General features: G+C 40.1%; 1 protein-coding gene across 1 annotated transcript; it reads left to right on the top strand.

Annotated features, from left to right (window-relative positions):
* Window positions 1-23,992: 23,992 nt before the first annotated feature.
* On the top strand, window positions 23,993-39,188 carry cxcl12b (chemokine (C-X-C motif) ligand 12b (stromal cell-derived factor 1)). Its single transcript, XM_054779036.1, has 4 exons — window positions 23,993-24,138; window positions 26,003-26,120; window positions 34,648-34,731; window positions 36,912-39,188. The coding sequence occupies exons 1-4, from the start codon at window positions 24,072-24,074 to the stop codon at window positions 36,952-36,954; spliced, it is 312 nt and encodes a 103-aa protein (XP_054635011.1). The 5' UTR covers window positions 23,993-24,071; the 3' UTR covers window positions 36,955-39,188.
* The last annotated feature ends 18,938 nt before the right edge of the window (window positions 39,189-58,126 follow it).

Genomic DNA, 58,126 nt, shown 5'->3' on the forward strand with positions numbered 1-58,126 from the left:
ACGGGAATTGCAACTACCCTTTTAAAAACGTTCCCTTTGAGATCTACTTTCAATAATTTTCCATCTCAAAAGTGCAGTTGCTGGTTAAACGAGAGGACAAAACGACACACTTTCCACGAGTTTTTAGGCCACATCCACGAGAACACAAACATTTTTAAAATGCATATTTTTCTGAATGTTTTTGGTTTTTGTACTTAAAATCTGAACTTTTGGACAACTCTGGCTAGAGTGAAGATTTTCAAAAGCGCAAAAGCTTTTTGGTTTGTGTCATAAGAGCTGTTTAATATTGTTAGTAAGTAAGTATGTTATTTAACATACTTATTTTTTTAAACCCCGGAGCTTTTTCCGTGGCTGAAGTTTTTTACCGAGATGCTCTTTGCCATCATTGTTGAGCAGCTTTGAAGCAATGAGCAATGAGGATGTAGCTCATTTCCTTCGCAACCTGCACTCTATTGATTTTTATGGCAACGCAAAGCTTGTTGCAATTTTTCATGCATAGTTTCTGGGTGTGCTGATGAGCTACTTTGATTCAAATTGCCATTTTGGAGGATTGAGACAGAAAGAGGTTAGTGATCTAGAATGAAGGGGGAGCAGCTGTGAAGCTTCATCATTACAAATGAATGCATGTGTCTTTGGCTGCCCTTTGGACTTTTCTGCAACTCAAGACGTCCTTAATGATGTTCATCTGAAGCCTGAACGTCTCCAAAGCTCATTCACACCTCGATGCTCAAAGACGACCATGGACTTTCAAAGATGAAAACACTCCCTTCTTTGCAGTTTTTTGGTCTTTCAATGCGGCTTTGCAGCTTTTGTGGCTCGTCCACCGGGGCAAGGTGGGTGGCTGCCCGTTTGTGCAAAAAGAAGCCATGGAGTGAAAAGGAGGGCAAAGGAGAACTCTTGTTTGCGATTTGCTTGGAAACTTCACAAAACTAACATCCTATAGAGTACTTTATTTGGAGTCCAACATTTTTGTGGGTGGAAGTCATGGGGTTAATGCGATCCTCAAGGAACCTGGGTTCCACTTGGTTGCTCTGTGTAGTGAAGTGGTCCTTGTTGACTCTGCTTGTGGGATTGTGTGCGGGTGTGTGTCACCCTCTCCTGCTGTGCAGACATTTCAACAATCAATCAACACATCCTCATCCAAGATGAAAAAACATTATTCCAACTAATGAACAGACATTTAGAAAGTTCATAAATATCAATTATACAGCTCAACAGTGGGGCTCTTTTTGAAGTATTACCATTAAACTAAATTATCCAGTGTTAATTCACAATTACTCCTGTTATTGCATATGGTATATTGTATCGCAAGGATGTAATCTTGATTTCAGAGGTAGGGGGACACAACTGGCATGAGTATGTGACCCATGCAGAACAACGGCCAAAATCGTAACAACTGAACACAACTTCTGGCAAGCCGGTGTGCAAATCCAGGCGATCATGGTGTGACATCGCTGACGGCCAATCACACATTAGCAATAAACTGCAGAGTGAATCAATGAAAAATAAAAGGAAACATCTTTCGGCTTGAGCGGCCGTTTTCCGCCTGGTCCGATAGTGCTTGACCCATCGCCATTTAATATAGCATAACATTGTTTTTGGACAGTAAAAAATGCAGGGGACCAAAACTGCTTTTAGAAGAAGAGCATGGAATGATTACCAATAGTGGTTTTAGACAAAATAATGTACAAAAAATGTCTATATTTTTCACAATAACAAATGAAACTGAATGAGAATTGTCATTCGGCCTGAAAAGGGGCAGTGGCGTTCATGGCTCTCACACCTAGCTGTCTCGTGCACATGCAGGCCTGTAGAGTACACGCACACACACATACACAACCTCAGCGAAGCTATCAACAATTAGCAATCATGGCTGAGAACATTCTTGCTCACACTGGAATGCCCAGAAAAAACCTAAGATCATTAGCTGACAACTAATTTTACTCTCATCTGCAGTTTGCTACAGTCTAAGTGCAATCACCAATGACATCCATCTTCTTATGTCTTTCGATGTTTCTAACAACCTCATTGATTAAGATGTTGTGGAATGGCTAGCGTTGCATAGTGTAGCTAACACTGCCTAACAACAAATAGTTTCTGCCGACGTTGTACGTGTCGTATGTTTTTACTTCTGGCTGTGGCGCTGGACCATGTCACCTTGTAGGATGAACGCTAGCGGCCCGAATGCAGTACCTAACCATGACAGACAGCACTGGGAACAAACTTTTCTGTAACTTCTTTGTATTGCTTTCACTTTTAAGATTGACAAACACTGTAATAACAACCATCATGTAAAAAATGAATTACATTTCCACAGTAGTTCCACAATAGTTTCCCACATGGGTTGTGAAAACTGCGAGAAACCATGGGTTCACGGGTAAAAGTGTTTGGGGAGACTGCCAATGGGGTGAATTTCAGTTCCTGGATCCTGGGATGTAAATAATATAGGCGACTATAGAGGACTATAGGAGTACAGAGCCTGTATGCCAACAGACCCCTTAATCCTCAGACATGGAGGCATGACCAGACTCCCAACACTCTTGAGTCTAAACTCAAACAGCTTGAAACGGTGATTGAGACATATACCGTTAGATTAGGCTTTTGTTTGGGTGTGCCTTTTTCCTCCAGTCTGGCTGCCTTAAGATGTGTGGAGTGTCAGTTTTGTGTTTAAGAGTCACTCCGATGCCTGCGGGAGTTATCTTAGGCCACCCAGAGTTCATTTCCAAAACTCTGGATATTCTGTCTTTGGGGGTCTTTTTCTGAAATCTTCCTCTTTGAAATGAAATCTATTATTTGTCTTTTAGTTTTGTATCATGATATCTATGTTGTTATAATAATGCAGATTTGTCATTGTTTTCAACCTTTTTTTAAACTATGTCAACCAAGTAGGGTTCATTGTGTTTTATTGACATTATAGACAAATAATTCTCAGCAGGATGGTTCAATAATTTAATAATGTTTTGGACAAACACAGTAAATAAATAAATTAAATAATCCCAAAACAAGACCATTTCTGAGAAAAGTGTTTACTGACAACCACACGCGAGGCTGCTCGAGAACCTTTTTTACAGAAAACAAAACTACATTAGCTATTTCACCATGTTTATGAAACTACATATCCTGTTTGGCGAGCTGCCTCAAACCCTCAGTACGGTCGTAAAAAACCTGTGGTGGTAGTGATCATGGTGGATTAGGGGCCTTTAGAAAAACAGCTCCTTACAACTTGATCAGGTATGTCAGTGGGGGAAACGTGCAGGGCTTTTACTTTTATGCTCTCATGATGGTCACATGAAAGAGCGCTAAAGAGGAAGTGATGGAGAAGAGATTGGTGTTAAGTGGATTGACCCCTGCCATCATGATTAAGGCCATAAAGAGGGTTCTGGCCACAGGTTATATTAGAGGATTATTAAGGGCTGTAAAGGCATATAAAAAACAGCTCTGGAGATTAACCAACACAGACGCTGCAGTCAACACCGCTTCACATTCCACACCCTTGAATTTAGACAGCAGGAAGTGGCAGAGCCTGTTTACCATAACGTCCCGACATGCTGAAAGTGTAATGGCAATGGTTTGAAAAACGTTTTTCATCATTCTAAACTGGCATAGGAGTGTAAAAAGGACAATATCAAGTTAACTGCTGTATAAGAAAACAATAAATCGGATGGTCACATTTAACTATGATGCTGCTCGACCAAGATTGTTGAGCCATGAAAATACGCCATGTACTCATTTTGTGGATTGCCACAACATTAAATCAAACATAAATCAAAGAGCCTTCAATAAGATAAGTCATTGATAATCAATAAAATAGATGACATTATTTCTGACTAGCAGGGACTGGATAAAAACTGTCATAAACTGACCTAAATTTGGGAAACCCTGTGCGTGACAAATAAGCTGAGTCTCCTCACATAAAGACTGCCCACTTTGAGATGTACTTTCAGTTCTTCTTTTATTATTAATGCCGATTTATTGGTAATTTGGCACATATTGTACTGATCAGCCAGGGCAGAGATGTACAACTTCCCTGCATTGCAGGAAGTTCAGTAATGAAGATGCATCCACCATGACGTCGCATCCATCTTGTTTACATTTGTGTTCCACAGCAGATGAAGATGCGTTGGTTGCGACCATTTTCATCACATACACAGCAATGGGCAGCCAATTAATAGGACGTCAGGGAAAGTAAAGCCGAGTGATTTGTGAGGTCTGATTTTTTTCAAGGAGGCATTTTTGTCATGCAAATGTATTACTCTTTCAAACATATATTGTTTTGAGAAGCCATACTCTTTACTTAAGTGGCCCCGGCAACTAACCGGAACTACGTTTGTCACCACTGAAATCCGACCAGAACTGGGCTCACGGGACCAAGTGAGGGGTAAGGCAGTGTTGATGGACTACACTGCTGATGGGGATGTCATACAACTTCATGTCAAAAAATCCGAACTATCCCTTTAATGCAGGGAATATTTCATCAATGAAGCATTACTGACGCCTAGTAGGTACCAGAATACCACATATGACATCTCTGTCCATTTTTTTGGACTAACAATAGGCCATAAACAACCATGAACCAACGATCATTTATTAAATGATAATACATTATAATTATAAATAATACATTTTTGAAAAACCGAGATAGAGGGAAGGAGCGATGTTCGAACCGCAATGTAGTGAGGGACGTCTCTATTCCCTTGTGGGGCGTAGTTTTTGGTTCTATTCGGAATTACACTACTTCAAGGGCATTCAAATTCAGAGGTTGCACTGTAGAACTAATATGCTGGAGATCATTAACAGTTTTGGGAATAACGGTGTTAAAAAATAGCGGTTTTCCAGTAGTATTACTATTTCTGACATTACGTGTTATTATGCACGGATATCCATATCAATGATCTGGATGTCGCTTCAGTCACCGTTGTTCACTACTACTACACCGGGAGCTAAAGAGCTAGTTCACAAGAGTTGTAGTTGGTCACGCTAGGAAAACACTGCCCCCACAGGTTTTAGTAGAGAATTGCAAGTCACAAGCTCAGCCTGACTTCAATCTCGTGAAAAATGTCTACAAAGCTAAATCTGAATTTGCATACATATTTGAAGGGTTTCAAAAAAGTACCTTAATAATTACTTTCCCCTGTAAATAATAACTACATAGTAACTGGTTAATTTAACTAATTAGTTTGACTGATCATTAATGATATAAACCCCTTTTACGAAGTAATATAAAACACATTACAAACTCAGTCAACATGTTTTTAGCCATTATCAGCTACTACCTGACTGTGGTCCAAAACAGCAACAGATTTAGTCATTGATAAGTTTATCCAGATCTAAATCTCTGCTTTTGTGATCCTTATATGCACCAGACAGGATGTGAGGAAGTAATAAGAAGTAGAGCATCATTTCCTAATCATATGCATGCCTCAGTCGAGCAGAGTTGACTCAACATCATCAGTAGACACACACACACACACACACACACACACACACACACACACACGCACGCACTCATGTTTCAGCCATTCATTCATCATCAAGCTAATCTTAGTTTTCTGCTTTGAGGTGTTTTGGGGTCATACTGTGTTCATAATGTGAAAACCAGATCATTGTGTGTATGTGTGTGTTTCCTCCCCAGTAAGCAGAGGTCTAACTTACATAAATATTTGGTCCCCTCCAGGCAGTTAACGCTGACATATGAATCATAAAGCTTGTTAAACAGGAGAGCAAATAAACAGTAAAGCGAGTAGCGGCGCCCCACCGGGCTCGCTCTCGCGCCATAAGTCAGTCTGAGCTCCGGCCCGCGGCCAACAAACGTTCTCGCCTCTCCACCTGACTTGCGAACCTGTTCAGCTTGGCTGCACCGGATGGAAGCTTTGCCGCTTTGGCGTAAACTTGTGAAACAGCTCATTGGAGTCTAAAGCTGTGAATGTTTTTGGAAAGATCTGTTTTTTGACGCTTGCACTCTCAGAGGTGGTTTCCACTCCGGGTTTGTCTTCTGAGGAAGTTAAGAGTTTATGGTGCATCGGATGATGTGGTCGTTGTGGAAACCAAACAGATGTAACGAGTGCATTACAAAAGGGCAGTTTTTGCTGCTCATTTGCTCAGGGACAACCATAACGTTGGTTTACAGTAGATCCCCGCTATTTGCGAGGGTTATGTTCCGAGAACCCGCAAATGCAGAACCGACCCTCCAAACCTTTCTGCGAGCTTGACGTTAATGTTCTCCTCTGAGTTTGGATCAACATTTGTAATAAAAGTGACTGTTTTAAATAGTACATTCTCCCCATGCTTCTTCAACTGCCATTATGCGCCTGCGACAAAGGAAGCAAACAAGTGCATAGACGCACAATCCAGGTTTAACTCCTCAAAATGCCTCACACACTTATTAAAGGCACTTTAAATTGTATAGTAAAATGTATAGGTACTCACCACGAGTGAATGATAATGAAAGATGATGGAAATAACAGATGGAATCAGAGAAACAGTCTAGCCTTTAGCCTGGTCGCTACAACCGCGACCTATCTCGCTCTAAAGCGGCTAGCAGTAGTAGGTGGCTCTCCTGCTCTGTAGGCTGCTGCGTTGTCCGAGTAAGCTGTCAGACAAGGTGTGCTTGCCTGTTGTAATTCCAGTAACGACTTAAAATAATTTCTTAACTTGGGTTCGTCTCATTTCAGGCCGGATTTGAACAAAGTTGGCTGGAGTGCTGCTAGTGCTGCTGTAGCCACACAGGGTGCAGCCATCTTGGTTATGTCGCACATTTGAGCTGTTCTGTTTGCTGTACTACTATGCTGTCCATTTTAGGCTTTATTCAGACGTATTTATGAATTATTACCCACTTAAGGTGAATGAGACGTGTTTGCGGAGAAAAAAAATACAACTAACCAGTAACTTCGAAAAATACAGGTATATATACATTTTTCAGCAAAAATAATGAACACCTTTTTTCCCCCCAGTTGTTTTCTACCCCACTGAATACAGAATTTGAAATGTGATGCTTGTAATGATGAGTGTTTAAAATGGATTCTTGGACACATTTCCATAATCATCAATAATAATCATGTTTCATTAGCGCATGGAGAAGGAGAAGGATTATAAAGTGTATTTCTTCATTATCGTTTAAGCATAAATCAATAGATGATGTGATTTATCACAGTCAGACACGCCACAGGGAGAAACTGGTGTGGGTCCAGCTCCATATATGGAACATGATATCACCACTGAGACCAACAACGGAGCCCAGATTCCATCAACAACTCACACGGCACTAAAGCTACAAAAGCATCATGCTGGCCATTATTCATGCGCACATACACAATGTTCTAGTATTGTATTGTCGCTCCAGTAATTGTCTGATGTGTTTCCATGAAAGAAATGCTACCATAAAATAAAAGTGCAAATGAACCATGTGTCCATACAGAATATGTGATACCAACCCATAGCCTAATATGAGTGCTTTTATTTGGATTCGTTCACATTTATTTCCTTTCCTGATTGTAAAACTGTCGTCAGGTGCAGCTTTACACTTCTTCCATGGAACCCGAGCTACGGTTTTTACCTACTTGCTCTAAAACTAGAAGACGCCCACAATGCAAACACACTTCCAGCTTGACCACATAATCCGGTCAGCTATTTTCTGTTTTCCACTCAGCAAGCACGTGTGTAAGCGGTGTCGTTGGTTCTTCTGACTCCTGTGTCGACCTCAGGCATCCTTTTGTTTGCCGCTGCAAGGTTGATGAGGTGACCTTTGCCAAACCCTTGTGAGGTCATTGTCTCACGCCTCTAAGTGCCTCCTGATTGTGGACACATTTCTGTGCTGATAATGTCTTCCAGATTCTCTTCTTGTCAAACACTACCAGCAGCATGTCAGCACGCATTTCAACACAACGCACACACGGCACACGACACAACAGCAAACATTTTAGTCATTCTCCGATGGCAGGAGTCCTGGTATTGACGACAAGGGTGTGTTAAAACACAACACACTCATGCAGCAGAGATATTACCATCCAACAGCGACAATTCATCCTTCCTCCGCCTCCTCTCACCCCTGCGAACCCCCCCTCCATGATGGTTACTTGAGCTGTCAACAGATGGGTGAGCCCACACCGTTAGTGTTGATATAGTGAAATTTGGGAAAACAAACCGGGTGTTTCCTCTTCCTCTCCTTTCTGTTCCCTCCATTTTTACCATTTGATATCATAGGACATCATAGGACAATATAGAACTACAGTGGAACCTTGGTTACCGTCATTAATTTGTTCCAGAAAGTCCGACTCGACCTGAAACAATGCAAACTGAATACATTTGAGAATGTATATAGAACATCTGAGAATGTTAACACAAATCACATTCGTTTAGTTTTACATGCATAAAAGTATTCCAAAGGCATACAAATGATGAATGAAATGGATAAATGAACATTTGAAGGACACAGTGTGGCAGGGACTTCAACACCTATTAAGGTGAGAAACACTACTGAATTTAAGAAATAACTCGAAGCAAAACACAAAGGTGGTGTCAGTCTTCAGTGATGGTAAAAGTAACCTTAGATATTCATTTATCCTTTTCATTCATCATGTGCATACATTTACAATTGTTTTACGCATGTAAAACTATAAAAAAGTGTTAATATTGTCAACCGCTGAAGGCATCATAGATACGCGACGGAACTGACCTCTGGTTCCTTTTTCCTTTAGTGGCAACCTAATGGGATGCTAACAAGGTTGTTTTGTGATGAAAATACATTAAGAACACAGTTGGACTGATGCAATGTATTAATAACACAACAAGACACACGCCATATTGTACACTAACCGGAGAATGAACGCAAACCTTCGGCCTAAAGTCGGGGATGCATGCTAACTGAGGTTTCAATGTATAACTAAACCAGAAATGCAAGCTCATGTCCACAATGTGTCCCACTGGGCGTCCTTCAAGTGTTTATGATGCTAGGTGTGCTATAAAAAGAGTTCAACTTAACAAAAGGTTTGTTAAAATGTTAACTGAAAAAAATCTAAAGTAGTATTTCGAGAAGAGAAGACTACAAGATCGTTCTGCATCAGAGCATTAAATCCCTTCAATGGTCTGGTGTGGTATCATATGTTGGCTAAAGCAAAATTATACGATGACAGGAGAGAATGTATACGGCCTTTTTTATTTTATGCTGGAAGCTTTGAAAAGGCAACATTTTTGGGCCACGTCCTCAATAATCCCCTCTTCGGCCCTCACCAGTGGGGCAGAACATTGGAGCTTTTTTGTCTGAGGCTGTTGCCAACATGGAAGCAGTTTAGTCATTCCCAAAAGAGAAACTTTACGAGGGAGTAAGGTGGTCCAAATATTGGAACCATTAGCATGCAGGTGTTCCTCTGCTTTTGTTGCCTGCCAGCAGATGGAGTTTCTTACATACATATATGTATAATATATATAAATATGCAAATATTCTACTGAGACTGAACTTTGACGATGTCATCTTGGCAAAATGGGAAAAAAAAAATCAAATCTTGAAATTTAGTCAGTAATACTTCAAAGAGCAGGTGATTGTAAGACAATCTTTTTTTTTTTTTTTTGCTAAAAAAGCGCCAATGAGCATAATCCTTAAATCACCTCTTTTTGAAGCGTTTTACCATATTTTTGTTGTCTCGGTCTGGGAAGATGCATCTCCCCTGATTGCCAAAATCATAGAAACCGATACCAACAGACAGAGCCAAAGTCAGCACAGGCCACTATTTTTGGCATATTTTATCACCACAGGAAAATCTCTGCACCCAGGGGCTGATATTAAGTACTTTAAATTGGATTTGGGATTCTGCTGGGTACAAGAACAAAGAAAGGACATGGGAATCATATTTTGTCCAGTTTGACATGAACCCTCTATTGGGGATGATTCAGACAGCTTGAAAATACTTCTGCAGTTGGACTACTTTTATATTGTTGGCTAATTGGTTGTCACTTAGGAGATAAAGCTTCTACAGAATGCAGTAAGTTGCATTTACCCCATAACGGTTATCAGGACGTACATGTAAATATGACGTATACAAACCTGATGTAAAATATTTTATGAAGCAACAGCTGTAACCAATCATGATAAGTGTGTGGTCAGTGTGTTAAGTAATTGAATTAAATGAAATGTGATGAATCTGATTAGTAATGTTCACAATGGAAACAGATGACTTTCACACCATCCCTTTGTGGGACGCTGACTCACACACAGACACAACTCAGTCTCTGGGGTGTGTGTGTGTGTGTGTGTCTGGTAATTCATACATGCTGCATAAAACCTGTAGTGTTATGTGCTTGCTCCTGGCTACTGAATTTCCTGGGGAATAATAAAAGTATCCATGTTAGGCTGACCAAACATCCTGTTTTCCCAGGACATGTCTTGTTTTCATGTCCTGTCCTTGCTGTCCTGTTTTTTTGTTTTAAGTGATGAAAATGTCTTGGGTTTATCGTTTTTCATTGGGGCATTAAATTGAGTGGCATTAGGGCACTCGCCTGCATGGAGACATAATCCCAGAGAAGAGGAGGTGGGGACGATTTTCTTGAATTGGTGTTGCAAAAAAGTTACAAAAAGCAAAACATATGCACAAAATTTGTCCTCTGACGCTGAGCGAGAGGAAGTTTGGAAAAGTTGTGATTGCCGTGTAACAATGTTGTAGCCATATAGAGGAGACATAATTTAAATGTATTGAAATTATCCGGCTTCTTTGAGTAAACTTTGAGTGTCGTTTGAGTATCTTACCTATCTATCGATCTAATCTATCTAGCTTCAAACACACACACCTGTCGGAGGTTTCCCTCTTTTCAGCACTACCCACTTTTCTTTTAGTCTACTTTTCCATTAAAGCCACCTCTCCACCATCTGCTCTTCTATTCAATGAGTTCTGCGGCCTCAAGGCCTGGCAATGGAGGTCAGGGAGTGTGTGTGTGCATATGTGTGTGTGTCGGAAGATAATGTGCCGACCGGACAACTCCCTGCCTCCGTACAAACACACACACTTCAAACACAAGTCAGTGAGATCTAACACCGCGACCAGGCGGTCAGCATCTTTCAAGATGGGTGTTAGCTGTAGCCGTGTTGCAAGGACATTATCTGCGTGTGTGATTTGGAATCACTTTTCTGTATGCCTGCACACATCTATGTATTGATGCCTCCTTTTTACCCAAAATAGCATCAATCGATATAAACACTCAGTGTGAGTGAAAGTGGTCATGACTGTTCAGCTCCCAAGCGTGAGTCATGCCTTTTACTCACTTAGATTGATTTCTGAAATAATAAGAGCGCTCAGATAGCACAGACCTCTTGCAGAATTTATTCTGGATCCAAGGGAATAAAATGTAATATGATCCAAAGCAAGCACAGCAAATTAGAAACTGATTTGATGACATCTGACAGACCTATAGGAGCCTGAACATGCTAAATTGGATTTTCCATGGCAAATTTAAATGTGCTGCTTCAGATTCAGTTTCTGACCCTATACATGAACACAGCACATTTTGTCTAAATCGGGAAAGATTGATTTTTTTAATGAAATTTGACTTTGTGATTATTCTCACTTGCACATCATAAAAAATACTGCATATCAAACCCTGTAAACAGGTGTGGCATACTAACGAATAAATGGACAAACCTCCTTAGTGATTATTGGCGGAGGACAGGACCTTTTTTCCACAGTACACCGTATATCTTCTTAACTGTTTTTCATCCATCATAAGAATAAAGAAAAACAAGATGAACCTGTGTCACAACTCCAGAGACCCCTTGGAGGAGTTTGATGTGTCTCTCCTTCGTGAGTGTGAACATTTATGACGCCCCTCCATCTGGGAAGCATCTCACACAGACTCCTGTTGACTCAGTGAGGAGACATGGAGGAGGAGAGAAAGTCCTGTCATGTTTTCACAGATGGCTCATAAATCGGCACTCGTGAAAGAAAGGGGCCTATAATATCATTTGATAGGTCAGCAGTAAAAAAAAATTGACCTTTGGGATGGTGAGATCAGGTGTATCATGAAAAGGGGGTCATGGTAAGAACAAGGGTCTTCAAAAACATTAATAAAGACAAACAGCCTATTTAATCAGACTTGCGAGAGAAATGGGGTGAGTCATGCCAGTCGTAATATTCAGATATTATGTTGGCTTGACGTCAAAGCTCGCTTCTGGTCACGTTACGGCGACGGGTCGGTGACGTCATTGTTTTCATAAAGTAGCGGTTTGACTAGTCTACATGTCAACGGCAAGCCAGCATTTTCAGATTTTCCCACTCTGGAAGCCGTTTTCAAAATATACAGTTTCAGGGCACCCACTGCACCGTTTCCGTGTGGATGAAAGGCCGAAAGTTTTACCTGAAAATGTTTCAGATGGGACAATAACCTGTTAATTTCCTACTGTTTCAGTGTCTTGGGTGAGCCTATCATAGCTGACTTTGGGTACACAATGGACTGGTCACCAGTCAATCACAGGACACATAGACAAACAACCATTGACACTTACATACTTTCTTCAGGGAAGTCATACCTGTCTAAATGCAAGTCAGCATTATGTGGACCACCAGCCCGACTAAGCACACTTTGTAGAATGTAAGTTCTCAAGATGGCTTCTGAGTGTCTAGATCAGGGGCAGCCAACCCGTTAATTGCGATCGACCAGTCGATTTTTGGGAATTGCCCGGTCAATCACAGTTGTAAATTCCCTAATTATACATTTATATTTAGTGCAGGCGCTGTTCAGTGCGGACTTCATGTTTTTTATGCCAGGCACCTTGCAGGGCCGCTAAGGGTCCTTCTATGCACCAATGGCACGTTTGAGCTATCCGGACAGCTGCTGATGAAACTCACCTATACGTTTGTGTCTGTCTGTGTTGGTGATAAAAGATACCAGACAATACATCAGACGTAAAATACAGGGAAATGTCACATGCTGGGGCGCTGCAGTACTTACCATGGAGGTGCTTGTCACTGCCTCCTTCTACAGAGAGGACAAATCAGTGTCAGCTTTTTTTTTTGTAAACTTTATTGAAATACACAAACCTGGCTTTATTGGACCGTCAACTCAAGTTAGCAATAAGTCAAGGATAGAGGATGTACTTCATTTACAGATAAAATGTATGACCATAGATGTTTTTCAGTCTATCAGAAAAATGAATAAACGTTCACAATGAACAAATGTTTAACAAATGTGAATTATTCTATTCTTTTCTCGTTACATATAGATACAGTACATGATACTTATATACATGTAAGCAATGAAACCACCCTACCAAGACAGCAAATTTTAATTTTCAGTACAAAATTTGTGTGCAAATGTCACGGATTATATTGTTAATGGTAATGGTTTAATTTATTTTGAACATCTTACAATGGAATAAATCACATAGTACAATTCACATGTCCAAAAAGGAGTAGGAAGAAGTAAAGCTTATTTGATTCTAGTCAAGATTTATAATGACTGTAGTCATAATAAATACTGTATATAATAACTGATGGAAAGGTAAATAGTTGACAGAAACATAGTTGGATGATGAGTGACCACAGACAATGTACACACAAAGAAATGAAGAATTAGTAATAAGTGCGTTGAGTAAGAGCGGTTGGACATAGCATTGTACAGTATGTACACAGTGGTTCAGGACTTTTCTTCCTTGTTTTTTTATGAAAAACTATGAACATTATTAGAACGGAAGCAGTTACTGGCATTGATGTCTGATCGGTACAAGTGGTTCTGACTAGATTCTTTTAACAGTGACAACATGTCCTGAACTACACAGATGGACTAACAGCCTGCTGTTATCTGTGTAAACTCCAGTACATTCTCAAGTACATTCAACGTCATTTACATTATGAGACTGCTGATGGTCAATACAAATGTGCACAAGTGGGAAGCGCTGACCCAATGTTGGTTTGATGCACTGGAGCATATCTGATCTCTATCCAAGTTCTTCATTCACACAAAGTGCCTTACTGTCTCTTTCTATGTTTGTCTATAAATAACACAGGTGGAAACATGTGGCGCGCCATGTTTATGTCAGATGGGTCCACTTGTGCACGCATCACTCAGAACAGATGTTGATATGAAGCATGAACAAATGCTCCGGTATCTGTATTAGGATGAATTACAATCACAGCAGAACAGCAACACTAACCATATCAGAGTTTAGTGTTGTGTGGAACAAAATCAGGAACCTACAAGCAGACGTCTTCTGATTTTCTAGAGACTATATCACCTATTGTTGTTCTAGCTGAAGTACCGACAGAATCGGACCTGCAGGTGCTGGGAGCAGTGAGTACGACCTCTGAGTGTCAGGGCCATGACCTCAGCCCCTTACCAGAAGGATCTCTTTCAGAAAAAGCCAGCAATGGACGTACCATGCATGTGTCTGCTGTTAAAAGAAAAGTTATGTGTGAGTGCACCAAGGCCAACAGATTTGCTGCTGATGAGCCAGACGTCTATCCCATTAAGGCCTCAAAGCCCATAAGAAATTTACATCCCAAAGACAGTGTCCATTCTGTATACACTGGAATTCCTCCTGAGCCGAACAAACAGAGCAGAGCGAACTGCAGAAGACGTGTGAGAGCCAATTCAGCTTTAATTTGCCAGAGCTGAATAGCTCAGCAGAGGGAGATGGTCTTTAAAATGCTGCCATGTAACCTGGTGTTTTCAATTCCCTCTTCTTTTTTCTCCCTCCCAGCTCTTTCTTGGCCTCCTTCACGTTGGCTTTTGGCAGAGAAATTAAACCTGTCAATTTAAAGCGCCCCTCAATCGCGCGTCGCCGAGGGACTGTCAGTTCGGGAGGGGCAAACCGCATCTGTCCTTCTCTTGTATCTTTCCACCAAGAATCTCTGAAGCGAATTAAACTGTCAGATTCAAATGAAGACTTCTCATGCACGTTTGGACACCAACTGACATCATGCCAAAGATTTAATAGTGATTATATGTACTTTGTTTTTTTGTTTGTTTTTTTACAATCAAAAATCACGGTCATGCTTTATCAAATTTCCCGGGCTTGCTAATAGTGGTTCAGTCAGTCAGGACTCAGAACCAGATTCAAGACCCAGAGACAGCAGATGATTTACTATAGACTTCATGCTCTGTCAAAGTGCCCTTGGGCAAGACATCAAACTACTCGGCAGCAACACTATTCATGCAAATAGTAAAAAGACTCATTTAATTCCCTTCAATTAAAGGATCCTTTTCTCGATGCCACCATGAGAAGTGGTATTCAATTCAGTGGTTTTAAATTCAAATTGAATTTGGGACAATGTTCTACCACAGGGGTGTCAAACTCATTGAGGGCCACGTCGCAGTTATGGCTGCCCTCAGACGGGCACTTGTAACTGTCAATACTGTATATATGAATATAAATATGAATATAACCTCATGATATTATTACACAATTGCCCATGCATTTAATTATTAGGTTGTTACTAACAAATTGACGGATAACTTGCTTTGAAATGAGGAGTGAAGTGAGAATGTCGACGTGACAAGCAGACATTCAAGTATTTATTCTTGATAACAAAAAATGCTGAGAATATCTTGTTGCATGATCATATAATATTGTATATAATGTATAATAAGTTCAGAAGAACTGCACGTAGTACAATTTTTCTGTCAAAATGTAAGAACAAGAACCAGATTTGGCCACCAAAGACCAGGCCGGCCAGGTGCCCGCCTTTGACCACCACCCAATACGCAGAGCACCGGGCCCTTATACTTGCCCCCGCAGGTGGTGGGTCTACGTGGAGGATACGTTATTTTGCATGGTGTACTTCTTGTCGGGTGTAAAGTGCAGCTGTTTTGCTCCAGTGGCGCTTTGTGTGCAGCTGTGTTCAATTAGTTATCAGTTGGGTTCATAAGCCCATTGCCATTGTCATTGACATCATCACTCTCACTGTCACATCTACTGTATGCTGTCACTGAGATGTTCTGTCCTACCTGCTGGAAACTCCAGGTACTCACAGGTACTCACCTGTTTTAGTATTCACAGAGCCTTTTTGCACTGTCATCATTTGCTTTCTTTTTGCCTACATTACAATGACTCTGTCTCTGCATATTTTTCTTGTCTTTCCACTGCACCATCCATTCGCCTGAAATAAACAAATGATTCAACAGTGAACCAACATAAGAACCAAAATATTAGAAAATATAAAAATCAGCTATGTCCATCATCTATCTATCGTTCTACCTACTCTGCCCCTACAAATATATGAATGAATCAGAGATGTATTGTGCATCATATTGATAGGTGTTTCTAATACTTTAGATCTCTGATTTACCTTAATGAGAGGGCCAAAATATTAGAAACGTATGTCAGTATGAAGCAGTATAGTTCTACACCACAACTACTAAGTAATACGAAACATATTGTCAAATTAATAAAAGTATTACTACCTTTGTATGTGCCAACATTTTGTAGCATATCTAATTAGATTGCACAGGTGTGCTTAATGTTGTGGCCAATATCTCATACAGGCTTTTAACAAGGCACACAATCACTTGGCGTTCCCGGTGCATCTCATCCAATTAGAGAACAGGTTTTGATAGCCATCCCCTCATATGGCCTCCTGTGAGAACAGAACTGAACAGAACAGAACAGAACAGAACAGAACTGTGAGCTCCTTGCTTGAACAAACCCCAGTCTCACACTCTTGAACGTGCCACTAAAAACGCAGACCGGTGCTCCAGACAACCCTCTTTTTTCTCAGCAGTTTCTAACGTGTACAGTAAACACATGTCCTGCCCCTTCCAGGTCCCAAAACCATGGTGACAGGTTCAAATGTGAACTGTGCTCTTGACAAATATATGAAAAACGAGCTGGATTCAATGTGCTTGCCAAGCCGGGTACAAGGAGGGAAGACAAGGGGCGGCCATTTTTGCTTTTGTGAGGAAACACATCCATTGAGTTGCATTTGGTGGGATGCCAGATTCTCTCCTCCACATGCAGGCACCATCTAAACTGGATTAGCCATTGAGAGGCCTTCACTACCGTAAGTGACAAGCTAGGAAAGCCAAAAGCTTCAAACACATTCAGGATGTTTCTAACTTAATACCACATTGTTCTTCTGATGGAAATGTCTTTATCATCCACTCCGGTGGCCTTCATAGCTTTTTAGCACTATGTGATGCACAAAAGCTAAACTTCCATACCATCTGCCCCACACGGTGCCTGTATAGAAGTAGAACAAATAAATTCAATTATGGTGATTCTTAGGGCGTAGGCACACTAGGCCATTTATGGTCCCTGCTGGCCTGCACTCACACTGAGCATTCGTGCTTCAGCCCATTTGTCCCATCACTTCTATAATGCCATCTCGCTGACTTTGTGGATTCTTTCCTGCCGTATTTCGAGATGTGTCATGGGTTTTGACTTTGTGGATTGTTCTGAGTATTCCTATTAATTTGTACCGTATTATGGAATGTGTTGGTTGTCATTAAGAACTGGTGAGGAACAATCACATTACAGGCATTCTATAGGCTATGATTGTGCTATACGGGTATGCCCTGACCCACTTCTTCCAATCATGCCAGGTGAGGGGGGAGTGTTCCTAACTTAAGTGTGGATCAGCGCACTCACACTAGCCAAACATTCCAGATTTTAGGTGCGCAATTCGCTCAAACAAGGTACAATTTTTTACCACTTTTTCTGTTCGGGGTCACGGATGAGCTGGAACTGGACTGTGGCAGGAAACCGGAGCACCCAGAAGTACGGGAGGCACATAGAGATGTCCAAGTTGAGATTCGAACCCAGAACCTCCTGGCTGTGAGGCAGATGTGGTAACCCTATGTTACACCATGCTGCTAAAGAGAATGTAAATATTCTGGACAGAACATTTAACTCATAAATGGTGAATGAATCAAAGGGCTTATTCTCCACAGCAGTAAGCCCTCAACAAATTAGTCTCAACAACTCATTTGTATGTGTCTGCGTCCTCCTCCTGAGAAGCCAGCTGCTGAGGATCTTGGGGAAAAGTGCTAACTGATAACATAAACCCCCACCCAAAAACATATCACACAACCAACCCCCTTCAAACCCCCACAAACCTTATCCCTCTAAATCTATTGATCCTCTTGACAGAATCCTGTAACACACAAGGGCTATCTACACACATATTTTTATCCTGTAATGAATTTTTTTCCCCCTCATTATGGAATCGATGTATTATAACTTTTACAGCAGACAATCAGAGACTGCCCAAAGCTTTTAATCAACACTTAGTGCTTTTTATGATCAAGAAACTGATACGCACAACCCACAAGAGAATTTCTCCACATGTTGATTAATGTGTGTTTACATGGCACATTTTGTTCGCCCAATGCAGACCTGACGGTGATTGTGAACTACTGTTTATCCAAGCCCAGTGGAGGGAAAGCCTTCATGTGCCCTGCCAACATAAAATAAAACTCAGCACCACACTCAAAACACAATAAACTGTGGACCACATATATCATTACATCCAACAGGAAAGTTGGGAAGCTGCAGTTGTGAGCGAGATGATCGAAAAGATTAGTCTGTGTTTATTTTGGTTCATTTTAACATGGAAAGCTATTAATATTGTGTTTGTGTTAGTTAGCTGTAAGTGCCATTTCATACATGTTGATGAAAGACGGTCAGTGAAGTCAGCAGTATATTTCTATCTTACAATCTTTAGCTGAAAGGGCAGATTTTTTAGCAATACATATGTTATGCTAGTGGATTTGAGTTTATGCTACAAAGGTTTTAACTCCCATGATGGATGTGTTATGTAAAAATCATTCAGTCGTGGCAGGAAAACCGCACAGGCTGCCACAAAAAGGACAGATAATGGTGATAATATGAAAAACCTCAACTGTTTCTTTGTGATCACACATCACTTGCGGCTTTTTAATGCGCAAAAAGCCATATTAGAGCCAGTATAGAAAAAAAAGTAATGAAGAAAAGTCACCAAAAAAAAGATTAGTCAAAGCTTTACTTAACATTTTTTAAATGTAGGTTTAGGATGGTGTTGTAAGTGTCTCGACATGTTACGCAGAGCACCCGTCTGCTCTCCGTCATATCTGTCATCAGTGCAGCCATTGGTGCGAGCTTGTCAATCAGGACAGGTCCAGAACAAAGACCAGGCAGCCCAATGGCCTGTAACTCTACACAGGTACATGAAACAGTGAACTCTGACCCCATGTGTGATACAAGTGGCGGTGTTGTCCCAAAGGTCAGCGGGAAAGGTGCCGACATATTCCCAGAGAATATAATCGCTTCTGCTGCATGTTTGTGTGGAAGAGGCTAAAACATGTATGACAGATGCTGTAAATACAAGTCCCTAGGCTGTGATGGAATGATTGATAAGGTTGAAGATAGTTTGCGCTTCGGGCATTTATCTGATCATACCTGTTAAATATAATGGACGTCCAATCATTGGTAAGTCAGGTGCGCAGGTGAGCTAAACACTATTAAATCAGCACCCCAAACCATTAGAAAGCAACAATGTGGTATCATATTTAGTAGGAAATCTTACAAAAGAGTAATATTATTTTTGACCTTCATTTTTATTGTAACTATAAATATAATTGATTGGATTTACTGTATATAGCCCTTTTGTGACACCCAAAATTGACACCAAACCCATTATTCCAAATGTTGAAGTGAAATGACAGTTTTATAGATGAAAATGCAAACATTCGAAAACTGATTTGAATTTTGTGCCACTGCTTTCATCTAAATCAGGGGTCTCAAACACAATTTACCTGGGGGCTGCTGGAGGTAGAGTGGAGGTAGAGGTAGAGTGAGGCTGGGCCACATCAAATATTGGGAGTAGGGCTGGGAATCTCGGGGTACCTCACGATACAACACAGGATACATGGCTCACAATAACAATATATCTTGATACAGTAATAGGGTGAATCAAATACTGTACATAAATAAATAATTTCACAGTTTATATTTTGCTGCATTCTGCTGGGATAGGCTCCAGCTTACCCGTGACCCTAATGAAGACAAGCGGTATAGAATATGAGTGGAATTTTTTTACCACATTTTTTAAGTGACTCACTCACTTTTAGTTCAGCGTAGGCTTATGTGTGCATCCTACGAGTAACACCGGCTTGTCGGAGGCCGTATTACAGTAATCTCTGAAGACAAGTCGCGGGCCGCAAAATGTGACTCGGCGGGCCGCAAATGGCCCACGGGCCACGGGTTTGAGACCCCTGATCTAAATGCTGAAAACAGCAAAAAAGTGTTCATTCTGTCAATGACATACTACATGGTCACAGCATGTATCTAAAACCAGAAAATGTTGTTGGAGGTTTTTGGAGGCAATAGCGGTCTTTGTAGACGGTATGGCTATAGCCCATTACGTGCACTACTGAGCTGTCGCTTTTTTTCTGTTTTTATATCTTTAAAATGCACAGAAAAGAGAAAGACGTGTGCTCTTGTCTCACATAAGGATTGTGGATGAAAAAGCGCAGCTTTCCTTTAAGGGAGAAAAAAAATCCAAACCTACATCACTTTTTCACACAGGGCCATGCAGGTTTGGATTTTTTTTTCTCCCCTAATAATAAAAAGCTTCATTTAAAAACTGCTTTTTGTGTTCAGTTGTGTTGTCACTGACTAATACTTAAATTTGCTTCATGATCTGAAACATGTAAGTGTGACAAACATGCAAAAAAATATTAAATCAGGAAGGAAGGAAGGTGTGTGTATATATATATATATATATATATATATATATATATAGTATATAGTATATATGTATATGTAAAGAACACCATCAGTGGCTAGCATGTTATCAACAGTGGTTTAAAAAAACAGACTGTACAAAAAAGTAATATTTTCCAATTACAAATTAAACTGCACAAATACTGTCATATATTTTAGTTCAACCCAAATGAAATAACTGCGGATCATGGCTGTCACTCACCACTGTCTGGTATACACGTACATGTCTGTAGTGTGTGTACATACTGTACACAAGAGCAGTCTCAGATCAGCGACAGACAATTTGGAGTCATTGTGTGATTATGAACGGCTATACATTCACTGACAGCTAACGTCAGTAGCTAAACTTTGCCAGATAGATAGATCGGTACATAGGTAGATAGATAGATAGGTAGGTAGGTACATAGGTAGATAGATAGAGTAGTTAGATGGACGGATAGATGGCTAGATAGATACTTTATTGATCTCTAAGAGAAATTCACATTGCACAATCAAATTGCTATTATTGGCTGACAACAAACATAGCTAGTCTGTGTGTGTGTGTGTGTGTGTTACGTCGGCGTACTCAAAGCGGGAAGAGGCAGGATATACTGTAATGCTAGCAGTACGCAGTGTTGCCAACTTTGTCACTAAATCTGACTACTTTCCAAATCCTCTTGGCGACATATATTCTCAGAAGTGCCTAGCGACAAATCTAGCAACTTTTCCTGGACTTTTCTGGTATGAGAGGACTTAAAAGTGACGAGGCGCAATGCCGTCAGGGTGGATCTCACCCTGTTTTACAGAATGGGATCTAAAACATAAATGCTTCCTTATCTTCATTAAATTACTACTCATTACACTTAAGCCTCATTCGGACTCGGTCACTTACCTCGTCCACAGTGTGCCTCTGTGACTTGATCTTGCTAGCTAATGTTAGTTACTATTATAATACTAATATTATATTAGTGTTATACTAATATTGGTTATTTTATTTTGATGAGGTGATGGCCAATTTTAAATGAACAAACCAAGAATCAAGTTTATTTGTAGTTGTAAACATAATTAAGGTGTTTTAATCACTTTGTCTCTCCTACAAGGTTAAGCTTTTTTCCTCCAGCATCTGTTACAATATATGCAAGTAATATGCACATTAGCTGATGACATCCACTAGTGACTTCTAAGACTTCTAAGATGCTTTTCTTTTTGAGGAGTTGGCAACAGTGGCACTACATTTGAATGTCAGCGCCCTCTAGACAGCTGGAGGAACCCGCTACATTCAGTTCTTTTCAAGATACTGTAAATTGCTGCCAAATGCTCAATCTGGATCAGATCGGGACAGAAATTGGTTTGACGTTACAGCTTCTGATTTCACATACACGTCTTTCAACTTGGAGGTTCAGCCACGCTGACAGAAACCATTGCCTCTGGGATGGAGGTAATAAATGTCTATTGCCTTGTGATGGAGGCCTGTAGAGTTAATGACTAAATGCTGTGTTGTTTCTAGGATTATTTAGTCAGGCCCTAAAACACTAAAAACTAAAATGGTGTTTGTGTCATTAGAGGAAGTCAATTCCAGCCAGCTCATTTACAGCGTACCTCCTGGCAGCTCAGTTTGATCTCTCCACTCATACAGGACGACTCGCTGGCTCACTGTAAACACCCTCTCAGGTTTACGGCTTACAGCAGGACCTGCCACCACTCCTTCACTGCCACACAGCAGCATGGGCCTGTAAAGGGCTGGCCAGAGGGTTTGGTGTGTGTATTAACAGCCACTCTTATGCGGCTGTATGGTTTTATTGCCCGTGGTACTGGTGGGGGTGAAGGGCGGGGGTGCAAAGAGAGCTCTGACAGAGGAGGCGTCAAGTTCTGGCATGAAGACTGGTTTCAGTTTCAGCAGGGAACAGCAGGGGGTGACACAAATGCATTATAATGTGCATGATAATGGCCGCACAGTCATGTAGAGACATGCACACACACACAAGCCTGTGTCGTATTTCCAAGTGCTTTTAGTCTCTTACTTCCAGATGTAGTTTAAAGTGTTTCATGGAACATTTCAGCTTCATCTTCCCACCTGCTGGGGTATCATCTCACTTACGTTCTTACCTAATACTTTTTACATGGCATCTATCCATCTCAAAACTGTGCTTCAAATCATTCCACTCCTCGCCAGAAAGTATGATTTACCAATACAGGACCCTCTCCAAACCGATGGGATACAGGTTAGGATACAGCGTTAGGGTTAGGCGCCCCCGTGTTTTACAAAATTTGGAATTTGATCAAAAATTTTAGAAAAAAAAATCCTCTAATGACATACAAAACTTCGGAGTTTGAAACATTGTCCAGCATATCATTTACCAAAGCGTCAAAAGAATACCTCACTTGTGTTTTGCCTTTTATTTTGTTGGTGACACTTATTCCAGATGAAGGAACAGGAAGACTGTGAAAGGAAAATGATATACTGCAAACTGGAAGTTGTCGAAGTAAGGGGGCTCACATTCAGCTTCAGCATAAGCAGTTTACAGTGGTTAACGTCTTTTTAACCTTGTGTGACAATTAATGTTCGCTTTACGTCTTTGTCGTTTATGCTTCAAGTTAGTACTGAGTGTTTTAATGTCTTGGGTTGGCTTATTTTTACACTTGTGACAGTTAGGAAGTTTAAAATTTTACTAATGTTGGGCATTGTTGGTCTGTTTAGCAAATAAAAGTTTTCTTACAATTATAAAAGATCCACTGTAATGATGAATAAAAAGCCTATCATTTTATGGAATGGGCCTCAGTGGATGCATTAAAAAAAACACATTCTTTACGATTTCCATTTATTCTTCATCCAGCAAGTAAACTAGTATTTTTTTCCTTTATTATTAATTGCCTTCAGAACTTCAGATTTCACATGAATGCAAGAGAGAGGGACAATAGTCACGCTCAGCTGATATGCAGTACAACAATATTAGTTACCAGCAGGGAGGTCACCCTAACTCGTGTGTGTGACAGACGGCTTGGAAAGTGAAAGATGCTACAGAGTATTAAAGGGGGACAGTGATATCAATCAAGATAACAATAGAAAAGGCAACTATATTGAGCCAGAGAAGTTTGACGAATGGAACAAAAGAGGAAAAAAATATCCTCCAGACTTTCCCTTTTTGACTCCCCGCCAACTCTTTTACAAGCGAGGAAGTCTCTCCTGACTCGCCACAGCTCCCACCTCCTCCTCCCTGCCTTCCTCTCACCTCCTCTCCTCCCATGCTGGGACTCCCCCTCCTCTACCCTACCCCTTCTGAGAAAGTGGGACTCCCTTTTTCCCCTCAATCTCTCTCTCTCTTTCATGTGAGGATTTAACACACAATGCAGCGCTGGCGGCCTCAGTTGAGTCCTGGACTGTAGCAGAGCGAGCGGCCTGAGCGTGCACCACACCATGGATGTCAAACTGCTGCCACTGATGGTTCTGTTGGCTGTGATCACACATGGACCGGGCAGCATTGGTGAGTCCCTCTTGAATGGTTATGAATGTCATGTTTTCATCATCAGCATCATCTCAGGACGTTTTCCAAACTGCAGGTTTCATTAACAGCCTGAATGTGGTTTTTTGTTTATAATTCTAGTCCTGCCTGTCTAAAACAACATCAAACATTTAGAAAGTCTAGGATTTGTTTGTTTCTTTTCCACTTCAAAGCTCACTTTCTCCAAATCGGAAATGTTTGTTTTTATTCAAATTTGAGAACTGTAAATCAATGCATTTATTTGCTAAAAAAAGGATTATCTTAGGTGTAAATCAAGTAATAGTAAACAAGAATTTATATATATATGGCAAGTGTAATATTTATGATCAATCAAAAGTATGCATCTCCCAATTTTGCTGCAATTTTATCCAAGAATTAACAAAATGACTGTTTTGGAAGTGTGGATTTTGAGTTACAGGCTTTTCACTCATGATAGAATTTTTGCGGGGCACAAATTGTCCCCCTTATGTTCTTTACCAGGCGGCAAGCCAAGCTCGGGCCGCGTTATGCAAAGCTTGTTGTTTCTGCCCTGCCAGGACCCCCTGATTGCATATTAAAGACATGTGTGTTTTTGGCTCTTCTCTGTGCTTTCTTTTAATTAGTTTCTAATTAGGGATAAACAATGCGCTGGTGATAGCAGTGGATGCTCACTTCTGGCCCCGGCGCTGCGTGCTGCATAATGATCCCCTGGTTTGCATGAGAATGGGCCCTGAAAGGGTGCGAGTCTTCCGTCTGATATTATTTGGGTTTTAGCCATTTGTGGTGGCACATTTGGTGTTGATTCATAAACATGTGTAAATAGGAATATGTGGAACCACCAAAGAACACTTTGTTAATTGCATCGGGTACAATATGTTTATTTGTCCATTTATCTAGGAGGGAAATATTGCAGCAAATGTCTTAAAAAAGTGGTTTCGTGTATTACTTATAGTCTTACTGTTGCATTTTTCTGGAGAGAAAAATGTAACACATTGTAATTTTGCTCAAATATTTGGCATTTGATAAGCATCAACATATTTTTCGACCATCTGCAGGCTATATTTTGGAATGTGCTTATTATACTTTCATGTTTGACGTTATCAGAGTGCATCTGCAGCGGTGCAAGGGGCCTCACGAGCCTCCATGCTGGTGGCACAGGGGCGATTTGTAATCATTTTAAGAATGTACTTAGGGTGATTTCCACTGAGACCGCCGATGCTGTGTGAGCTGCAGAGGGCCCTTTTATGAAAGCGGGCAACATTAGAAATTGAATGTTGAGGACCCTTTAGTGGGAGAGTGGTCAGGCTGAATGCATTCAGAGTGAAAAGCTAAAATTCTGCAAGTGTCCGTGTGTACGTGTGAAAGAGAGAAAGTGGTCAAAAGGGGACTAATCTCTTTTTAATGAACATGTTGTCGTGAGCAATAGCAGGTAAACGCATGCGTTCCCATGCTTTGGAAAGACACGTTACAGTAGATTAAACATGCTTTTAGCAAATCCAGCGAGGGATGTGATGTGAACGATGTGATGCTTCACAGATGGAGAAAAAGAGCCAAAAATTCATTCTTCTATTTTATCTTGTGTCTCGTCAACTTGTCATTCAGCATTGAATTTCTTTGTCTCATTAAGGATGATGTACATTTATTTTTATGGAAGGACTGACACAATACATTGTTATGTATGATTGTACTAATTATAAGTATTTCAAAACAATATAGTGCCTTAAATATGATATTCTTATTCGAGAAATCCTGTTTTTTTTGTGCATCAGTCTAGAAACATTTTTCTCCAAGCTTTCTTTTTAGCTTAATGATCTCTTTTGGTGTTGTTCAATGGTAATATCTATCTATCTATGTTTTTTTTTTTTAGCAAAGCCCATCAGTCTGGTGGAGCGGTGCTGGTGTCGTTCTACTCTCAACACAGTTCCTCAGCGCTCCATCAAAGAGCTGAAGTTCCTGCACACACCCAACTGCCCCTTCCAAGTCATGTGAGTACAAGACAAGAAGATTAGGACCTTAAATAAATGAAAGCTCATTTTGTGTGATGTGAGTTTTTCAGGCAGATAGCTGACTTCCCTAGATATTGTTAATCACATTGAAATGATTTCAAGGTTGCCAGGTCAAACCTCCCGTGATCTGTGGTTTTCGGCATGCTTCCTTCCAAAGAGCAGCTAGGCAACAACAAAAACAAAACAGGTTTTACTATTTCCTTTGATTTGATTTTCATGTGTGAACATAAAATAGTTGGCTTGTCTTTTAAAACATGAAGTAAGTGTCCAGCAGCACAAGCGGAATATATAAGTTCCTATACATCGCACGCAGCGGTAAATCCCGAGGTGCCCAGCCGTGCAACATTTTTCACTATGTGAATTTAGCTCATTTGATCACAGTGTTTTATGTGGGCTTTTTATGTATGAAAATGGTTTGGACATGGTTGGTTTTTTGATGGAAGACATGAGAAATACTTAGAACAGAATTTCCATAGACGGATTTTGGTCTCTGCTGCAGAAATTCTTTTTCAAGAGCACTTATAAGCAGTTTCAATTCTGAAATGTGTTGCCGTCATAGCAATTAGATCAGACAGATGTGGGAAAAAAAATGTAATAAATACAGCAACCAGCAGAAGTGCCGTTCATTTAGGGCCCTTTTCTCCCACGTGGTGAGGGGGAAAAGGCGCACTGCAGAGCGGATTCTGGCTGCACGGGATTCTATCCCTCTTCGTAAGTCTGTCAGTGCGCATCTTCATTCAAGATATGCACTCTAAAATGTGGACGTTCCCTGTCAAATCCAGTCTTGCGCGCATTGACTTAAGTACTTTTGTATCTGCATGCTTCTAAGGCCATAAGTCCAGCGCCCCGGGAAGGTGAAATATTATATTGCACTTGAAGTTTGGGACGTACTAACCTGTATCGATTCAAACTGCCTTCCTTATTTTCTGGACAGTATTATAGATCTACAACATTTTTCTTTTCTTTCCAGTGCACCATTCATTCATCTGAAATGAATGCAAATGGCCCAATGATGATTATCAATCAGACAGTTAACTGATTGCTTCAATTGCTAGGTAAAGTGTGTGTGCATCCGCACAGCCTGCCTTCCCGATGTTCAACAAACGGTCCGAATTACGTTTGTAAAAGGGAGCAGGGAAGCTACTTAAAGCCGTTATCGTTAACGGTCGTTATCGGTCGTGAACTATGCCACTAATAGAAAATACATACTTAGCGTCTGCCAGACATTATAAAAAGGAGGAGGAGGCGGTCAACAATGAAGAAGTGCTTTATTCAACAAAACAGGTCGCTGTCGGCCACAACCACGGCACAAAGATCATCAAGAATGTAGCTAGCAAAATAAGAGAAAAATGTAGCCAACCTAACTGTCAAACTTTGAACTGCCACTCTCCCCGATGGGGCCCACACACACCAAAAGCCCCTCCTGACACGTTCACGCAACAGTTGGACAAAACACAACTCTTATCACACATAATTCAGGGTCGCTCCACTATATAACAAGTGAAACAAAGTTATTTGCACCCAGCCAGGAAGACGATGCTCTAGCGTGCATACAAACGCTCACATCACCATGGCGACGCACACGGTCAAAAGCACAAGTAAGGAGGTAATGAAGCGGACTACAATGTAGCCAAATATTCCTCTTTGTTAAATGCACATATCAACTAAACCTGTTATATCCGCCCTCATTGGATACGACCTTTTCAAATTAAAAGTGAGATTTGTCATTTTCATGGAGTTCAATGACATTCAGAAGTGTTAGGAAAACTCCACGTTCCATCATTCACTATTTATGTGCGTAGGTTTGCTTCACGCGCAGTGGGTGTGTCAGGGGTCTGGATGGGATAATACGAATAAGGGAAACATGCTTAACTCCAAACGGGGAGAAAAACACTCTTTGAATGCGCAAACAGAAGAATAGTTCCTTTAGTCTCTATTTCGGGTGTGTCCAAACTTTTTCCACTGAAAAATCAAAGGATGCGGGGACTACTTTGATATTTTTATGTATTTAATTTTGTAAAAAAGGTTAAAAAAAACTTCAGCCAAAGCTTTGTGTTAGTATTAGTTATTAGTAGCTATATTTCAGCTTTTTTACGTTACATTTTTCCTTTTTGCTCAATTTTTCCCATTTTCTTGTTTTTGTTTGTTTTATTTTATTTCTACAAAGTGTCGTAGGCCAATAAAAAAACAAGCCACGGGCTGCAAATGCCCCCAGGGCCACACTTTGGACATCTCTGCTCTAGTCTAGAGTAGCATAACATGATATCAGCTACGGGAAGTTCATCCACGCAGACCTCCACTATGGCGTCATTTCTCCTTAGATTCCACTGCATTAAAATTAGATTTAAAAAAATATTTAAAATATATTAAAAGATATAAATAGAAGAAAGTAAATATAGTCCTTCTCCAATTTGGGAGAGATACTCTTATTCAAAGAAAACAGGCTCAACACCTGAAAAGCAGAAGTTGCAAACACACTGTAGTATTATTGACATGCTGTGTACACATGCAATACTTGGTAGTCATGCTGCTGATTAGGAATATTGACTTGAGCTTGAAATTAGATGCATGATGTTAATGTTGTGCTAAAAAAAAAAGACCTGAGCTGTGCTGAAAGAGAGGAAAGAAAGTGGCGACGGCCGTAGTTCGAGGGGGCTATTTATGTTTTGCAAAGGAAACAATAATTAAGGGTCAAGGTGATTACCTTTGTGTTTCTTCTGACCCCCTGTGTCCCTTACCCACTGTTGTTTTTTTTAATTTGCCGCCTCCAACTAAGACTGAGAATAATGTCACTGGTCTGGAACACATTAACTCAAAAGCCTCATTCATTTGTTTGCTGTAGAAAATGGGGTGGCAGAAGCCTCACAGCCAAAAGGCAAAAAGGCTGCCAAATGAGGAGGGGGTGACTTGTGAGCGTTAGAAGCGTGAGTGACTAGCAAAAGGTCGCAGAGGACAAAGAGAGCTTCGGCCAGGCATTGAAAAACTGCCCGAGGAGTCAAGAAGTCATTTAGGCGAGGAGGGAAATACAGCGTGCTGCTCTGATGTCTCTATTGAGGCACATGAAAGCCTGCTGGTAACACTAGACTCTTCTACTGCACCAGCCCAGCAGTGTCCCACCAGGCACCCCTATATGACCCCACCCCCTTGCCAAGCCATCCCAGCATGATGTTGGTATTAACTTGCTGTGAAGTAATTACTACCTGCTGCTAGTGGAACTCCAGCCCTCAAATTCCAGTCAAGTCAATTTGAGGTGAAAGCTCCGAGTTGCTCAGCTGCTAAACAGGATGAAGAGGGACACATCACAAACAGGACGGAGCTCCCCAGTAGATGGACCGGCCACCCCTAAGAAAAGAAGAAGGGAGAGAAAGTAAACACAGATCCACGTACGGAGCGGCTGATATGTCGGTTTGAGGGATCGGAGGCTCATGCCATTTGCTCACGTGGGGTGAGGAACACAGAATGCACAGACGAGGGGGCGCTTTAGCGGGATGGGGGTGTTTCATTTGGGGACCAGTGTGATGGAGATATGGAAGGCGGAAAAGTTGTTAACTCTCACACACGACCTTTTGCCACTGAGGTGTGAGACCCACATGTTGACAGCCACACCGGCTGCCCCCCACTTGGATCGGTTCAAATCCTCTCCTAAATATTTGTCCCAGCTTTCCATCACTCACAAGAACACACACACACACACACACACACACACACACACACTTTGACCGCAATAATGTTAATCATACAGTGGGAATACGTTAATGCCGCAGGAGACCCTGCACAAGTTTTACGCTGCAGAAATGATCCTTTCACACCCGCTCATGCTGAGGCTTCAGAAAGTACATTCAAATCTTATTTTTACGAACCACATTCATAGAAAATAACTTTTTAAGATTTGTTTTGAAAGTGTGTATCTGTAAAATAAATGACCTATTGTAAACTATTAGTTTAATCAATTTGTTATTACAATAATAAAAAAAAAAACACGACATTGTGTTATATTATAACAGTATAATAACGCTAAGATAGCACTACCTTTGCTATTTTACCATCATTTCCTGGGAGTTAAAGGGGATAATATTGGAGCACTTTTTTTTCTTCAGAAAATGAACTAACCAAAAAAAAATTTGTTAAATTGTTCTTTAAATAGATCAATGCGATTACATTTTCAGTGTCTGACAGATAACAACAAGAAAAGCACAAATGCTAATTAAATATCATATTAATAAAATACAGATATAAAATTCATCAATTAAAAAATTACATTCATAATGATCCAGACCTTAAATTGACCTTTTTATTTTTTTTTTTTTAAATCTACTTGTGAATGTTTTTTTCCTTCTTGTTGCTGTTGCAAGACAAATCTGGCCAAATACAGGTTTCTTAGACAAAGTGGCATTCTGTTTCAAATGACTTTAATTGTGTGTCCGGTAATCATTTCGTTCAATCACAGTTAAATTGAGCCACAAGTCAGATCAAAAGGACTCACCAAATACAAAGCTCACATCAAACCTTGCGCACAGATGTAGTCGAGCCTGTGCAATATCAAACAAACATGCAGGAGATTACGGTTAAAAACATATAAAGCGACAGATCTCAGGAAGTTTTTTGTCTGCTTGCACAAATCTGAGCATTACGTGTTCAAAGCAATAAATAATCATCAGACTATTTGACTAATCATGCAGAAGTCCTTTTATGTAATGCAATCATCGTCTAGGTTTAAAATTTGGAATGTTTCAATGAGTGTCTGTCCTCTTTGTGTTTTATTATTATTTATTGAAATACAGATGGAGCTGCAAATTCTAGCGCCCCGAAGGTCGTACTATTTGGAAAATTTCCAGGAAAAAAAATGCTTCAATACGTGCACAAAAACTGTTACAATGCGATGACATCCTGCAGAGATTTATATGGAGAGAGGCTGAAGAGACGGTGAACTTGAGGTAGTGTAGGCTAGTAGTAGTGCAGGCCAGCTACTATACATGTTATCACTCGCGCTTAACTTCTTTTTACACTTCCAGTAGTTAAAAAATGAGAATTATTACACCTGTGTGCCCTCCTCATCAGTCATTAAAGTTAACATTGCATAATTAGTTATGTTTCTTCTCTAACGGTGTGTTTCATTGAATGTATCGCCTATTGTAACAACAGCACGACCGCAAATTGTTGATGGCTTCTCTGGGACTGCGTGTGTGTGTACATGTGCGTGCACCCATGCAGTGTACGTGTAGTAAAGGTGCGCCATTTTAAACATCTACTTCAATGATATCTAAAAGGTTGTTCTCAGCTATTACAAACATTTTTCCATGCATAATGTAGCTAATTTGAATGAAATTCTCACCAAAAAAAGCGCTTGTAACCCGCGGTAGACCGTGAACAGGCGTCTCTCACAGCTGTTCTCCACTGGAAACAGAAGAGTGTTAATTTCCCTCAGCTGGCTGGAGGTTGACAGCCTGTCATGCTCAGTCAGCCTCACATCTGCAGCTCAGATGTGTTGGAGGACGTGCGGAGATGTTTAGGACTTCTTAGCTCAGGTGTTTCTGGCCGCTCATTTCATGAACTGTGTCTAAATAGCAGCATAGTGAACAATTATTTGTGTTCTAAAGGTGGAATTCAGAAGGGTTCAGTTTGGACCGGCATCAAATGAAGACTCCATGTTTTAGATGTTCTCTTCAGAGAGATTTAGGTTGAAGTTCTAATCATGTGGTTTAAAATGGGATGTGTTTTAAGAAGTCTGCTCAGGTGAACTATAGCTTCCGTATACAGTATAGCAAAAGGATTTATTAGCTACGGATAAGCTAAATATGCTCAGAAACAGCACTTAATCCTTTAAATGTTTTCATAGCAGGAGGTTATCAACTTTACCTTTTATCACCTCCCAATATGATATTTACAATGCTGCAGGGAATCATGAACGTTGCTTGTGGTGCGTTCAAGTGAAAATGAGCACATCTGTGGCTTAGAATTTCCACACAGACAAACTTATTGTCCACTTTTGACATTTATGTATGTTGATCTTTGCATCACTGGATGTCAGTGATCCAATTCTTGCAGTTTATCTTGCCAAAGAAGCTTTTAAAATGTTTCTCTGTTGGTTTCAAAGCAACTTTATAGGCGGAAGATGGGCCATTGACAATGAAGCAGATTTATGTACAACAGTTAAATAGATACTGTAAACGTATGCCCAGGGAGAACTGAAAAGACATTTTGGAGAGCCATACTTACAGATTCACCGTTCCATGAGTTTAGCAGTGATAAATGACTTGTTAACAAAAGTGCCATAGTTGTGTTTGTTTGTTTCTTTATGTTAGTTAGCATGCTACTTCCTGGTTCATGGAAGGTGATGTAACACAAAAGGAACATACCATTTCAGAGTCAGTGAGGAAACAGTAGCTCTTTCTTTGGCAGGATATATAACAGTATAACAATATGAGTCCTATTCACGGCGTCGTCTTACAAATTACACTAAATTCACCACACAGCTACTTAACACTAAAAAGGTATACCTGATAAATATACAAACATGTTTTGAAGTTTTCCCATAATGCAAAGCATCTGAGCAACGCATTCATTGTGGCGCTGCAATGACATCAGCCTCCCTCTGGGCTGCGGGCTCCTCTGGCTCCCCCTGGTGGACAGAGACAGCATTGCAGTGCCATCCACAATTTTCAATGCTACTTGTCCTCCAATTAAATGCTTTGCTCAAACAAAATGCAGGATGGGAAAACTCGTATTGTTATATGTTTGTATATTTATCAGGTATGACACCGTGAGTCAGACTGAGTAATATAGTAACATATTGAGCAATGACCTCCTGCAATTTCCAATGGGTTGACAAGCTCGGCGTGAGTTTGTGCACCACAATATATGATTTTATGATGTGGACACGTGCGGTTTATACACCAGTGGGGGTTATACTGTATATGTAAAAATCTGTTTTTTCTTCTGAATTTAGTGGGTGCGGCTTATAGACCGGCATTTAAGGTAATAGAAAAAAATCAGATTGATGTTTGTTTTGTTTGTCTGCCCACTTCCACTGTCCACTTGCAGGTCACTTCCTAGTTCCTGCTAGTAATACAGTCGTCCCTCGCCACTTCGCGGTTTGAATTTTTGCGGCTTTACTCGATGTTTTTTCAAAAATATATTTGTTAACAAATCATGCCGCTTTGTGGTTGAATATTGTATATACATATAACAATATACATATTATAGCAAATTTTATGTATTTTTGCCTAAATTAAGCATTTTTAAGCATAAAAGTGGCTAAATTAACTAAAACAGAAATATAAGGCATTCAGAAGACGCATTCTAAGACACTTTGAATGATATGAAGTATTATACATGTTCGTTGAGAGACACCAAAACAACTTTTATTGCAGGTTTGAATTATCTCACAACAGGCACAGTAATCCCTACTAGCAAAAATCCCGCATAAAAACGCGGGCTACTGTTGCTGTAGTAACCCGCAGCAAGCTAAGACTCAGCTCTAACACCCGGCATCACTTCCTGTCCCCCGCCACTCGGAAGACATTTATATCATCACAAACAAGCACACGTCTTATGTCTTAAATGGCTTATTTCAGGGGTCACCAACCCGTCAATCGCGAGCTACTAGTCGATCCTTGGGACTTTGCCAGTCAATCGCGACAATATTAGAAAAAAAATGTATTATTACAACAGTACCCTCCCCTCCCAACAGGCACGCATTTTGACCACTGAGCACGCCCGTACGCCTTGCCGCTTACACTGGCACTGGCTCGCTTCGCGCTCTCAGGTTGAGGGACAAGGAGAGAGAGAGTGACAGCAATGTGCAGTAATTATTGCAAATGGGGGTAGGGGTAGATGTTGCGCAGGTTCAAGGTCAAGAGATCTTGGGCTCCAAAAGGTTGGTGACCACCGGCTTATTTACTCGTATTATGTCTACTATGTTAGGTAATATGAGTGTAAAAGTGACTATAGGGGTGTTATTTCACGTCTAGTTGGCTTTCATAATGTAAAAAATAGGTATTCTATGCTTTAACTACGAAAATATTCCATTTATAAATAAGGAATCCTACTTCACGGAAATTCACTTATCACAGTGGGGTCTGGAACTAATTAACCACGATAAACAAGGGATTACTGTACATTAAGGCGAGTCACAGACCTATTGTGGGTGGGTGGTGGACAAAAGGTCAAAAATTGCATTAAAATATTTAATCTAATTGTCTGATATTGGAAAGTCTATTTTTTATTTTAAAATACAAATATTTTGAAAATACATATTGTTCCTTGATATATACATACAGTACAGTACATATAATGTACTAGTATGTTATCGATGGTTTTTTTTTAGTTGATGTTCCTCCTCTTAATGTGGTGCTCTGAAATACATTTTGCACATGCAATTTATTGTATTTTTGTTGAAAAAGATCACAGTCATATGTTTTGAAGGCTAGTTAGCATGAAGTAGCATGCGTTTACCTCTATAAAAGTGTACCAAATGTTTTAATTCTCCTTTTATTTCCTCCCACAGTGCCAAGCTGAAGAGCAACAGGGAAGTGTGCATCAACCCTGAAACCAAGTGGCTGCAGCAGTACTTAAAGAACGCCATCAACAAGTAAGACGACTTCTCTTTTCGTTCTGCTTGAGCATCCCTGACAATTACAGGCATGAATAATTAGAATTTAGATCCTGCAGAGTACAAATAAACCGCTGTTACAAATTGCTGGCCGACTGTCTTGCTGGTAATTACTCAGTGAAAGCGTTCACTTGGTTGATGTAAGCCGCTGAGTTATCATCTGTGAAATGATTTGCATTAAGTTAAGGAAAGTGATAAATCTGCCTGTGGTGCGACTGCTTCCTCCTTTCTCATAACCTTGTGTCTGAGAATCACAGGCGTCATCTCAGTGTTTATCATCATCAGTTCACTCGCCGCACTTAAACACAGAAATATGTCAGCTGTGTTTTTTTGTTTTGTTTTTTTTTAAAGGCAAAGGCAATTATCACCACTAATTGCACATTAACAGCAGAGTTGCCAACGCCGCAGGGCAACACTTGGGGAGGAAAGTGTAAAAAGTCCAACAACAGCAGAAGCACATTCAGATTTTAACGAGTGATGTTGTTAAAATGTGCACATTCCTGGTGAGCAAAATGTGTCTGGTAGTGATTACTGCCAGGCTGCATGCCTGCTTCTTAAAACATAGTAAACACTCGACGTGCACAATGTAAAGACAAACAATAAAGTCACTCATGTGGATTTCCAGATATTGTTTACGGTGTTTGTGTAGGGCCTGACTCGACATAGTGTTTTAAAAAAACGCCGCAGGATTTAGTACAGGTGATGAACAATGTGGCACAAAATACCTGTTTTAAAGCAGTAATGGGTCGTATGTACCTTCAAATAACCCGTTATTATTATTATTATGACCTACACTGGCTTGTAATAAGATGAATTGTGTCTCCAACTTTTGATAGGCCAGCCTGGACACTTTCCCTGTTGTGTTAGCAGTAACGTCGGTGCATATTTTACTGTGTATTGCTGCACATTCAAATAATCCATTTAAAGGCATGACATACCACATTTGTTTCATTCTGATAATACACTCGGAATAATGCTATTCTGCAGTAGTAGTAGCAGTATACTGTATTAGTATTTATTTTTGGATATTTTTGTGCAGTACCATTACTGTACTGATTTATCTTCAAAGAACAATTTATGCTGCTCATTTAGGAAAGGTGTGTTGTTCTGCTTTGGCAACAGCGCACAGTTTTCCAAGATATTACAAATTCTAGTTCCTTCCTGCTGCTGCCCACTATAAATGCCTCAAAGTGGGACCCTGCATGTTTTGCATCACACACTGGGCCTGACTACCAAAAATAACATTTCACACCACCGTGTGTCAGATGAGGAGCTGCTACACTTTGAACTTTTAAGGTTAGTTGTGATTCAGCATGGGAACAGACATGAGTTTATTAGTGCACTTCACGTGTGATCGTCATGCAAGTCATGTGTAAACTATTCCTACCTCCACCTGGTAGCGTAAATGTATCGTATTACAACAGTGTTGTTTCAGCTAGGAAAGGTGGACTCAAACATGAAATGTGAAATGAAAGCCTTACAGACGCAACCTGAGCATGTGGGAAATGTTGCTCTTACAAGAATGAACGATGTAGATTCAAATCTGAGACCTTTGTTCTTGTAGGAAGTGAGCATGCCTGCTCTTTGTCACCATCACCCTTTTAAATGTGAAAATACCTCCACTGTATATTGCCTGTAAAAACAAACATCGTGCACATCATAAACATCAATCAATGCTCACTTAACGCTGAACAACTTTAAAATCAGATCTGCAAACACGTTCCAAGATTCTATGCAGTATATTGGATGTACCAGGTGGTATAGGTGGACGATGACAACAAAGCTAGCTCATCAGAGGTGCATGTTTGGCAGTACAATGCTATAACTATTCATGTAAGAACTTAAGTGATTTGGTTATTAATCAAGAAAACCATTGAAGTTGCTCGATATCAGCTCTTAAATTCAACTCTTATGAGCTGTGTTTGTTATCAACATTATGTTTGTCCAAACAAATGTGCCTTCAGTTGTACCAGGCTTTAAAATGGAGCAATAAAATGAAGAAACAAGGTTGGTCTAATCATTTTTTTCCATGACTGTATACTTTAAATTCATGGGAAAGTGGTCATCCATGTGGGGCTAATAATCATGATGGGGGTCATTTCCCGGTTAATAAAAGGTCATCATTTGACCATCGACTGTGTTTCTCAATGTGTGTGCAGGGTGAAGAAGTCCAGAAGACGTAACAACAAGAAGAAGAACTAAGTCTGGGGGATGTTCTCTATCAGGTCAAGCATCCTCAGGTCCAACCTGTGTACCTCCAACCACTGCAATGGATGTATGAAAACACGCTGTATGTACCTGTCCACTTCTCTGGACCGCTTGCACAACCAGCACTTCACCGCCAATCGCCAACCTCCGGACACCCACTGACTCGTCCCCCGCCCTCCATGGTAGCACCAAGTGCAATTAAAGCCGGGCTTGGGATAATGGACGCGTGACGATGTGTATTGTATCTTAGTGAGTGCTGGGTGAACGTGTGTGTAGCGTGTGAGTGTGTATAAAAGAGCATTTTTACATTCCTTTCCTATTTGCAAGGGTGTATGGCATCCTTTGTGGCAGGTCACACATTCCACAACGCCCTCAGTGTCTTAAATAAGCAAATATTTGCTGCTGGATCAAATTTATGTGCCACATATACTTCTGTATTTCTGGCTTACATACGTGAAAGTGGCAGAATTAAAAAAAAAAATGTTTTTAGGGGTGACAAGCATCTACGTACAAGTAAGTGACAAGCAATGATCATGTGGTGCCACATAATAACTTTAAAGGGGTCACAGGCATTTCATATTTTGTTTTAAGCAAAAATACAGCATAAGTAGCAATTTGTTCACATTCATTAACTTGCTCAGATGTGGAAAACATCATGAATGTCATCCAGTGCAGACAAAGATGGTAAAGAAATTGCCTAAGTGGGGTATCGGGGTGTATTGTTTGTGAACGCAGCTTTTACTGATTGAACATATCGCTATAGAGACCAAATATTTATTCAGTGTGTAACAAGGAACCTCAGCAATACAATTCTAATTCCAAAACTGGTTTGAGTTTTTACAGTTTTTCCACAGTAGCAGAGACTGAATTGTTGACAGGTTGAACAAGCATTATCAAAAAGGGAATGTTCATATGGCAAAAAGAAAGTATGGATGATTTTTTTTTCCTTGATACATAGAAATATATATTTTTGAGCCACTTTATTATCAGACAAGTCCTGTAAATGTTACTGTTTTATTTTTATATTGTGAATAGTTTTTTTTAAATGCAACATACTTTACAGTCACTACTAAATGAAGGTATCATAAACGTACAGCAAGCAGTATTAAGCTACTTTGCATTACCTTTTGAATAGATTTTCTAATCGTTGGTTGTAAAACAATATGCAACATAGTCACCCACTACAGAAATGACCATTTTTTGTTTCACAATGTTGTTGCTAAAACCCAAGCCAATTAAATACTGTCCTCGTATTGTTTTTGTTCTCTGTATTCATTCATTCAACAGTGCTGGTGTCTATTTAATTAGATCTTGTTTGAGGATAAAAGTCACCATCGTTGTGTAATAATCGGAAACATAATTCAGCCCAGCTACACTTGACTAGCTTTTCATACTTTTGCCCAGCATTTGTATTTAGTGTCAGTAAAGCCATTGAGCCAAAGCGGAACAAAAACTGCGGTTTTAGATCCAAGCGAACACCATGTGCTTTCAATTAGGGCACTCCCAGCACCCCGTAGACTTGCTTCTCTCCAAAACCATATTGTCCTTTTTTTTCCGTGAAATGTTATGGAAATGCAGGTTGTGGTCTTGGTTAACGTCTTTGTTTTGTTTGACAATTGGCAGCCTGTGTGCTAGCAGGTGATAATCCTATTGAGCTGCAGCCAACAGTGCAACAAGCAATATTAAGTGTTATGACGCTTACCGCCTTTCATTTGAAGCCATACTAATTCTTAAACAAAGTGCAGAGTATACAAAAGAAACGCAAGATTATTATTATTATTATTATTATTAATACAGAAAAAATAATCATAAAATTACACAATGCTCTTCGTTTATCTACAACCAAATTCTATTAAGATCGGCATCAAGAGCAACGTGAGAAAAAATAATGTGAGTATAAGTGTGCATGACTCCACAGACATTTTACTAAATGGCTAACACTACTAAAATATTTACTAATGCTGTACTCATTATTATTGTCAGAGTTTGTGTCACTTGTGTTATAATGCATGCTTGTGTCTTGTGTATTGCATATCTCTAATTCACAGCCATTGAACAAATGTGTGTAACGATGGAACAAAGAGGGGTGCGTGGTGTATTTGGACCCCAAGAATGTGAAACGTTTCATTTAAATAGACATGATATACAACATGGTAGCCTTTGCATTTTGTATGTAAACCAAGAGGTATTTTAGCTATGATACTCAAAGCCTTTTTCAATAAAGTCACATGAAATGAAACCAGGTAAACTGTTTTTTTAATCATCATTTCAGAGTTGGTGGTCTGGGTTTTTTTTGCATTTTACTAACTTTAAGACTACGGACTGCATTTTTAGAGACAACTCCAATGTACTGTACAGTGGAGCCCGCTTATCTCCACGCACCTCTGACTGGCTGACTGACGTCGACATAAGCGGTTGTCGACATCACCGAAAACCGAAGCTACTCATTTCTTGCACATTTTCTTCTGACTTTCACCAGATATAATAAAGGTTTTTTTTAAGCCCATGGCTACGGTGGCCAAGAAGTGCCAAACATGTTAACAAAAAGCAAAACAAATTACAGTTACACCACCCGGAAGGGGAATGTACCAAATCCCACAGTTATAGCAAGTGATAACCTTTGGATCATCCAGCTCCGTGGAGTTGGTACATTCTTTTTCTGGTTAATGTTGGTGGCCAAGAAGTGACAAAACATGTTAACAAAAATCAAAACAAATTGCAATTAGACAACACGGAAGGCGACTGTATCCCTGTTATGCCCTCATTAAAATACTTGTACTCCTGTAGTACATGTGTTCCTTCCATCTGGTAAGTACCATTTACCAACTCCAATGATGGGCCACATGTGCAACAAAATCACGTCAAGCAGCTCAAGTGTGTGCCGCAAAACATGATGGCAAGGTCGTCCATTAACACCCGCCACAACTCCAAATGTTAGCGCTTCCTGTCCGATTCGTGTGCTACAGCATCTGAGTGCGCTCCACTGACTGCACTGAGATGAATGGTGAGTTCTGTTTGTCAGCATGTTGCCAATATAATGTTTGCAGAAACATTTATTATCCACCATAACTTTATACAGAGTGTTTTTAATGCAAGTGTGCCATCATTATGTAATCTAATCGGACAATAAAATAGAGAAATACGCCGAGGCACTGGAAGGTGCTTCTTGCTGCTATCCTTCTACAAAGACAGCATTTTTTAAACTATTGAAATACTGCACACAAACAGTAGCATCATCTGCAGCCAGCAAACAAGTCAAATGCATTCAAGGTATGTTTATGCTCTGCTGAACAAATGAATGAATTTAACTGCCAAGATGGAGGATGATATAGCCAAGCTCAACAGAAGGTGATCAGACATTTACAGCAAAGTGTCAGAGCTTTTCGTGGAGAAGCAAATAAGGCGGAAGCACGTACGAATAAAATGGTAAAACCAAAAATGTATTTTACTTTATAAAAAAATTTATAAATGTGACTAAGAAGTATTTAAAGGCAATTTCTTTTAACAAAAGTGAATTATTCTATTCTTTTTATTGTTATCCTCTTCATGAGTAACCTGTATAAAATATAAAAGGAGTCAGTGCCTCACCAGCCATGAACCTCACCACACATCACTGGGACAAAAATGTTCTTTTTTGTACCATTCATGACTGTAGACGGAAATCAACGTGCAGTGGTTGTATCAGGGTTGCTTTACATCAGCCTGTGGCAAATTTAGGACTGGGCAGGGAACGGGGACGTGGAATCAGAGGCAGAACACGGTCACGTTCCATCGTAAAACATTATGAGTAAATAATACATTTAAGCAATAAAAGAATTTTCTTCATGACTCATCAGTCATTTTTATAGTCAGCGATATTTGTTCAAACTCAGCGGCAGCGGCAAAGAGCTCATGTGCAATCCCTAATGGCTTGAGGTGTGCCAGTTCTTTGTCACCAACGTAAGATTTGTTCACCCTGTAGATTAACTCACAGACGTGACGTGAAGCCTTATGGGGGAAAAAAACCCGCCTCAAGGACAGGGCGGTTGGGGAAATATTACAAAAAATAAATGCATTTAAAAAGGGTTTAAATTAAAACTAAATGGGGAATATCCATCCATCCATTTTCTATGCCGCTTGTCCTCATTAGGGTTGCGGGGGTATGCTGGAGCTGATTTCGGGCAAGGGACGGGGTACTCCCTGGACTGGTCACCAGCCAATCGCAGAAATGGGGAAAGTAAAAATAAAATTGATTAAACTGCACAAAACTAAATCTCAAAGCTAAGATCATTATGTATTTTTACTCATAAGAGTGGCAGAGGTTATTTGCCGCTGAGCCCCCGGTGAGCCCAGTTGGACGCAAACAGGCGGTTGTTGATATCTACCGTGTGTTTGACTGGTGACCCGTCCTGGGTGTAAAAACTCATTTCCAAGGTGTGGCGGCTTTTATTGAGTCGTGGCGCCCCGCCACTACATTACATGTCGCGGAAACCCTGGAAGTGACAGTTAGTCGTCATCGTCCACCGTCACTCAACAAGCAGGCAAGGTGAAACCAATTCTTACTGACTCACAGTTCCCTCATTCGTATTTCACCTTTTCATAGTGAAATAACATATGTTTGAGAGTCTTAGTCTGCGATATAATTAATATAATATTAAGAATGAGGTATGTTTTCTTTTTGAGCAATTTACTTTTTTACCTTGTAATTAACCTGAGGGCCAAGGCCCAGCGGTGAACACACCAGCCTCGCTACTCGCTTCGGTTTAATCCACATCACGTGGTGGACGGTCACGTCTGAGCAGCATGGGGGCGTGAGTATCCCACCTGTAGAGAGCGCCCATCTGCCACACATATCCTGACCTGGTGAGCAAATGAGAGTTGAACACTAATACAGGATTTTATTTCTTTCCCCTCATCCTTGGCACCCCCCAGAGGATGCCACCCTGGGCAATTGCCTATATGTCCCACAGCTAGACCGCCACTGGCTACAGCACAAGCAGACCTGCCTTGCTTTTTCACCAAACAAAACCATAAGATTACACAACCACTGATAAATAATTCCACTCAAACGGCATATATCAGGGCTATTAACATGCCTGTCTGATATTTTAACACCCGGCGTTCCAAACGTGTTGATTTGTACTGCTTCATTACTCCAGTGGTGCACCAGGGACGACGTGGCGCTCCGAAGTGTCGGCTTTAATCAAGTGGAGCCATACTGAGCGGATTCATTTCATGGTGCTGCTCTCTCCTCTGACCTGTGGCCAGTCATATGAGCAACATGAGACACTTTTTGGATAGGGTCCAGCTGGTTTCCAAGGTCGAGGTTGCATGTTTGGGCCTTTTGGGCCCACTCACAAATGATTATTGGATTTCTATACTGTGCTTACTCAGGTGACACCCGGCCATGATGGAGGTGGCTGACTTATGTATGGGATGTTTATGACTATGGCTTTTAGTAGACACGCTCCAATTAAACTCAAGTAAGGAATTGGAGGGTTTTACAAAGCTTTAAATGTTCTGAATAAAGCTCGATAAAACATGACAAATCAGTTGTGGGTAATAAAATGTGTCCGCTGTGCTCAGTAGAGTGGGTTTGCAGATGCTCAGTCCAACGGAGAACAATAAAAGCAGAGACTGGTGAAGAGACAGCAGCAGGTAAACCAACAATAATAGTAATAGTAAGTTGTTAGCAAAACAAAAGCACAAGCTAACCCTAACCCTAACCCACAGCTACAGTAAAACACACAGTACCGCTATTAAAACAAAACATGTCTTCGCTCTTTGGTCAGTTGATAAAAAGCTAGGAATTATACAAAACAGATTCTAGGTCAGCAGGGAGCCATCTTAAGATATGTTAAGTATGCACCAAAATAGGCATTCACTCCACAGATATTGGATTGAGGTTTGGGCTCCTTTGATGGAGATGTAGTCATGTTGAATCATCTTCTATTTTGCATGACTTTCAATGTCACTGGTTTATAATAAACACACCCCCTAATTAAAGAGGACTAATGCAAACAGTTTATTTATTAATGTTGTCAATTCCAGAAAGCGGATGCCCTCCGTGAAGCCATCTTCACCACCCGGAGCAGCATTCCTACTAGCCTCCAGGAAACACTGCCATCAAGCAGGCCCAAACCAATTTTTGAGGTGACTAACAAGAATGGTGGAGTTACTCATTACTGAGTTCTTTTTTTAAACATTTTATTTCTATTTTAGTTCAGCTTCTGATCAGCTGAACAGCCTATTTCATTTGAATGGTTGTTTGCAACAAATTGCTTACTCAAACAATTTTTTGTCACACTCCCATTTGTTCTTTTGGAATTTTGAAGCTCGACTTATGTAAATTCTCAATTTCTCTACTGGTTTTAAAACTTTAATCAGGAGTATATATATATATATTTGATATATGATTTTATTTCAAATGAATTGATTTGAATATATAATCTTGAAGGGGACGGCGTTCATTTTGATTAAATACAAGCCAATAACAATTGGCATTTGCTCCAAATGTTCTGTAAACAACATCAGTATCCATCTAAACCCACACTGACCAGGAATGTGTCTTCAGACTTCAAACTCTTCAGCGCTCTTGTTTAACTTTTGCACCTGCAGTGAAGATGATGGTCCGCTACAAACATGAAATGGTGGATCATATTATCTGCAAATCTTGAGTCCGGCGTCACTCACGTGAAAAAGACAATGTCCCGCTGAGCACACAGCAGCCTTCAGGTTGAATAACCTGAGCCAGAAAACATAAGCATTTTGGACAGCAAATTGCCTGGCTGATTTGCTCCCGGAGGTTGTGTGTAATCCTGTGTGATTTCAGCCTCTTGACTGTACATCTTTGAACAACTTAATACTCAGCCGCCTGAATACAAGTTAATAGGAAACATGTTGGCTGCAGGATCGCAATAGGCCGTATAGACACATGTGTCTTTACCTGGCATTGCTCATGTTGTGGGGGCTTAAGTACTCATCTACCTTTAGGGGGGATTTGAAGTAAATCCACTGTATGTAAAGCATTGCATTTGATTGTGAAGGCTTGGCTCCATGCGAAGGTCAGAAAGATATTAGCTATACATGAGCATGTGTCCTGAGGTGATTTGACAGGGTTAGTCATAGTCCATGGCTATTCACAGTCTGCTTTTCATTTCATTTCATGAAACTGATATACAGCACAAGAAGAGGAATACAGCGCTATCGTGATATTTCCTGACCAGTGCATGTACAATACATGCACATGAAGATGTGAACATGAGCACACATGATTCCGCTTGCGGCTTTGGCTGCGGAGTCAGACTATGTCATCCAAAGAGTCACAGGGTTGACGCTTCAATCATCTGCTCCTCCTGTCTGCATGTTGGGACATTCTGGCATTCTACTCCATGGGTGTTTGATGGAAAGATACCTCAGAGTTCTTTCTGAAAAGTGGTTTTGCCTCTTTGTTTACATGACAATTGAATTTCAGAGCTTGAAAATACACAGATTACAGATACAGACGCTATGCACTGAAAATTGTCACCTGCGGAAACACCTTATCCAAGAAACAAGAAGTGTCATTTGATAGATATTTTTCTGCTTTGGACGTTTGTGTTCTATGTTATTTTCTATGTCTCTACAAGCCTTAACATCCCGTAGCACAGTATGATTAGCCAAGTGAACCATATTCTGAGTTTCCACCTTTAAGATGCTTTGCCGGGTATTCACTGCAGCCACCTTGACTTATTAGCCCCTCGTTTGTGGGTCTTGTTGCCTTCACTTTTGTCTTCAGTAAGTGAAAGACGTGCTCTATTGGCCACTGAACGCCAACTACAATTGCTGATCATTAAATCATAGCAACAACTCAAGAGAAGCAAGTAAGTTGGTAACATTCAAGAACAAGAAAGCAAGGTTAGAGTTTCCCACCAAAACACATCTACAACCAAGTGTATGAGTGGTGCTTGTTTTGTAATGGTCCGTGTTCGTGGCTTACGAAACACACTCACAGAAATGATCAATACTTTACGTGTGTGTGACGGAGGAATATGTAGTCATGTTGCTACACTGAGGAAGAACGGCGCTTGTGTTCTATTTGGTCAACTTGTTAGTTTGACCTCCATTATGTCTCCCAAGCATGAGGCAGACTCTGGTGGCAGCGTATAAAAGAAAAAAAAATGTGAACAGTGAAGTGAAATCAGACATCGTAAAATGCTTCGTGGAGAAACCAACATCGGCTGCATGCCAAGTCGCTCAGACGCCACAACCATGATGACGGATAAAGATGGGATCTTTGAACGTGGATTGTGATAACCCAGCAGCGTTGTGGTCTCATCATGGAGACTTCCTCCTCCCAATAAGCCCGTCTCTCCTTCCTTGCAACGCCCCATCCAGTGAGCAAGACAACCACAGGAATAAAAGTAATGAGTAGTTCTCTTTTTTTATTGTCATTTTGCTATTTACGGTAGGTATAAGTTCTGACTTACACTGAAACTCAACTTGAGTGACAGTCGTAGGAACGGAAGTCATTCCTAACCCAAGGATCTTGAGACACACGACTCGCATAACTCAAATTCTTAACCCATACATGCAAAGTCAAGGACTAAATGACGCTGTTTGGATAAGAGTGTGTGTACGATACGGGCACTGTACGTAAATGATACCGTCTTCAAGCGTTGCTGCGGCTCTGCGTGAATGGAATAGTTTCAAAAACACACTAAGAAAACATTTTATTTTCCTTAATCGTTGACTTTTTTTTTTACTACAGACGCTCAGAATATGATGGTTTGGTCCATGGGCTCAGGAAGATTTTCAATAAATTTTCAATAAAGAATAAAAATGATGGTTTTATTTACAATTCAGTCAAATGACCAAATTGAGATGTTCTAAAATGGCTGTAATTCCTAAATGTGAAACATCTTAAATCCTTGTTATGGCGTATAAAAGTATAACTCTGAACCTAACTGCACATAGAGTATCTAGTACAATTTTGTAAGATAATTCTATATTCTGGTGATGTAGTGCACACAAAGAGCACAGGCATCGCCCACTCAGTGATCCCTTCATCCTGCATCCCCTGACTCTGTGATGACCCTGCCACATACACGCCAGCCATGGTTACCTCCCACCGACAGCCAGCTTCCAGGCTTAAACATACAAACATTCTACAATGGCCGTCAACAAACGGTGTCACACTGGGATAGACGAGCAGCCTGGACTTGTGAAAGGGGTGAGAGAAATGCGGAGGCGTTATAAAAGGAAGAGAAATTACGATGAAAGAGTTCACCGTCCCTGCTGTCACAGAAACCACATATCCCACAAGACATCTCTTCTCCACCAAACTAAAGCCAAACGAAGGCAAACAGCTTCAGTGCGCTTCGGAATGGCCTCTGATCCATCAAGGAGGAGTTTTTTGGGGTCCCCTCACATCCCAGCTACAAGAAAGTCTCATATGCATCACTGCTAATCTCCATATATATGCAAACAATGTTGTGTTTGAACAAGCAACAGCGGAAAGAGACAGGGACAAAGTAAGACAAATATGAGGTGAATATCCTCCTATCCTTGTTTATTTGTATGTCCTGGAATTAAAAGGAAGCAAGCATGAGACTGGGGGAAAAAAGGAACATCATTTACGGCTCATTTGGGACATAGAAAAAAGGCTTGCAAGCATCACTATTAATGAATGCTTGCACTGTGATGCTGGCCCCAGTGGACTGAATCCTTGCTGCCTGCTTATCAGGGTCCTCTGTTGGCATTTAACTGACAAGCATCATTAACCAGACAGAGAATGACTTCTCAGCTATTTCCTCTGCAAAGGCCTGCAGGCAATTATCATTGACGCACATCACTCCACTGTAAAATGTGTCTTGTGGAAGGGCTTAGTCGACCGATGAGCATAAATAATCATTCCAATTCCCAGCATCTCAATTGATGCTAATGTCATCCTCACATGGTGGCACTTGTTAATAATATGGAATAATCAAATGACTTTACTACCACTACAAAATACCATTTTATTAAAAACAGATGAGCTAATAAGTTAAGTAAATATTACAGTATATATCAGTGGAAGTCCAGAAGTTAGACAAATTTCAACCTCTAATTGTTCCATCTTTCGAAGCTACAGTATTTTTCCCCATAACACATACAAGAAATGGAGTTAATCCGTTCCAGAATCAAATTAAACTACCTGCCACCCTTAAAGGAAAACTGCACTTTTTAAAAAAAGGTTTTTCCCATCATCCACAATCCTACGTGAAACGTGAACACACGTCTCTCTCTTTTCTGTGCATTGTAAAACTATAAAAACAGCTTAGAAAGAGGCAGCTCATTAGTGCACATAATGGGACACACCTATTCGGCCTAGAAAGCCCGCTATTACTTCAAAAAACACGTCCAACCAGGCTTTATGCTTTTACATACATGCTGTGACCATGTAGTAACGTGTCAGACGTGTGCTCATGTCTCACATAAGGATTGTGGATGACGAGCAAAATTCTTCTCCATCCTTAACGGTCTTATATAAGTGTCAAACCACTGTCAGTTGACTGCTAATTATTACCTAAAAGCTAAAAATGATCAATTGGGTGCTCTTTCCTAACTGTGTTGATGCATGGCACAGTGGAGAGGGAGATTCTCAACGTATTCATGCTCAACTTAGCTCCCCCGCTCCATTCTTGTTCTGTCACTGATGTCAGCAATCGCGTTGACAGAATGATCATCATCACATCATACTTCCTTTGTAGTGCTATGCCAAAACGCAAAGAAAACACATCGGAAAAAGCAAAACAGGCATTATTCTTTCAGATGCTCACTGAGCTGAAGTCTCATGAGAGTTGCTGACATCTCGTGCGGTGATGGTTTGACCACAAGATTTTGTGCAACTTTTTGGATGAGCTCCACATGGTACAACTTAAGGGTTGTTTGACTTGAACTGTAATACGAACATGAGCGAGTAGAAGCATTTCTGCATTTTCCTTTTACGCTATTTTTGCTGGGGGATTCTCCTTTGGCTTAAAGTGCCACGGGCCAATGACAAATGAGCCGCAAATGGCCCCAGTGCCACATTTCGGATACCCCAAACCTATTGTCAATTGTTAGTTTCCATCGTCACCAGTGAACAGTAGTGCTAAACATAAACATAAACATAAACATTATACTGTACAATGTTTGTAAATAATAAAACGTGCATACTCCTCGTTTATTGCGGTTAACTGATTTCAGACTCAATCGTGATACGTGAATTTTTGCAAAGTAGGATCCCTTCTTTACAAATGCAATATTTTCATAGTTAGAGCAAAGAAAACCTGCTTATGACCTTCTAAATACATTTTTTAACATTATTAGAGAACTCTAGACATGAAGTAACACCCCTATATTCGCCTACATTTATAGTACCCAATATAGTAGATGGAATCGGAGAAGATAAACCATTTAAGACATAAATAAAGCTCTGTTTGTGTCTGTTGCAGTGTGTTTTGGATGTCATTCGGGTTCAAAGTTGAGTTTTAGCTTGCATGAGTTACGGCCGCAACAGTAGCCCGTGTTATTATTATCATTGTTATTATTACGATTATTATGGTACTATTATTGTGCCTGCTGTGAGATAATTCAAACCTGCAATAAAAGCCTGTTGTTCCGGCGATCAAGTCTTGTGCTTGTCTCACCGAACATTCAAGCAACACTAACACCTAGTGACAGGTGTAGAATACGACAGTCACAATTTGAGTGCATCTTCTGAATGCCTTATATTTGTATTTTAGTTCATTTAGCCATTATTATGCTAGAAAATGCTTAATTTAGGCAAAAATATGCTCAATTTGATTAAATATGCATATTTTTGTTCTTAATAAACTGTATTCAACCACAAAACAGCATGATTTATTCATTTATTTCTTTTTTAACACCATGATAGAGTGAAGCTGGCATTGGCATTGGTTGAGTTGTAATTGAGGAGATGTGTAACCACTGGCTGCTATATGTATATATTTTATTTTTTTTTTGTTTATATTGTTTTTAAGTATGACCTTGTTTGTTATGGAAAAAGGGGCGGAGATAACAAGACCTGTCTTCTTTCTGCTCCCTTTCATTCTGGTTTGAAGAGTGTTTGTTTTAATGTCATATTGTTTTAATACTGTTTGTTTGTTCTCTTCTTTCTTTTTAAATGAAATAAACTCTCTCTTGAACTCTTGAAGCTGTGAAATTCTGACCGCAATGTGGCAAGTGATGACCGTAAATGAAATCTTTCATATTAAGCTTATTATTATCAGCAACATTACTTATGCTTCATATACCGCACACAGAACAATAAACAAGTCTGTTTTTCTCCTTTGGTCCGTGTCGGAGCAATGCTAACTGAATAAATCAATAAATACTGTATAATTACTGTTGTATGTACTTTTTTATTCAGACATTATAGTTCTGATCACCAGTATCTTTGCATCTTCTATGCTTTGGCTTGGCTGAGAAAGCTAAAAAAAAAGCGTACAAATGTCTTTTACTTTTACTGACATCTTTTGCTCGTGTAAACCTGTTTGCCTGCCAAGGGTGCACATTTACAAACGTTTTACATCATTTACTGATGTTCCTCAGTGCTGCGATCACTTCAGCACAGTCTGTGTCTTCTAGTTCCTTATTTTAATATCCAAAGTGAACTTATTTGCTTACAGTGTATGGAGGAGGTGTACGCACGAGCCTTCTGACATTAACTAAGCCTGAGCCGGAGCCTGCGCATGTGACGTGTTTAAGATGTTGATTAAAAGCCACTTTTTACAGCGGAACCTCACAAAGGAGCATTAAAGAGCTGGAAATTTGTTTCAAGTGAGATGAACGGCAGCAAGAAGAGTTCAAGCATGTCTGCCAAAGTAGCACAAGAAAAGAGAACTTCCAAACAAAACATGGCCTCATCTGCAGGTGACAGGTCTGTAAGATTCGCAGCTCTTTAATGATTTTTATTGTACATTTGAAGCCTTCCGATGATTGACTAGACACCATAAAAACAAGCGAGAATGTCCACTAAAAATGTGCATCATCAGGTAACTAGGCTATTGTGGAGTTACATATTGAAATATTGTGCAAAAGTCTTTAGCTGTTAAGCGTTTGGTTTAAAGCCAAAGTAAACGAATGCTAATATTCCATTTCATCCAAAAGCAGCCGTTTGAGTCAGTAGCACTGGACTTCTGAACATTTTGTAAACCTCTGGCCTGAGATACTAAACAAAACAAGCTGCCAACATTTTCTTTTTCGGTGTGGTTAGAAGACATCAAATTATATTACACTGGACTTTTCCTCCATGACCCTGGAGAGGTGAAGTTGTTCTCATAACCATTATGAGCTGAGGTTCGTGAACTTACTTTACTTGGGAAAAGGTTAAAGTGAACTCCTGGTATGTGTTTCATAAGTCTTAATGTCTCCTACGGTCTCATGCGGTAGGTGTGATGTTAAACACAAACACAAAAGGCCAAAGCCATATAATTACATTTCAATTGTTCTGGGGGATGTTGTCGACATTTATGACAGTGTACAGAACCTCTTAAAGCAGGGGTGTCCGAACTTTTTCCACCGAGGGCCACACACTGAAAAATGAAAGGATGCGAGGGCCGTTTTGTCATCTCCGCGTTGTGATATAGACGAAAAAGCATATTATTATTAGGAACTTCGCTCTTTGCTCTTTTTTTCTATTTTCGCTGTTTTGTTTCCCAAATATTTTAACTTTTGTCTTGTAAATTTTCACCTCGTGGTATTATGCCTCAATTCCCATAATATTTGGACTTTATTCCCATCATATTAAAACTTTTTCCCCACCCTAATTTTCCAAAAATTACAACTTTATTTTGTTTTGTTTGTTTCTCATATTATGACATTCAAAAAAATATGGATAATTTTTCTTTAATACTTCAACTACTATTTTTCCCTAATATTACGAATTTATCAAGTTGTGACTTTTTGAGATTTGTTAGGATACAACTTTATTCTGGTAAAATTACAGCTGTTTTTTCCATTTCTGCTGTTTTTTTTCCCTTCTTGTAATTTGTTTTCTTGTAATATGACTTTATTCCCATAAAAGAACTTTTTCCCCAACCTAATTTTCCAAAAATGACAACTTCTTTTGTTTGTTTTTCCATCATATAATAACTTTTTTCTTCATTATCTCAACTTTATTCTGCTAAAATTATGTTATTTTTCCTCATAATGTTATCAGAATCAGAATAGTTTTTTATTGCTATTTTCAGTGACATGTTTCAAACTGCACAAAACTGCACAAACTAGGATGCGGTGCAATGGTGATAAAACAGGCAAGTAATAATATCAAATAAAATGTTTTTAAAAACTATAAGGGCATGCAAAATGAAAATAGACAAAGTTAAAGAAAATTAAACACAATATAAGATACAGTGCAAAAATTGTTCCACACAAATAAAGGCAAAAAAAAGACAATCCACCCAAAAGATTATTTTTTTATAATGACCTATTTGCCAGGGGCCCTTGGAATTGACTAACGGCGGCCCTCGTCAATAGCACACATCAACTGAAAAATGTACAGTTAATTCATGCGTTCGGTATCGGTCGATCTCACTCATGGATGGTCGGTATTGGAATGGGCAGCATAAAACACTGATCAAAGCATCCATAATAAGAAGATGTATTGTACTAGAAAAAAAGCTTCAAGTGGAGTAAGGCCACATGATATGCTTGCCAAGAATTCATATATGAACCACTTCTAGCATGCAAAGGTACATACTGTATCTGCTATGAAGAAAGTTAGAGCTTCGGTAGTTTAGTAGTGCATTCATTTAAACGAGCGATCATACTAACTACATTCACAACACAAAAAAAATAAAGAAATGAAAAAAGCTTGTCAGTAGCCAACGTGTGTGTGCATATGCAAGCTTCCAGGTGTGTGCATGTGCAAGGATAAATTCTATAATGGCATCACAGGAGAATAGCGTTCGCATGTTTGTTTGCCAAAATGAATATCTTACTTGATATTCTGAAAATGCTAATTAGTATTATTACTATTAAAGAGAACCCTACACACAGCATTTGCACAGTTGTAGAAGTGGTGTTGGCTACAATCCATTAAAGTAGGAGTAAGGATTATTGCTGCCATATGTTTGGAAAGCTGTGACGCCCTCACCAACAAAAACAGGGTCCGAAGCTTAAAAAAAAGATAGGTCAGTTGATTAAAAACTAGCAAAACTCATGCAATGATGCTAGTGCACAAGAAAGATGCTCTAGCGAAAATTATAGACCACCGAGGGCCTGATTTACTGAGATTCCAAATAACCAGCACTACAAAGCATGATCAAAGTCAAATATTGCACATATTATCAGTGGGCGGGTTGCTTGTGAGCTACTATGATTGCTTGCCCAATTTTAACAGGTGCATACAAATGAGGATTTTACTTGTGGTGCCGTCTGTCACCATGGAGAGTTTGGGAGTGTCCATAAACGAAAAATAATGTTTGAAGCCATGAAGTTGGGGGATGCAAATGAACACACACGACGTACATCGTGTCAGCATAATACTGACATATTAGTGTATTTAGTATTAGAACGTCTACATGAATGAGCATCTGACAAAACGCAATGCCGACATCGCCAAGAAAGCACGAGACTTGAGGAAGCAGGGAAAGCACCAACGGAGCACCAACGGTAAAATCTGCATCAAGCTAAATGGAGGTCCAGGAGAAGCAAGTGTGCTTGTTATATCAACGATCTGGATGCATATTAAAGATCATGTTACCATGACAACAAGGATAATGGAGGATACAACCCATCAGAAAGAACCATGCAGCTACAGCATCACATTCAATAACATTGACTTTGATATCATCGTTGCAAGGGCAATTGATGTGCTACGAAGAGGGGGTAGGATTAAATAAGCTCTGCTTCTTCCTACTCCTTTTCGGACATGTGGAACTGTGAATCGTAACATGAAGCATTCAATGTAAACTGCATGCATATTCGAAATAAATGAAACCATAACCAAAACAACCCAGCTCCAAGGATCACGCAGGCCACTTTCAATAAGGTGGTGATTCACGGAGGAGCGCCCCATATTCATCCACCCGAAACCAGTCTTTTAAAGAGATAGTTCCCCATCAGCAGTGTAGTACATCAACCGTGACTTACCCCCCACTTGGTCCCGCAAGTCCAGTTCTGGCCGGATTTCCGTGACAAGGAACGTCGTTCTGCTTAGTTGCGGCCATTTAAGTAAAGAGTTTGGCTTCTCCAAACAATATGCGTTCAAAAGAGTCAAACATTTGCATCAAAAAAATCAGACCTCCCCATTCTTGTGTATGTGATGAAGACGCTCGCATCTTCTTCCGCCGTGGAACGCACACCAACAAGACTCCGTCGCGGAAGAAGTTGCGAGCATCTTCATCACAGTGTTGAGTGTTTAAACAAAAGAGAAATGGGAGAAAATGTTAACGCCTGTCTGAGAAAAGTGTATAAAGTGAAGAATGTGCCAATAAATGGGCAGGCCGCATTTTGAACACCCCTGCCTTAAGGTAAGCTTTCACCTACAAATGCAAAAACTAAGCTGCCTTTATAAAAACACATTAACCTAAGAAAACACAAGAAAGCAGCACGTAGACAACCACATTTGAGTGGAGTTGATCTCAATGCTTTATCTTTGTCATATAAACGGCGAACGTGATGTTCCCGGGTCTTGATAGCAGACCTGTTAGCAGCGTTAGCAGCTAACATTTTTGCATTATTGCATTGAGATGGAAAACAGGCTTTCGAACTGCACAATGAGTGTGAACGAGACATTGACAATATAAACATACATATCTATGTTCCATCCACCGCTTCTCCTCTTTAGGGTCACGGGGGTATGCTGGAGCCTATCCCAGCTGACTTCGGGCGACGGGGGGGGGTACACCCTGGACTGGTCGCCAGCCAATCACAGGGCACATATAGACAAACAACCATTCACACTCATGGAATGATGAATTGAATTTCGAGTCTCCAATTAACCTAACATGCATGTTTTTAGAATGTGGGAGGAAACCGGAGTACCCGGAGAAAACCCCCACACGCACGCACGGGGAGAACATGCAAACTCCACACAGAAATGCCCAAGGGAGAATCGACCCCAGGTCTTCCCGACCTCCAGACTGTGACTGTGTGGCCAACATGCTAACCACTAGACCACCATGCAGCCCCAATATCTATGTTCTCTAGTAAAAATATTATCTTTGAGCAACTCTTTACATGGCATCCATGCCACTAAAAATAAGAATAAAGTCATCCCTCGCCACATCGCAGTTCGAATTTTGTGGCTTCACTCTATCACTCTATTGTCAAACATATATTAATAAATCAATCATCAATACGGCCTGTTATTAGACCAAAAAAAAGGCATATTTAAGCAAATGGCATGTATTTTTATACCTAAATTAAGCATTTTCAAGCATAACAATGGCTACAGAAATAAAATACAAATATAAGGCATTCAGAAAACGCGCTGATAAGACAGTTTGACATGTAGTATTTTACACTGGTCTCTAGCTGCCACTAATGTTACATTAGCCAACACAAGTAAGTCCCAGGAGTTACGTGTGAGTCTGTATTATGTCTTATTTTCTTTTATTATATGTACTATATTAGGTAATACCAGTGTAAAAGTGACTATAGGGGTTATTTCTTGTCTAGAGGGCTCTAATAATGTTAAAAACCGTATTTAGAAGGTCGTAAACAGGTTTTCTATGCCATAACTGTGAAACTATTCAGTTTATAGAGAAGGAATCCTACTTATCATGGTCAGGTCTGGAACCAATTAAACGTGATAAACGAGGGATGACTTTTTTTGCTTGAAAATGCTTAATTCCGGCAAAAAAAATGCTTAAATATTTGTTTTACTATTCAATCCCAAAACAGCATGATTTATGAATTGTGAATTTATGAATTTCTGAAAAACCGTGATGGCGTGAAGTGGTGAAATTCAAAGCGCAAAGCGGCGAGGGGTTACTGTATAGTTTTTGCCTCGTTTGGCTTCACTGTGTGCCAAAGGGAAACATTTTCACATCACTCTTGTCTTTGACATCTCTGAATTAGAAACATTTCGCCGACACAAAGTGACATTTATCCACAACCCTTTAGGTCAAACTTTATTCACAGCACGGAAAGCCCTCATTTCATGAGAACAAACACACACGCACGCAAATATGCTGCAGCTCCATCCTATAGTCTAATTTTAGAGGGAAAGGATTGATCAGTTTGGAGCCGCTACACAAATAAGAGCTCACCACGGGTGGGAAAGTACAATAAAATGCAACAGTGCAAAGCACTGAGACGCGACTCCCTCCGACTGCGAGACAGGTCACATGAGGGATGTCACAAGGGTCAAAGGTTGTCGAACTACCTTGGGTGGCATAGTTTGGTTTCCCCTGCAAAATCCTCCCTCGGGGAGCCACGAGGAGACTTTGGACTTTCATGGACAAACACAAGCTGATCTCTCGGTGCCCCGCTGCGCCTTGACATCTACACACTATTCCCATGTTACACATCATGTGCACTGGAAGGCAGCTGGGGAGAGATTTAAAAGATAAATGCATTCAGTAATGAGCGCATGGAAGCCTGGGCGGGTTATTAAAGGAAAATGTTATCATATATCCATGCCAGTGATAACAAAACCTCCAATTATGTGGCAAAAATAAACATTTCGTAGTGCTCGAAAATGCTCGAAAAGTCACCGCAGACTTCAGCCATAATATTAAGCATGTTAATAAATGACTACTTCCCAGACAGGATCAATCAAACTGATCATTATTACTGTGATTTTTTGATGCAGCTCTTGTATCATTAGATCACAGGTGTCAAACTCAAGGCCCGGGGGCCGTTTTTGGCCCGCCATATCATTTTATGTGGCCGGCGAAAGCCTTGAAATAACGCATGTTAAATGGACACTTATTTTAATATTTAAAAAAATATTTGTATTTGTATATATATATATATATATATATATATATATATTTACAAATATTTTTATATATATATTGTATATATATATTGTATATATATTGTATTGTATATATTGTATATATTTATATATTGTAATTTTAGATTTTTTATAATTTTTTTATATTTTATACTATTGTAAAATTATATTTATATGATCGTATTTCTATATGTATGCTGTAATTAATTTTTTTAAACTTAATATAATATATAAGTTAAAAAAAATTACAATAATATACAAACAATTTAATATTCAAAACATATTTTTACAATCATTCAATAAAAAATTACCGTTACACTTACAATAAATAATAAAAAAATACATTAAAGTAAAAACAAAATTATTACCAACAAAAACAACTTAATTTTTTAAAATTTATTTATTAAAAAAAACAATCTTTCTTGCTAAATGTATTTGTTGTCAGTATTGACGAAAAACCTTATATTTTTTGTTGTTAAATCCAATTTAAAATGACTCTTTTTTTATTAGTTATTAATGAAAAATGTATGTAATAATTAACAAAATTCTAAAATAGAACTATAAGGCTAACTGAGGCTAACCATACTGTAACTGCGATGTGGCCCACGGTGAAAACCAGTTTGACGCCCCTGCATAAGATAGTGTACCTAACGTTTCGACCAGTCAGTGCACGGTATCTTGACAAGCACAATAAAGATGATCCAAAAGTGCAGATTTGTAAGATAGCAACAGCGAGGATTCCCTTTGAGGCCAACACAGATTCGGAAAAAAAAATATTGTGACAGTTGACCCATGCTAGCATGTAGCATCAGTTTTAAGATCTGTTGAGAGTTTGCTCAGCAGGGTGTTGTCAGGAGACGTTTACCAAGCAAATTGGTCACTGACCTCAGTTATTGCAGCATAACCAGATAGAAAATTGGGGTTCATAGAAGTAACCTGTACTGACTTGACCTATGACCTCAGCCATTTTGCGTGCAATATCATTCAAAAAAGAAAAAGCAGCTGGCCAAGTGTAACATTTTTAGCATCCAGTGAACTAAAGTGAATGCTTTCCTTTGCAACAAATGGGTGCCATTATCAAATCCTGGCGTCAATTAAAGGACACTTTAAGATTTACGACAAGAGAGTTTTATAGCTTCCACGCGCAAATCGGTACAGAAGAGTAAAACATATACGGAGGATTCCAAAAGAGCGATGCTGAACGTGATCCAGATGAGTGACTAATCTGACACGACACATCTGGATGAGGCATTCAGACCTCTTTTTAAAATGTGTGCGAGAGATACAGTCGCCCCTCGCCACTTTGCGGTTCGACCATCGCTCTCACAACCTCTACAACCAACGATAAATGCCTCACTTTTGGGGGAATCCCAACTAAGAAATAAAATACTCTACTCTGAGTCTCTCCCGGATGACAGTGCTTCTCACCTCATCCCTAAAGGAGAGCCCAGCCACCCGACGGAGAAAACTCATTTCTGACGCTTGTACCCGCAATCTTGCCCTTTCGGTGAGTATCCAAAACTCATGACCATAGGTACGGGGTAGGAAAGTAGATCGACGGGTAAATTGAGAGTTTTACCTTTTGGGTCAGCTCCCTCTTCACCACAACGGAGTGATGCAGAATCCACATCACTGCAGACGCCGCACCAATCCGCCTGTCAACCCCAAAATACTTAAACTCCCCCACTTGGGGCAGGACCTCATCCGCGACCCGGAGATGGCACTCTACCCTTTTCCAGACAAGAACAATGGACTCGGACTTGGGGGTGCTGATTCCAATCCCAGCCGCTTCACACTCGGCTGTGAACCAATGCAGTGAGAGTTGAAGATCCCGGTCCAATGGAGCCAGCAGGACCACACCATCTGCAAAAAGCAGAGACCCCTTATCCTGCAGCCACCACACCGGATCCCCTCACCGACCTGCCTGCGCGTACAAATTCTGTTCCTAAAAGTAATGAACACAAACGGTGACGGGCAGCGCTGCTGGAGTGCAAACCTCACTGAAAACGAGTCCGACTTATTGCCGGCAATGCGGACCAAACTCTGACACCGGTCATACAGGGAGCACACCACCTGAATTAGGTGGTCCGGTACCCCCGTACTCGAGAAACACGGTCAAATGCCTTCTCCAAGTCCACAAAACACATGTGGACTGGTTGGGCAAACTCCCATGCGCCCTGCCGAGAGTGTAGAGTTGGTCCAGAGTTCCCCGACCAGGATGAAAATAAAGGTTACTATAGGGGTGTCATTTTA

Source organism: Dunckerocampus dactyliophorus, chromosome 6 (genome assembly GCF_027744805.1).
Source record: "Dunckerocampus dactyliophorus isolate RoL2022-P2 chromosome 6, RoL_Ddac_1.1, whole genome shotgun sequence".
NCBI lineage: Eukaryota > Metazoa > Chordata > Actinopteri > Syngnathiformes > Syngnathidae > Dunckerocampus > Dunckerocampus dactyliophorus.

Bases quoted from the DNA above. Each gene is read 5' to 3' on its own strand.
- cxcl12b (XM_054779036.1), top strand. From the start codon at position 24,072: ATGGATGTCAAACTGCTGCCACTGATGGTTCTGTTGGCTGTGATCACA. The intron at 24,139-26,002 runs GTGAGTCCCTCT...TTTTTTTTTTAG, and splicing joins ACATGGACCGGGCAGCATTG to CAAAGCCCATCAGTCTGGTG. The intron at 26,121-34,647 runs GTGAGTACAAGA...TTCCTCCCACAG, and splicing joins AACTGCCCCTTCCAAGTCAT to TGCCAAGCTGAAGAGCAACA.